The sequence below is a fragment of the Patagioenas fasciata genome, chromosome 6 (assembly GCF_037038585.1).
Source record: "Patagioenas fasciata isolate bPatFas1 chromosome 6, bPatFas1.hap1, whole genome shotgun sequence".
NCBI lineage: Eukaryota > Metazoa > Chordata > Aves > Columbiformes > Columbidae > Patagioenas > Patagioenas fasciata.
In genome coordinates this window covers 32,857,802-32,929,183 of record NC_092525.1, presented here as the reverse complement: position 1 = coordinate 32,929,183, position 71,382 = coordinate 32,857,802, and the positions used below count along the sequence as shown (strand labels likewise).

The 71,382-nt window shown below is 43.5% G+C and overlaps 1 protein-coding gene across 2 annotated transcripts; it reads left to right on the top strand.

The window, feature by feature from the left end:
• Positions 1 to 14,409: 14,409 nt before the first annotated feature.
• Positions 14,410 to 66,487, top strand: LRRC8D (leucine rich repeat containing 8 VRAC subunit D). 2 transcript variants are annotated; one of them, XM_065842309.2, is made up of 3 exons: positions 14,410 to 14,643; positions 25,902 to 26,041; positions 63,115 to 66,487. In XM_065842309.2, exon 3 carries the CDS (start codon positions 63,117 to 63,119, stop codon positions 65,685 to 65,687), a length of 2,571 nt encoding a protein of 856 aa, XP_065698381.1. In that variant the 5' UTR covers positions 14,410 to 14,643; positions 25,902 to 26,041; positions 63,115 to 63,116; the 3' UTR covers positions 65,688 to 66,487. The 2 variants fall into 2 exon arrangements, with proteins under 2 accessions (XP_065698381.1, XP_065698382.1); XM_065842310.2 differs by lacking the exons at positions 14,410 to 14,643; positions 25,902 to 26,041 and adding an exon at positions 53,074 to 53,143.
• The last annotated feature ends 4,895 nt before the right edge of the window (positions 66,488 to 71,382 follow it).

Genomic DNA, 71,382 nt, shown 5'->3' with positions numbered 1-71,382 from the left:
ACTCTGTCTGCCAGCGGCCAGGGACAGTTTATTTCACTCGACCCAGCAAATGTTGGTAGGATTTAGGCTGGATTGCGAACCAAAATCCTTCGTTTCAGTGCGAGTTTTTGCTGCCTGAGAACCTGACCCATTAATTGAAAGGTCAAATGACTGCAGAAATACCTTCCCACACAAGCTCAGTGGATGGCTACACAACAACTCATCGGAATGATTTGCGTGGAGCCCTGACCCAGATCAGAGAACAGTTGTAGCTTGAGAAGAGTTTACTTCCAAAGCCTAACCATCTTTAAAATATATTTACAGTAATAGATAAAGAAAACATTCCTCCTTTTCAATTTGTAGTTATTCCAGTTGTGCTACAAGAATGGCCTCATGAAAAAAGAATGCTGGAATAAAGCAGTCATTTTATAACAATTATTGGAAGATATCAGTCAAAGGCTGCAGTCATCTCTGATTCATTTCGGAACGCTACAGAAAGGCTGTTATCTGGAAGTACAAAGGGAACCAGTAAGTTACAAATAACTGAGATTCCCACCATGCACAGCAGGTCCTGAGCCTGCTTAGGGTCCCATCTCCCCCTGACAGTGCCCAGCCCCAGCTGTTGTACAGCCATGTGGCCATGGCTGGGTTGTTTGATAGTTTTCCTTTTGTGTTCCTTCACAGGGCTGTTAAAACCAGCAAACAGTGTCAAGACCAGAACAAGGCTGCAAATGCTAAGCGTGGCGCACTCAGAAGTAAATGAGCAAAGCAGTAAGACGCTTCTTCTAGCACCCTGGGAACAGCCCAGTAGCAGAGGTGATGGGTGAGAGGAGGGGGATGTGCAGGGCCAGGAGCTTGCTGGGGAGCCTGAGAAGGACCGTTGGCTGGGTGAGCTCACTGCCGCTGGGTGCTGCAGGGTGGCCTCCCTCCTTCCTAAACTCCCGTGAGGGAAGGTGGGATGCTGGATAGGGAAAGAACATGTTAATGGGCACCTTCCAAAGACAGATTTCATTTGCTTTAAAGATGTGTTCTCTCTTTTCTATTAGAACATATGGAAATTGTCTGCATTGTGTCCTGAAGCCATGTGGATGTTGGTTTTTCTGATGTAACTAAGGATTCAATAGTGTGTAGCTCCCTGTCATGTGGACTGATAGGACATCTTCAGTTTGTCACTGTAAACAAGTTTCTTTGATTGCTTTGTGACTAATGTAATTAGAAACACATTCTAAACACAATGATGGGAAGAAAGGGAGGCCTGCACTTCCCTTCAGAGCTCCCCATGTGATCTATATGGATCATGTACCCATGCATGTACCCAACCATTCTGTGGTTCTTTTGCATACAGCTACCCAAGTCTCCCTGCTCTTCTTTCAAAACATGAGGTTTTCCAGGTTAGTAATAAAAGTCTCGTTGTGTTTCTTAAAGGCAGATCTTCTGCAAGTGCAGTTCATAAACAACTGTGTCATGGAATGTTTTCAGAGCAACTCAAGGTCTGCTCCGCTTCCACAGAGATTGTGAAAATCTAGCTGTTGACTTATATCTTACTGTTGACAATATCCTGCCTCACTTCCAGTTGTTATTCCAGCAGAAGAGAGGTCTCTTGTGGTCCTATGTCACATCTGCAGGCCTTTCTGGCTGTTGTCCCATGTCCTTTGTGAAGCTGTGCCAGACACTGATTTATCAGAGGCACAGTAAAATGCTGCATCTTACCCTTTAAATTCCTAAAGACAGAAACCAGATTCATAAGCTTTGGTTTGTCCCTGTCAACACACAAACCTGCGTGTGCTGTTGGGAGAGCTCAGTTCTCTCCCTCAGCTGCATTCAGGGTTTTCAAAGTCCTGCAGCAGCATTTTTCAAACCTGTACACACTTGAATCAGAACAGGAAGAAACCATAAAATTCAAATGAATGGACTAGGGGAAAAAAATCTTGACAGAGCAAAGTGGAGATCCAGCAAATGTGTGCACCTGATCCATTCTGGCTTTTCCATGCACTACTGACACTGTATTGGAGTAGTTGTAAAAATGTTTGCACCACATTGAGCAAGGACACAGCTGTGGCATTCAGACCATGTGAGATCTAGCACCCCAGAAGTCCATGAAACAAACTGAAAACAATAATCCAGCCGTGGACTTGCTCCTGAGAGCACAAGGAACTGGTCTATGGGTGTGGTGACTTGTAGCTCTTTTCCAAATGATGCAGCTCTGGGAAAGGAAAACGTAAGGGTCTCACACAGATGTGAGTTTGGTGATTTGGGGATTTTGCTGTACTTTTTGGCTCCACTAATTGAGTTGTGTGGAAAGATGATCTCCCCTCTGCTGCTGCTCCTCCAAGCCCAAAAGGAGGAGGTGAGGTCACCGCCCACCTCCTGTGTGAAGGCAAGTGTAAAGGGGAGAAGAGCATTCTCTCCTGCTTGTGTTTCCCAGGGCCCTGGCACCAGCAGTGTGAAACTCACCTTGTCCTCCCTCCTCCTCAAACCCATCAAACCAGCCAATGTTTCTGAGACACATTCTGCTCACTGAGATTTAGGAACTCCACATGGGAACCGAAACCACAAAAAGAGTGCAATGGGGCTGAATTTAACAGATCTTCAGCTCCTCCCCGCAACGAGTTTCTCAAGTTTGAACTCCATCCCAGATGATTACGTGCTTAGGTAGGCATGGCAGAGATCAGCTCTTCCTTCCTGTTCATGCAGTCCTAGGCAAACTGGTTGTACTTTGTTCAGAAGAATAAACAGCAACTAGCATCATGGTCAGCTCGTTTCTACCATCATCACTGATCTTGAACTGTCAACTGCTTTTGCTGCATCTGATTTGTTAGCAAAGACGCTCAAGCCAAAGGTCCTTTGGGAGATGTAAAGACAATAGAAGGAAACATTTGCCTCGTGTTTGATGTTACCGCAAAGGGCTGGCCAGTGCACATAAAAATATTTGACTTATTGTATAAAATTTCATCAGAAAATTGCAGGGATAAAACCTGTAATTCTAAGGATCTATCAGCCCCATGGTGTATATTCCAATTTTGGCTAGAACCTGCCTTTCTCAGCAAACTCCCACCTGTAAAACTGAAAGGCTTTTGGGCTCAGGTAGGGCAGAGTACCAGTCACAGCAGCTCCCTGAGTCAGTCCCTGTTTTCTATTCTGCATCCTATCGTGTAATCCAGATTTCTGAAACGGGACAGCTGTTCCCATCCAGCTAGTCCTGATGAGGAGCACAATTCAAACCCTAGACACTATCCATCCCAGCCCTTCCTGGAGTTCATCCTTCAGCGCATTTTGGCTCTCACCTCTTGCACCAGAAACACGCTTGTTTACACACAAGCTGTGACTGTTCTGTGCAGCTGCTGCTGGTTATCATGTCAGATCCCTTTGTACCAGAAGAGATCCTTGTCTATGTATGAAATGAAACCTAATTATAAAAGAAGAGAAAAGTGTGGATTCCCTGGGGTGAGGAGGAGGCTGTGGGACTATCTTAAACCCTGGGAGGTTAATTTCTGATTCTGCAAACAAGGTCTGAGTGGGAAATGTTGCCTGCTGGAGCCAGCTCCTCCCACGGCAACTAACACTGACACTCTGTGTATGTGAAGGTTGCATCTCTGGGACATATTGTGATATACCAGTGTCAGGGCAGGAAACCTACGAAACATTGCATGGCCAGCAGGCATAAATTGGAAAATTCAAACTGTCTTCAGTGGATTTACTGTAGATTTTGTAACATTACATTGGTATTTTATACATATATTCAGATTTACTGATTAGTCATCCAAGCAGAAGTGTTTGCAATGGAAGCAACTGCAGATCATCAGGAGGACAATGTATGTGACTACCCGCAGAGCTCACGTCGCTGCAGCACAAAGCATAGGGTTACACAATTTGGAAGTGCGGGTACCTGTCTCTCACCCTCTGTTGCACTAACTTGAATTTGTTTTGCAGAGGAACACATATAGTAAGGTTCTGCATGGCTGTTTTTGAAGTGAAAAGACAGAAGGATTTGTTGATAGCGCAAGAACGGAGGCACAAACATGCTAGAAAGGGTGTGCAAGGAGAGCTGAAGAGTTCAACCACACATATCAACGTGTAAAGAAGAAATTCTGTAGTAAGCTCAGGTAAGACAAGCTGTTCTATATATGGAAAATCTAAATAAAAATGGGAGTTGAGAATAACAGCGCAGAAAGAGACAAGGTTTTTTTTCCAGAGATTTGGAACTAATGGAGAGAAATTTTATATAGGAAAAACCAGGAATATAGAGCTGTCAGTCTCATCCAGGCCAGCATCACCATAAAACAACATTTAAAGACTAGACAGCTATCAGAAGGTTTCTCTTATACTATGAATCAGGAAAGAGATGGTCAGAAAGTTAATTTAAAACGTATTCAAAATGGTGTTCAAATGGTCAGTGAGGATAAAGAGCTGGAAGTCCAGAGTCCAAATACATGGATAGCTGCAAAACGCACCTAAAAGAACACTGCAAAAAGGCTTGAAAAAGGCTTGATAATGTACTGATCTTGGGACCCTGAGGTGTCACTATGAAATAATGAAGTGCTGTCACACTTTCGCTGACTTGAGAACACACATGCAGATTACTCCAGGCTGCATTAACAAGCACTTGTAAAGCTGAGACTACAGCAATGCATAACACATGCTAAACTAGCAGCCAAATGTGGGCACAAGAGCTGCAGGAGGCGGGGAAAGCCTCTGGGGCATATTAAGCTATGAGACCTCCTTGCTGTAAAAAGATGAGAAAAATTGGGAAGCACAAGACAACTGTTAGCGTTTTGCTGAGTTCTCAGATCTGAGCCTGCTAAATTAATGTTTTCAGTAAAATAACAGGATTTTATAATATGTTTCCAACTAGTCATTTGACAGCTTTCCACAGATGGTCTGAAGTATGTATGAAAATATAATAAAAGCGGAAAATTCGTTGTCTAACTTTACAGCATCCTTATGTGCTCTCTTACATGCACACGTGCAGACTTTCTGCATGTCTTGCAGCAACAGTCTAGATGTAATGTTTCAAGACCACTGGCAGGGTGGGGATGGTGAGAAGAGACTGCAGAAGTGCTAGCTGAAGCCCTCTAGACAGATGAGATGGTCTCCAGAAGGTGCCCTGGGAGACATATGTGTCCTTCACATGGGAGGAAGGAAGGGCAGGGATGCCAGAGACTCCCAGGTGAAGAGGGCAGGGCACAGGTGGTAGCAAGAAATGAACAGTGTGCCTGGGGTGGGGGTGGAGGGAGGACACTGGGGATCTGGTCCAATGGGCTATGTGGAAGGGGAGAAGGTGGCAGAGAGGAAAAAACACTCAAAAAGTCAGAAGGGAATATGACTTCAGAGGGAATTTGCAGTAAGGGGCACCAAATGCAGCAAAATAGTCTGGGGGTGGGGGTGGAGGAGCTGTGAAAGATGATGGAATAAAGGTGTGGACCAGGGCTGTTAGACTGAGCGTCTAGTTGGCTGTAGCGCTGGCTGGAATTTCCCATTCAGAGGACAAGGAAGAAGAAAGGTTAGGGTGGGATTTGGGGACAGTGAGAGATTATAACGTGATTACCTTGGGGGGCTTGATGAAGAAGCATGGAGGAAAGTGAAGATCTGGCAAGGTGAAGGATGAAATAAGGCTAGAGGTACAAACTGTTAGGATGTGGGAAGAGATGCAGTTTTCTGGGATATTTGAACAGACAAGAGCAGGGAATGAGAAATGCTGTTGACTGTACAAGATCCAGGGAGAGCGCAGGGGAGGGGCAAGCCTGACTCCATCCCAGGAGAAGCTGGTAATGCCCTGCATGGGGGTGGAAGGAAGAGCAGGACTGTATGGAGGAGCAGCCTGAGGTGGCGGGCAGGGGATCTAAGGGGAGAGAAAGAGGAGAAGGACTGGGCGAGAGGGTGGAGTGAGAGGTGCTAGGGAAAAGCACAGAAGATGTGAGCAGTAGGGAGGCAAAGAGGAAGAGGAAGGAAAGGGTACAGCAGTGCAACAAGGCTTTGTGTGGCTGAGGAATGCAACAGAAAAGAGGGTGGGAGTCAGAGAGCAGAGTTAGTGTAAAGGTGGAAAGGATGGAGAGATGGGAATGTCCCCAGGTGGCAGGGAGGGGGAGAGACAAATGAATAGGCAAATTATAACTAATGCAATAATTAGCTGCTATAACAGTAATCTGATTATCACCCAAAAAAAGAGGCTGAGGCAGGGAGTTGGTGAGTGAGGGAGAGGCATGATGGGGCTGGCAGAGCAGGCAGGTGGAGGAGCAGAGGTGGCTGAGCCTGCCTGGGTGCAGAGGCAGCAGTGGGAGCCGCAGGCAGCAGATGCTGAGGCTGCAGTTCCTATGGTAACATATGCAGGAGCATGCAACAAGTGTGCAAACGTGGTGGCATTAGCAGAGGACAGCTTGGTGTGTTTCCATGCCACGCTTCTCAGCATGGGAGCAGAGCCGTGTACTGTCACTGGGTACCAGGGCTGCAGGGTACTGTTCCTGTGGAAGGTGGCACAGGTTACCAGCACTTTGTGAGCCTGAGCTTACTCACTGCTGAGATAAGTATTTCTTGTGCTCTTTCTCCTCAATCCAAGGCATTCCAAAGCCCGGCAGAATGAGAGCTGCTGAACACCCTGTCAGCAGCAAGATGCATGTGTGCTGCACAGCAAGGAGGCAGCTCTGCAGCGTATGGCCTCTGGAGGGGGTGATGGGAGGCTGAGCACCCCTCCCTCTGGTCCCTCATGCCCATGCTCCACAGGGCTGGGGGTTTAAATCTGCGGAGCTCTAGTTCAGCATGGTCTGCTGCAGCTGGCGTGTTCCTCCAAGCACCTACAGTGTCTTCCATCGAGGCTGTCATAGCGTGAGGCCAGTCTGCTTACAGCAGACAGGAACAGCACGTGTTTTTTGCAGTCTGGGGCCTTACTCTTGCTCAGTAATTTTCAGCAGAATTTTCCTTTCCTATTGTATGTCCTGTAATTAACCAGCGCCTTGTGTGTGTGCAGCTACTCCGCAGTGTTATGCTAATGTCCTGCGTTAAACAGCTGGAGACAGAGCACAAAGGCCAATTTTTCTGTCCAAAACAGGCGTTTCCCAGCGCGCTGACTCCCACAGAAAGGGCCTCCCTGCTGGGTGCTGAGCAAGGATGCTGCTCCTTTCGCCTTTGAGAGGAGCCCTGGCAGAGAAGAGAGCTGGCAGGAGGAGGCCAACCCAGCCAGGCCATGGTGTCCAGGCTGCTCCCCAGCACCCCGGAGCAGCCTTGCTCCTGCCTGGGCTGCATCAGCCCTTCCCAAAACCACGCTTGGGGTTCCGCCGGTTTCCAGCCGTATTGTGCGGCTGGATCCAACAGCAGAGGGAGCTCTGGGAGAGGAAGAGGAGCTGAGGCAGCCTGGCTGGAGCAGCCCTGGGGAAGGAGGGAGGCAGGCAGGGGCTTGGAAAAGGTAACTGCAGGCAGCTGTGCTGCATCAGGTAGGGAGCTTCTAAATAGCATAAAGGGATCAGGGAAAAAGGGGCCTGAGAGGGGGAGAAGTGGCTGAAAAGCAACCACCATGGAAACGAAATGTCAGAAAAACTTTAGGTATAAAAAGGCACGAAAGAGGCAAGCAAACGTAGTGTCTGAGTGCTTTTTCTCTTGTAAGATTTAAGACTTAGGCTAACGTCAGGATGTCTGGTGCTAAATAGCTCTAAGGGGGAAGAGTGTATCTTAGTTACTTGGGGAGTGTTTTCTCTGTATTTAAAAGTTAAAAAGGTCTGGCTGCATTTTTCTTTTTCCTGAGGAGAACGCTCTGTGTTGAGCACTGTTCTCGAGTCAAATTCATTCCAGAAAATTTCAGTGACATTTTGAGAAACTCTAGTGCCATGAATTCACACCAGGATCAGAGCAAAGCTGGGAATATGCTTTTCTGGCTGTGTAAATGCAGCCATTGAAAGATGATGGCCATTTCTGCCACACGAGGGATGACAGCAATACCAACCAGCCACATCAGAGCAACCTACAAAGCCAAGAGCATGGGTATGACTCTCTAGCCACAGAGATCTGAGGAGGAAAATCAATATCCTTGTCTTTCCACCCTGCATTCCATGTGGTCCTGGGTGCAGCACAAGAATAGGCAAAATTTATTCTATGGTCTCTGGGCAACCCAAGGGAAAACTACCTGCTAATTTCAGTTTCTGATGTCAGAGTATATAATTAACCTGACAAAGCAAAAGGTTATTTTGGGTTAAGGTGTGATCAGACCTTCTTTCTCCTGCTATCTTTTTCCGTATGGTGATAAAATATAAGTTGGCATTTGGGGCTGGGGAGGTATATGTTCAGTTGTTTTGTGGTGGCAGTGAACTCGCTTCCGTGTAATACATAAAAATATTGCCAGTGTTTTCTCCAATTAATTTATATTCAAGGTAAACACAGAGAACACAGAAAGATTTGGAGATTACAATAACCTGCTTCCCTGTCAGTGTACAGATGTGCAATTCTCCTCCCTCATATATGTCTTTGCAGTAGGAAATGAAGCAGGTTTTAAATGAATACACTGACTGCCACGGCAGCTGTGGATAAGATTCACGGGAATACCTGTGATCCTTCTGGCATGTCATGTTAAAATGGAGTGGATAGTGAGATGCTAAACTGACAGTGGGTATCTAATTGTAGGAGCTTTAGAAACTGATATACTTTGGTTTATTGTCGTTGTGTTTGAAAAAGTATTGGCAGGAGGATTTCAGAGGTGGAGTTACATCATGTTGTCGCTGTGTTTTCCCTTGGGTAGAGTCTCTAGAACAGAGCAATTGATTTTGTTTGATCTGTAATATGTACATGTAACTAGCAGAAGCTGCTGCAGTCAAAGTGAAAAGATTAATCTAGCCATTTCAAGCAAACTCAACTTTTTCTTAGGGCTGTGTTGGCAAGCTTGGGTTCCCCAGGCTCCCAGGCACAAACACAGCAGCCCTGGTGCAGTTGTTGAGATGGGAAAAGAGCTCCAAGTACCTCTAGGTCTCTGATTAAGGATCTGCCTTTTTAAATAATCTTTCTCTACTCTAGTCTTCTACAGAGTGACTGGTGTTTTCTTTGCTCCATGGGAAAATAGGAAGACAGAGAGAAGATGCATCATGTAAGAGACAAATTATATATTATTCTCTTACCCCCCCCCCCTTTTTTTTCTGCTGTTTTTGCGTGGTCTTCTTCAATTTTTTTTTTTTTTTTTTTTGAAATGGTCTAGCTGGACGAGTCCTTAATCTTCAGCCATTTGAATGACTGGAGATCAGTCATTTGCAGGCTCCGAGCATTTTGGTCTTGCATATGTTCTTTCTTTTTCTCCTGCTGCTCAGAAAGCTCTGCCCAGCTGTGCACCTCATGATGCCCTTGTGGCTGGGCTATTTTAAGACAACTTCTTCTGAAGGAATAACAAAATCAGTAAGCTCTAACTGTTGTAACTGTGGGGCTGGGGAAGTGAAGGTTAAGTGCTAGCACAGGTACAGCTAAGCACTCTGAAGATAACTGGCTTCCATTTCTTCAAAGACCACAATTTTCCTAGATGCAGGTAGGACACTTGAGGTTTTGTGTCATGCCGTTTGCACACAGAGCCACATCCATTTCACTGGGAAAGCCAATCAAGATCTGAAGAGAGAAGAAGTGTTTTCAGGCACGATTTGAAGAAAGAAATAACAGACTGAAATGTAAGGGATGGGAAATAATTCCAGTGAGCTGGGCTGGACAAGCCATAGCAGCTGAAAGCTGCTTCTAGTGTTACCCGGCTAATTCTGGTTATGACAGGTTTTTGATTTTTATTTCCCATTCAGCCTCCATGCTTAGCATTTAGTCTTTGTGGAAACAAGGGTGAGCAGAACAGGTAGAGATCCTAGAAGTAGTAAAGTGCGAAATTAAGAAAATAGGAAGAGCCAAGTAGATGAAATGGACTAATTCAGTCACAGACTAATCACCCCCCAGCCCTCTGGCTCTAAAGCTCTGAAGGCACTCAACACCTCAGTGGTGGTACCTGGCGAGCTGCTGAGTTGGGATCTGAGTATGAAGACACCATGTTACCAGGCACCACATTTGACTGACACAGGCTCTATCTTGGGCTGACCAAGCAACACACCACCTTATTTCTACCTCTGCCAAATGAAAGCCCTGCTCAGGCGAGCAGCTGGGGTGAAAGGCAGGTGATGGTGTTTGTGAGCAGCTCGCCTTCCTGCCTTTTGCCATGTCTCCTGCTCATCTCAGATGATGCTCTGTCTTTTGTGAATTTACAGTCCTTTATTGATAAGAACAGAATGAAACAGATTGGCCACCTGTGTAGCCACTAGTTGAAAACTCATGAAAACTAGATTGTCTGTGTATATCAGGAATAGCCAGCAGAAGTTTTGTCGTTCCTGCCATCACTTGGAAAACTTTGCTGAGCTGCAAGGTGACAACATGCACTACTTACCATGCACAGCATCATGGCTGCTCCTCTTGTTTCAAAATACAGATGTACTTGCTAAGAACGAGGTCCTATCCCTCAAATCTCCATTCCATTTTTAGATGGCCATATTGTACGTTGAGTGACTGACTTTGTGTTATTGCAAACAAAATAGAAGAACTGGTAAGCACATTTTGGAGTTGTGGATGTAATTAGAAGGGGAAGAAACTGCTTTTTCATCTAAAACAGTAATTCTCGTATTGTAAGATAGAGTACCCTTTTTTTTTTTCAGCAGAAGAACAACCTAAGGAGAGAGTGATGTTTTCAAACCAGGAAATTCAGAAGCTGGAAAAGAGTTGTGGCAAGCTTAACAGGCTGGCTTGCAAGGCCTCCAAAGGTCACCATGCTTTTAACATAGAGACTGCTGTGCCAGCTGTTTGAGGACAAGTGTAATAGTGAAGTGACTTCAGAAAAAGTGGTAAGATGGCTCTGTATAATTTTTAAGATGGAGTTATAAAGTAGCAAAGAAAGTTGGTTGGCAGGAATTAACAGAAAAAAAAAAAAAAATAATTATAAATGAACCTAGCATGGCAGGGACAATGTTTTGCAATGCTTTTTATAATGGAAAAACATGCTGCTTTGGTTTTCCATGGTATCTTTGGGACTGTTGGTAAAACTGGAGCTAAAGGAGAATTGTCTGACATAATTTAGTTAGACTTTCCAAAAGCTTTGCCACTGTGTCCTAGTCGGGGACACACTTTGCTGCAGCAGCCATGTGGTGCAGAAGCACAGCCCTCAGGCGAGGGGTCTGCTCTCCCCTCTGGAAGAGCGGAGCCCCTGCGCCCCTCGCCCGGGCTGACGGTCCCTGCAGCAGCCTCTCTGCAGCCAGCTGGGGAGCCAGCACAGCAGGGCCTTGCCAGCATCCTCTGACTGCAGGGCAACAAAACAGCTGCCAAGACATGGCCCGACTTTGCCTGGAAGGTCGGCCTCACTGCCGCTGTGGGAGGTGCGGGGCGCAGACGCGGCTCTGGTGGCTGGGTGGGTGGCAAGTGCCAGATCAGGGCTGATGAGTGTGGCTGCATTCCAGCCCCATCTTCCTGCCCATGTGCCCTGGATGAGCACCATGGTCCAAGCTCTTCAACACTTAGAAACCCTTTTTCTCAGGAATGGGTGGCCAATGTCCAAGTGAAGTGACTCATATGCGTTCTACTCTTTATTTAAACTGGAGTCTTCCTCTTCAAGCTTTGCCTGTTCCATGATGCCAAACTGGTGTGTTTCTGGAGAAAGGAAAGCTGGTTCCCTGCCCATATCACTCTCCTATGTTGCCATCTGCACTTCTTCCCAAGTAACTACCTCATCTACCTCTTAATATTCCCCTTCATCTTGAATTTCCTTGAGAGAAGAATTTGTCAGCCCACTCAAAGCCAGGACTGAAATATTTCGCAGTATAGATGTTCCTCACTGTTTTCTGAGGAACCACTTGCACTCGCTATTTTTGGCAACTTCTCTTCCTTACGTTCACCTTCTGCTGGTGTCCCTCCTGCACCTGGCTCCCTTGGACTGAGCTTGGACACCCACTGGACAATGGCAAGTGGAATATCTGACACACACAGGATGGCCATTTGAGTGAAACAGGGAAAGAACTGGAAAACATCTCGGAATAAATAGTCAGCTTTCAGCCTGGCCAAAACTGTGACTCTATTGGACGACTGAGATTTTCTTCAAATTTTTAATGATAGGAGTATGGGGATAACACTAAGGTAGAAAAATCAGACAGCTTTTGGCTAGTCAAATATAAGGAATTTGAAAAAAATAAACTAAAATGCAGTTATAAAAACAAACAGGATTGATTTATCCTGTGAGGCATATGGCTGCATCTCTATTGCTTGTTAGTGTAATCACTAATTCAGTCCTCTGAGCCACAGATCAAAACAACAATATCATTTTAATCATAAAGAGTCAATGTCAAAACTGTGGAAGTGGAAAGAAGCCATTTCCCCCCCACTGTCTCTGTTTTTCTGGCGTCTCTTTTATCACATGGAGTAACTTGGATCTGGCTGACTTGTACTTCTGCTGAAACAACCCTGTGGACTGCAGCAGGATAACAGGACAGCTGGGATGTTTATTTCCCAAACCAAGCTTTCTCAGGTTTTTAACTCCCCATCTTTCTCTTCTGTGCCACCACAGCATGCCCGAGGTGGGAAGAGCCAGAAAGAACGATCTAGAGAGAGCTGCCCAAAAGCACTGAGACTTGAGCCCAGGGAAGACCAAACCTGAGACAGTGGGAGAGGTCTCTGCTAGAAAAGCTTGAAAGGAAGGAACATAAAGAGTTTACAATTAAAGACAATTTGAGTTACCTTTAACACATATCACAATGCGGGGCAGGGGGCTGTGTGTGGGGGGATGAAACCAAGCAATACAGCATATGTTCCGTAGGAGGTAAGTCTTTCACACTCATGTTTGCCCCGTCAGAAGGGGATCTGACTGGATCTGGAAATACCCATTTCCAGGTGTCTTCTGCCTCTGGTCCCCAGAGCTATTTGGGTTATTTTTTGTGCCTTAGCTTGGCAGGGTGTCTTGATTGCCAAGTGAATGTGGATTCAGCTAGATCTGACCAGCTCTGGCATTTGAAAAAAATCCTTTTTCTTCCGCTCGAATTTCTCTGCCAGCTGCCTGCAAGTCACGATTTCCCAGCCAGCAGCTCTTGTTATTATCTGTTTTCACTTGCCTTGATGTTTACCAGATTGGACTGCTTTTATCTATATTAACCCTCAATTGCTGTGAAGCCCCAGTATTACACAGCCTGTGTTGCTTGGGCACTGGGTCAGAGCAAAAATAAAGAAATAGATAATAAATTCACCTTGTTGAGGAAACAGTGAAGTATAAAATGCCGGCCAAAAATAACACAAGTGTTGATGATCTCAGGGAAGAAAATAACTAAAAGGCCAAATGCAGGTATTAAAAATCAAACCTTAAAATAAATGACAGCTCATTGACTAAATCTGAACTCTGCTAAAATTCTCCACCAGATGAAAACGCTGGTATGAAAATAGTGCTGAACAGCTGAGAGCAGGACAAGCTGGCCTGATTTTTTCTGATCTCAGAAGCTGTGTTGCTGCTAAGAACTGCTTTCATTTGTAACCTGAGATACATATTACAGTCATTTAGATTAGAAGGTCTGATTAAAAATGCATCTAAAAATATAAAGGGGAGATTCTCAATCTTTAAAGGGCCATAAAGCTATTTGGAACAAGCACCTAAGGATCATTTCCCATCTCCTTCAGTTCCTAGAAATCATAAGGATGAAGAAAAATCTGGAAGATGAGCCAGTATTTTTTTTTTAAATTCCATTCTTGATCAAGTTCAATGTAGTTTCAAAAGTAACAGGTCACACCCAGTTATAGTCAGAAAAACACAAGTCTAGTCACTTGTCAGGTCAGTGTCAAACAAAGACTTCAGGATATTGGTGCCCTTTCAGTTTAAGGAGGAAAAAAATGTTCTAACGGAGGATCAGGTTGAGTTCAGCTCGTTTCTCACCGCGCTGTGTTCAGCCCGGGGCTGCTGGGAGCGGAGCTGCCCCCGCCCGGCTGCTGCTGCCGCCTTGGGCTTTCTGGTTCCCTCGAGGGCTCAAGATGGATGCAAGGCAACTGATTTTTTTTCCCCAGATATTTTAATGATTAAAACACATAATTTGATCTCGTGGCTATTTTATTTACCTCACGTACCACATTTATCTGCACAATGGGAACAAGCCATAGGCTTTGCTACCGGACGCTTCACTTCCACTCCTGCCGCCCAAACGAGCGCCCTGCGGGCACCGCTGGGCGCCCCGGCACGGCCCCGCACGGGCAGCGCTTCTGGCTCTGTTCGCGTTACGCTTAACAGCCTCCCCTCCCCGGCCGCGCCGCAGCTGCCCACAGCCGATCTCCCGGGCACTGCCGGCCCGCGGGCACCTGAGCGCGGCGGCTGCGCGGGGGGCGAGCGGGCGGGGCCGACCCGGCCCTCACATGCGCGGCGCCGCGGGAGCCATTGGCCGCTGCGGGGCCGCGGGCGGTGCTCTGGCCGCGGGGCCGGCCCTCGCCGCCGGTGCTGTCCGTGTGCCGAGCCATGCGGGTGCCCGCCGCATGCGGAGAGCGCGCTGCAGGGCGCTGCTAGGAGCCGAGCCCGCCCGGCCCGGCCTCCCCCTCCCCGCCCGCCGCCCGCATGGCAGCGTCGCGGGAGTGACCACCCCGCAGAAGGTCTGCGTCCCCGCGGCACGCACGGAGCGGCCGGGCGGCTCTCGGGGTCCCCCAGCCCGCGGGGCCGTCCCTGAGGTGAGGCGAGCGCGGGGCTGGCGGGCGGGCGGTGGAGGGGCCGCGGGGGAAGGGGCGGCATCGTGCACCGGCACCCCCGCCTCTCCTTCCCTGTGCTTTCCGTCGCGCTTATCTCCTTTTTTTTTTCTTTTTTTTTTTTTTTTTGCCTTCAAGCCGGCCCAGATCGGTTTGCTTTATTGCTGCCAGCGCCGGTGTGCCGCGGGGGCGCCCCAGACCCTTGGCACAGCCGCTGGTGGGACCCGGAGGAGCAGCCGGGCCCCGCCGCGGTGTTTTGGCCGGGGGTGCGCACCCACGCGGGACGCGCCCGCCGGTGCGGGGGGTGAACGGCGCCCCGTGCGCTGCCGCGGCGGTAGCGGGGCCGGCACCGGCGGCGGGGCTTGGAGCGCAGCTGGGAAAAGCGAGCCCCTTCCGAGAATGGTGGTTGGTATTAAATCCGTGCGGGGACCGCCAGGCGCGTCTCTTTTGTATGGGGTCAACTGTTGTCGGTGTTGCACCACATGCAGGTTAAAGGGGCCTAAACCGGTCCATAAAACGCATCTTCAGGACAAAAATAACCCTTGTCAGAGAATAATCTGTGGGTTTTCTAGGTCTGTCCCCTCCCTTCCCCCTGCTCCCCAGTACGTCGTAATGCCGATTCGTGCTCCTTGAGGATCCCTGAGCCTGGCACAGCAGCTCCTCTGTCTTGCAACCTCCATTTCCCCCCCGTCCCCGTTACAAGTGCTGCCACTGCTGTTAAAAAAACCCACGAATCGAGGCACAGAAAGCTTGTGACTTGCCAGCATCCTTTAGGGCAGCTGGTCTGCGGTCAGCGGGGGGATGCAGGCTGTGCATTTACAGCACACAAGCAGCCTGTGGCGGTTTCTTCTCTGGATGCTCCCAGTGTGGTAGAGCCATGAGGTAGGTTACTCAGACTTGAAAATGGAGGACGGTAGTGGTAACCAGCCTGTTGTTTGGTGGAATAAGTCTCAGCAGTGCTTCCTGTAATGGTGGTGCTGAAAGTGGTGTTTTACTTGACTTAGCTGCTGGTGCAGAGTGTGAAACATCTTCAGTACTGGCTTTGGGGTACCTACTACTCATAAGCATTGTCAGTTGAAGCTTTTTGGTTTTTTAAGTGTAGAGAAGTATTTTGGATTTTTCTTCAGTATTATGTCTGTTAGCTGTGATAGGAAAGGATTATCTTTTTTTCCTCTAAAACAGAAGGTGAGGAATAGCTATCCCCCTTGTTTGGGAGAGAGTGCTTTAGGGTGTGAGAAATTTACAGGGACAGCAGTGAGATTTTGATCCTGAAGCTCTGAGCTATCAAAAAAGCACTCTCATCCCAGATGGGGTACCTAAGTCTCTTCCTCTGTGTTTCCCCCCTGATTTTCCACCTCCCTCTTCCTGGTGACAGAGGAAACCTTCTTTCTTCAAACTTAAAGTAAGGAATGGTAGTATAGAAGGTTAGTGTTAGGTTATTTGCTCTTGATTGCATCTTAATTCACCAAACCTTGCTGGGAGGCCAGGATCCTATTTGTTCTTTGTGATTTACAAATCCCCTATAAACCTTTTATTGTTAGTTGAAACTGATTGATGAGGTCCTGACCTAGGAATATGCTACTGTGGCTGTATTTTCTGTGCCTTACACCATTTTCTCCTATGTTTCTGAGCGAGCGTTGCCTTTATAGTAAACTCATTTGGTGCTTAGCATGTATCTTGCTTAGTGTGAAAAGCACTTCTCTGTTATGTCTGCTATATCTGTTTTCATGAATGTAATGAGCAAGGAATATTTAAATACATACTGTTATTTGCAATTGAGATTGCTGTGATAAAGATACAAAGTTTATAAAGGCTACATGAGGTAACATGGGGAAGGGAGCAGCATTAAGCACTAATTTATCTGGAGGATCCAGATATGCACAATAGATATCCGTATCAGTCCTGGCATCCTTGGGAGAACAGTAATGTCTCCAGCGTGCTCAGACCTGGAGGAGGGATTCTAAAGCAGCAGGACCAGCAATGGAGAAAATCTGCATGCTGCCCTCATAGCAATGTCATTATTAATAGGAACAAACCTGTATAATAACAATGCAAAGAGAGTGCAAGTACTTAGGTGCTTGCTGTGGAAAGATTAACTAGTGTACTTTGCACTAACACATGGCTGCACATATGAAATATAGTTCTTGTATTCCAGTTCTTTCTTACCCCTGTGTTCCTGTCACCTCAGACAAGCCTTTTTCTCTTCTGTGGCAATAGGCAAGTGGTGATATGAAAATGCAGTATCTGTGCATCCTATGCATGGACAGCTTTCTTGACTACATGTCTGGAGAGTGAGAAAAAAGCTAATGCTGTTGGTGCTATGCTTCCAATAGGTCCTACCAGTGACAGGAGGATAAGAAAATAAAGGCTAGTGGAGAAAAGGGTGCCTGTATCCATGTGGTCAAAATGCTTGCGACCATGTGTGTTGTGACTTGGTGCAGTTTTAGAAGAAGTGACTGCACTAAAATTTCCAGCCTTGAAGTCAGTTCTTTTAATTTCTCCGTGTCTTCCCGTTTATTCTGTGTATTGAGGTCCCATTCAAAGTCTGTTGAAGCCAGTGGGAGTAGGTGGATTTTGAAGCGGGTCCTGTACTGCTGGCTGAGTTTCTTTCTCCCCCTGGTGTTCTCTGATGACACCGGCTGCTGTGCTGGTTTCTTCTTTAGCTGGATTCGGGTGTGCTGGCGTGGGCTGGCTTGCCGGCAGAGTGCTGACTCAGCGCCTCGGCGCAGGGTCTCCCTTTGCCATCTCCTGCACCTCTGAGAGCCACAGGGGAGTTTTGATACAGCTGCAGGGACACTGTCGTGTCCTGAGGCTTAAAGCATTTAGTCAGTGTGGGGCTGGTGGTGGCTGTTTGAGTCACAAAGGATGTCATGAGGGAAGCCAATAAATTGGTTTCTCAACTCGTTGAAAACAAAAGAGAGTTCTAGAGTTAGTGTAAAACCCTTCAGAGTTCGTTGTTTGGTAAAAATTTCCTTTTGAAAGAACGATCTGTATATTCCAGTTAATTTATACGGTTGCTGTAGAACCCTAAATACTCGTAAAACACAAGTAGTAGTGTTTACCTTATACTCAAATGTTACTGTATAAAGTGGAAAGAACAAAATGTTATTTCAGTTTCTCCCGTTTAAGTTTTTCCATTTTTTGCTAGCATTGAAACTAGACTACAGAGTTTTCCTTTTTTCTTTCTTTCCTTTCTTATTTATTTGTTTGTCTCTTGGCAGTGGGAAGATTATATCCTAGCAAAAAACAAGCTATTGATGTATTAAGAAAAATTGAGACAAGATAAAGATTTGTCTGTGCTTTTGCATAACCGACATTTTAAACATTTTTTATAGAAGCAGTGAGAGGTCTGTGGACTTCACCATGCGAAGGCTTGTGCACGTGACTGATTTTGCACACATGTATAGTCTCGTGAGCATGCACGCGTGCGTAAGGCCCTCTGGGGTCTTGGTGTTTGTTCTGGGCTGTGAAGCTGAGGTGCTATGGGCCTACACTTGTAAGTATGTGCCAGACAAGGGCTGAAATATGCAGATGGATGTTTGTGAAATACAGTTTTCTAACAGCTACCAGCATAATATTTGTAAAAGCAATTGTAATTAGTGTTTCAAAGCTGTTCTGTCCCTCTTTCCTTGAGAACACTTTCAGCTATGTTTTTTCAGAGTTTGTCTTACTCACGTTGGGGATGGTTTTGGCTTAAGATCTTTTGTTCTACACAAACTGAGTGCAATTTTCTTTTAACCACGTAACAAAGAATAGGTACTGATTGCTTGCCAAACAATTTTTCCCTTCAGAGATTCCAAACAAATTTAGGAAAGAACAAAGCCAGTATTTCTAGTGTTTAACTTCTTGAGAATCATCTTGGTTTTTGGCATGTTAAAAAGGAAAGTGCGTCACAAGTCAAGTTGGCGCTTTCTAATACCATCAGTAATACTCATTTCCATGTCATTAGCTGTAATTGACACTACTTCAATCTTTCTCTCACCACAGATTTCTTTAATTAAAAGAATTGAAACTCTTTTAATTTATTTCTTCATTCTCTTCAGCTGTATTCTTCCAGTCCTGCAAGAACAGGTTCCTGTCCCCTGTCAGGAAAAAGCTAGGAAGAGCAGCTTAAAGACCTTCATGTAGCAGCTGCCACAGTGTTCAAGGAGATATCCTTGGAAGGAGGAAGCTTTTTTTGTTGGAATCAAACCAGCAAAATGCCACTTTTGCCCAACACTTGGATGCAAGCAGTAGCATGGGAATAGAGTATGTCTGCACCAAGGACCTCTTTATTGGTATTGTTTTAAAAGAAATACCTTCCCGTTTCTTCCTTCTCCACGTATAAATCAGGATATGAAAACACGTTGTTCATGTAGTCTCAAAGCTGCTGCTACCTGTAATTTTCCTTCTTTCCACTTGAGCTCTTTCATCCGAAGTGATTTGTTCTAAGACTTAAGTAGTTGTGATATTCAAGACTTGAGAAACAATCGTGGTGTAAAATACAGTCACAGGGGAGGAGGAAAGTTAGTTGTTGCTCAGTTTTTTTCTTTTCAGAGACCCGTTTCTTTGATGAAGGTAACTGGTGAAGAAGCAGAAAACACAACCAGGCTGAAAGCCTGTGTCAGCCAGCAGTGGATGAGGATAGCAGGAGCCTTTATTCACCATGGTCCTACATTTTATGTTGTGTGATCAATAGAAAAGGAAATGGTCTGGGTTTTGTGACCTGCATTGTTCCTTGTTAGTGGTAAAAAAAGAACCCTCTGTGTGTATATATATACATATATATGTTGTTGTTGTTAAAAGTCAAGAGTCTCAGGTATAGTCTTTTGAAGGTCTCCTTTAAAGACCAGGGCAATGCAGTGGAAGGTTGGCATAACTGATAATTAAATGCTGTTCCTACCTTTTCCTGTCAAACATCTCTTCAAACTGCTTGATGTGCATTTAAATTTGAAGAAGTTGCACAATTCCTGAACTGGAGTTTTAAAATCCCTCTTTATTCTCTTGCTCAGGAAGTTTCTGTCTGAGTCATGTCTCCTGATGATTTCCTCTGTATGTCAAGACCATGGGTGGGGTCACCTAAATACAGGTGTTTCTTGCTGTTTTAGATGTCTTATCTGTGGCACTCACATGGAGCTGCTAAATATGATGAGACCTACAGCAAACAGTGTCCTGGAGCATCTGCTGGAGACCAGTGATGGCTCTGGATGGACCCCTTCCCTAGATTAACTGGGTGAAGATACACACAGAAAGGAAAAAAACCAAACAAGAAGGTTCTTTGTAGCCCTTGCAGTGCAGCCGCTCGGCAGGCTCCTACCTGCCTCACGCAGCCTAATGGCTACAAAGCCACAGCCAAAATGCAGTTCTTTGGTTTTTTTTTCTTCCTTGGACTTCATTCTTTGCAAGTCAGCACCAAGATAAGTTTCTCTATAAAAGTTGTGCCTGATTGCCCTTGGGTTCTATAGAAGCCAGGGCTGCCGCGCCTCTAGTTTTTTTTTTCAAGTCTGGCCAATGCCACAGATACCAACATGCCTGTTAAAAGCAGTTTTGGTTTTTTGAGTGGATTTTGAAGTGCTCTATTCTTGCTGCAGTGATTATATTTATTTATTTTTCCAACTTGGAATTATAGCTCTAAGCAGAAAATAAGTGCATAGGACCGGTATCTCAATATGACGTCTGACTATCTCTCTGTTCTTCAGCCAGCACAGGGTAGGAAGAAAAGGAAACTTGACCACCTTAATCTGGTGTGAGAACTTGTATAAAGAACAGCCATGCCTGGAGTAACCCTAGTGCAGGCTTGCTGAAGCTGTGTGTGCTAGAGATGGAGGCAGTTCTACAATCTTGTAGTACCTTGAGATCAAAAGAAAAGCTGGTAACCCCAGGGGAATCTTTCATATACCTGCATGTGTGCACATACAAAGTTGATTTTAGTCATATTTTGTCAACAAAAAGTATTGGTTTTTGTCTGTCTCAAATATACTGGTTAAAAAGCCAAGCTTATACAACACTGGTTTGCTAATAATTGAAAATAACCTTTCACTTCAAAAGCTTCCTCTGCGAATATTAATATTTTATACAGAAGCATTATGTAATAGACATTTTGTCGCCTTTGCAGTCCTGCACAGAGGAACACATTGTTAAGCTGATGTCATTTGGATTGTTCAGGACAAATTTGTCCACTAAACCAATGCAAATGTCAATTAATGATTTAAAGAAGTCCATGTTTCATGTTGGTACATAGTGCTTTGTGTACAGATTGTGGAAAGCGAGGATAGTAATTATTTTGGTCTGACAGTCTCTGCATTTAAACTTGAGAGAGAAGTGTGAAAAGTAGTGCTCTAACTTGCTTTGTTTTCAAGCACCACTATGATTACAAACACTTTCCACATGCATTAGCAATTGGCTTCATCAAGGATGCATGGAGGATCCAGACTTCACGCTTAATCGGACTGGTGTTTAAAAATACAAACTGTGAAGTGTGCATACAGGGTTCCTCTCAATGGTTGGCAACCAGAGACTTTCATGCACTTGCTTTCTGTCTAATTAAATTAAGAAATAAAGCCTAAACTACCTAGCTTAGAAGAGGAACTGACAAAAGGGAAATGAAACTTCACACACTTAGTTTTTTAAAGTAGCATTTGCTATTTTATAACTAATACTAAACTTCTTCACCATTTTACCTGGTTGGCATTGTTAGCAGAGAGTAAGAGAAGACTGACTTTATAGTTTTGCTCCTCTCCTTTCCTATCCCTTTGACAGCAGATCTGTTGGCTCTTGTAAGAGAGGGAGTGGAGGAATGCAGATACACAAATGCTTGTTGGTGCTGCAGAAATTGTGATTTTGGTCGGTGCTGGTGCCCTGATGAAAAGTGGGTAGGAAAGTGTCTAACAGGAGAGTAATGAGAGAAGAGTGGTTCTTGGAAGAAAGAGGGGACTGAGAATGAGACAGAATTGTACTACTAATAAATCAGGAAAATGAAAAATGCAGTGGTTTGGACAAGACTCTATTTCCAGTGGTTAAAACTTGTGGTTATGCTTTGCTTATTTTTAGTGTAATTTGATTTAGTATGTACCTAGATAGAAAAGTGAATTTAAGAGTGTCCTTATTAGCATCAATCAGCTTAGCTGAAACAGATTTTAAAGATAGAAACTGCTGGAGCCAAAGTAGCAGGAGAACAAAAATAGTAAAACATAGTAAAGCCAGGAAATAAAACCATGAGAGGCATGCAAAAATACAAAAGAAAATAGTAACATTGTGGCAAAGAAAAGGAGATAACAAAATTATTGAGGTAAGTGTGAGTAAATAGGAAAGAATCCTAAAACATGAAGTTGGATGTGCTGTTCTGCATGTGGAAAGTGTATGAATTCTGTTTGTTTGCCTGAGGGAGTCTCGTCTCCAGAAGCAGGACTTCCACGCTCCCAGCTGAATGGACAAAGTAATGTGGACCCCTGTGAGGACATCTGTATTCATTACAGCAAATTTAATGGGCACCTATAAACTTACGGGTTGAATTGGTGCAGGCCTGGCTTTGGGTGAATAGTTCTGCAGCTGCGTGATTTGCGTTGTAAAATCACAGTCTGTCCACGTGCACGGCGGCACAGAGCAGCCGGTCACAACCAGCGTGGCTGGTCCGTGCGAGAAGCACAGAGTGCTGCTCCTCTGCTCGCTGGCTTGCGAATGAAGAGAGGATGAGAGCCCCCTGTGCTTTGGTAGCCATGTTAAGGCTTCTTCAGCGTCTGGTTGTTTACCTGCTTGCTGTCTGAACTTGTAAGATCTTAGATCTGGCTTGCTAGCTGCTAAAGAATGTAATATCAGAGCTACCAGCAGCAGCCCCTTCTCTTATTGCCTGTGGATCAAACAACAGGTTACCCACAGCACTGGGAAATGTTGACTGCTTGCTCAGCAAGGTTTGGTTTGTTAATGTCTTGGTTATATTCCTGCCTTCTGTGACAGAGAAGAGGAAGCAGGGAGCAGTTTTCACGCAGCCTCTGACTCATGGAGAAGGGAAGATGGGGTGGTCACAAGGAGAAAGAATGAATTACAGGGAGCTCCTGAAATAAAGGGGGTGTTGGGTGGCCCATGAAAAGCCACTGGGAGGCCGTGGTGGGACAATGATCTCTGCAGGGAGCGGCAGTGGGATCCTATGGGTTCCCACAGAGTAGGAGCGATGCCTAAGGTGCTTTCCAAAGGGAATGTGGTTTCAAGAGCAGCTGGAGCAAATTTGGGCTCACTCTGCTGTTGAAAGGGGAAGCCCTGCCTGCGCCCCCGCCTCTGCCTGGCTGGGCACACACCAGGGACTGGGGGGAAGCCGCTCTCCTCAGCTGCAGGGTGGCCACAAATCGGCTTAGGCTGATTGCGAAACCTCACTCAGAGATAGCAACAAAATCTGGTATTTATCTGGCTGGGTTACATGCTGCTTTTGACAATACTTCTACAGTAGGTTGCCGCGATCGTTGGGGTTTTTCTTCTCTTGATGGCATGACATTTTTCCTGTGTGGTGATTTGTTGTTTTTCTTATACAGCAACAAGGGAGAAACATGGCATTTTTACCGAAGTGATTGTCAAATGTCTGCTGGTGTCTGGGTACTTGGAGATACATGTAGAACTGGGAATTATTCAGTTGTGTCAGAATTAAATGTCTGATGACTGGAACTACTTCATTTACTTTACTAGATGCTTTTTTTTTCCTCAAGATCTCTACTTCTTCCCCAAAACATTGTCATTTCCCTCTTTCTCCTTTCTTTACAGAATTCATAATAATTTGCTCTGTAAGTGCATCATCTGATTTTTGTCACTCTGTTAATAATGATTATTTCCCTGTTAAATGCAACAGAAATAATGTTTCCTTTAGTGGAAAACATGTTCGATTTAGTGACTGTACAAATGAAGGCAGCCACATGTAAGCTACAATATATAGGACATGGCATTTGGAGGTTGCATGTGTTGTGCCTGAAGTGCCAAGGGCCTGGTTGTGATTCAGATAAAATTGGCAGTGGGTGATGCCAACACTCCAGTATAAATGGGGTGTAAATCTTTCCCTATGCTGAAGGAGCCTGAAAGAAAAGAGAAGGGATTAAAGGGAATGAGTGCCAGATGGGACTAGGTTATAAGAGAAGTGGTACGTGTGCTCCTTATTTAATCTCCTTCATACCCACTGTCCCACGTATTGACTCTATAACAGAGTGGGTATGTAATCTTGTATCAGAACAGATGTTTCTGTAAGTAAGGCGTTGCTTTGTTTTAATAAATTGAGGTTGTCATTTAGAAATGGGAGGGAGAGCTGAGGGAAGAAGTATAAAGACAGAATTCTTCAAATGGGATTTGGAACAAAATCCAGGTGAATTTCTGTGGCAAAAACTGCAGGGAAGATTCCTTCACTGGTCTTGGCTCTGCCCAGGTGTCTACTTGTGTCCTGGTATGATTTATATGAGAATTTCTGCTTTAGTATCTTCTCAACAACAACAAAATCTTATGAGTGTGTTTTTTCGTTTGTTTCCTTCTACCTCTCCCCTAGGTATGTCCCAAGTCCTTTGCTCAGTCTGTATTGGGAAGGGGAGGGTGGTGGTGATGAACCTCAGTAGTCTTCCAGATTGTGGTGGAGCTCTTGAAGACAAGCTGTCGTGTTCCTCCATGCCTTACCAAGTGTGGTAGTGTTTGGCTTCTTGGCACCATTCTTTAAAGGCTGATGCATTTTCAAAAAACGTAGCCCTCCTACTTTGGAAATGGGAAGTGCCGTTGGCTTCTGTTTTCAAAAACTGTTTGCCTTTGGGGTGGCTGCCGAGGAGGGGTTGGAGGGCATGGCGAGCTCTGCTTAGGTCCTTCTTACGTAGGTCTCTGACCTCGTGAAAAAAGGTTACAGAAACAGCCAAGGTCATCAGCCCTGTGGCTGTTGAGAGTGTTCTCTGTCAGAGCTCACATGCAATCCAAAGGTCTGTTCTGAAACCTGCTTGCAACAGACCTTTGTCAGAGCATTTTTTCCTCCAAGTATTTAAAAAACATCTGTCCCTGAAATCTCCAGTTCTGGTGATGTGTTCTGCAAAGGGATTTAGTTCTCCCAAGACCACTTGACCACCCCAAACCCTTTGGAGGAGGAAATTCTTTAAGATGTGTACTTTATTTTTGCATATTTGGCAGTGTGTTCCCCATCTCCTTATCCTGGGTCTCTACCGCTAAGAAGAAACCTGGAACAGCAGGTTCACGCTGACCTTTAAAATGCTGTCAGCTGAAAGCATGACACAGGGTGTGTTCCTGTGGCCTTCTGCGTGCCAGCGGGTGCCAAACCCGAAAAGACTTCACAAAATACATTAATAGAGACGTGTGCGTGTGGTTTGCACCCCAGCAGCACCGTGTGGTGGTCGGAAGGGCGTGGGCATGCAGCAGGGCTGCTCCTCGGGAGCAGAAGGGCAGCACGGCCCGCCTGCTGCACACACAGCCTGTGGAGTCGTGCCTGTTGCTAGGGGACTTGCTTTGGTTAGGAAGCAGCGTTGGTCTTACATAGTGGCTTTCTCGGTGTTTGTTGATTGGAGCCAATTACTGTAAAATACTTGATTTATAATGAGGTATACTTAATAAGCACCAAACTAAAATAAATACTTGTGAATTACCTGCTGAGTCTGCCTGCTCATTTTGCTGAATTATTGCTTTCCATCCGTGGGCTCTGTTTTTCCCTGAAGCCTCTGAGTTGCTGCAGGCAAAGGCAGCTGTGCTGGGGTGTTGGCTGGTGGAAGTGTGGGGCTAAAGAAAGAGAAGGGGAAATCCTGTTTCTTCTCCATTTTGTTGATCCTGGGGATAGAGCTGTTTTCCAGGCGTGTCATTGACTCAAGGTGGGCTGCTTGCCTGGTGTACTGCTGTAACGCAGTGGTTCAGGTGTGAGCGAGGTGGTTGTGTGGAGCACAGGTGGTGCTTTCAGCTGCCTTGTCGTTGGGCTCTTGCCTGACTTTCACTGTGGTGTGGGAAAGCAGCATCACAGGAAAGGCAGCATGCTTGGTTAAGTTTGAGTGGGCCAATATATTCCAGAAAATGGGGGAAAAGGCACATCACTAGTTTGAGGGATGTCTGCCTTTCAGGAGTAGGACACTCATTTGGAGTATTTAAAAAATTATTAAAATAAGGGTGTGCTCAACCTTCCTCAGAGATCAGGCGCTGGTGGCAAAAGGATGACTAACGTTCCGCTTCCATGTCGCAGAGTGGCATTTCTCTGACACCCCGCTAACGTCAACACTTTATTTGGCCACTTTGATTCACAGCAGTTTGTTTTTACACAGGAAGTGTCTGTCGTGCTTGTCAAAATGAGAAAGTGACCATCAGCGCCTGGCTTGGTGTCATCGTCACCGGAGCCTCCTGGAGCCAGCGCTCAGCCCAGCTGCAGCCGGAGGAGGAGGGAGGAGAAGCACAGCCTGATCAGGTACCGAGCTGGGAATGTGAAAAGTTGTCTGATGCCAAGTTGAAGTGAGGCTGTGGATGATCGTTAGTTATAAAAATAGAGTACTGTTCATTAAAAAGTCTTGCTAATGTGTGTGGTATGACGGTGGCCCACTAATGACAACCACATCATTTGTGTGCCTGGCATGGGTGCATGTTATGTGCTTGAGTTCTGTAGTACATATGAGGTAAACATAAACAAGTGTGACTTTGTGTTTTCTGTGTATTTGATGTACACATCTAATTTGCAGTACAGCTCAGTATGTGCTTGCCAATATCTGTATCCAGGCTCCACGTGAGTTGGAAAGAGTGGACGAGAAATACTCTTAATGAATGTTTGAACATTGAAGAGTAATTTGATGTCTTGAAGGACAGTTTTTCCTCACTTTTGTTCTTTGTTCTAATAGGGATATAACTGCCAGCTTTTGAGGACCAGAATGTTATGCAGCAGCATAGAGCACAGAAAGGGAGCAGGCTGATGGGTTTTAGATAAAACCGTCAGCTTGCTAGCTGTGTTTTCAGTTGCTGAGATTCCCATAACTGTTCCTGGTAACTAGTATTTAGTCTTGCATTCACATCTTTCAAACCGTCATATTTAAGAAGACTTAGTTTGTCTTGTTGTATAGAGTCAGAGAAGTTCAAGGTTTTGCTGTATTGCATTCAGTTTTTTTCTTACGTAACTAATTTTCAGCTTATGTGGAACTCCTGCTCCAAGGACTATGTTCTGAAAAGACTTTGCATATCTTTATGCACCTTAGAGATTCCTTAAGAGCCAGGCTAATACTTGATGTGTACTCATGCAATGCTTGGGATGGCAGTGGCTTGCAATTCACTTTCAGAGGGAAGTGGTCTCTGAAGACGCACAATCTCTTTTTACCTCGAGGGATGACGCTTTCTCTTCAGAAATACCAGCATCTGTCCCTTAGACTGTCTCAATTTATTAGTTACGTTTTGATGTTATTTTTAATTTATTGACCCAAATGGAAACAGTGGGGTTTTGTTTAGGTGGTCTATTAAGAAAATTATTCCTAATGTTCTAGGGGTAATCTCCAGCTCTGTCTGATTATATCTTCCCTTGTGTGATTAAAAAAAAAGGAAGTCCTTTTCTAGCACACATTGGGAATTCTTCACTCTTTTTTTTTGTCTTGGGAAATAAGAATCAGCATTTATTTGATTCAATAACCAGCTTCCTGCTTCCCAAGGAAGAGATAGTGGCTCAATGGCCAGCAAACATCCCTCCTGTGGAGATTCATTCTTGGGGGTTAGAGGAGAGCTAGCAGCTACTAGTAAAATAGCTGCATAGCAGGATGAAGAGGGATTATTGAAGCATTACTAGGAAATTCATGGCTGTGTGCAAGACCTTGTGTACTCCGCAGACAAGCTGACCTAAATTCTGCAGCCAGGCCTTACTGGTTTCTGTGTTGATGTGATATGGCAGGCTGGATAACCTACAGCAGATCTGGGTTTAAAAAAAGGGGGACAGAGAAGATTTTTATTTGAGTAGAAACAGACAAAGCAGTCTTTGTACTGAATCTGTCTTAAACTTTGTTGTTTTCTAACCCACACTTCTCTACTCTTAATATTCAGGACATGTAGTCAGGATAAGTCTGCATTATAAGAATGCTCGTTAGGAAGAGTGAAGAGGTTGTTTACTCCTGGATGGGGAACTACCTGGATAATTTTACTCATAAGAGGCTTTTACACTTGGTTTGTAGTTGTGAGGTAGGTTTTGGCAAAGAAATGGTGATCTGTATTTTAGTTGTGCAACAGTTAACCCAACTGACACTTAATTGTCTCTTGGAGAAATAGGGTTAGTATCTACCTGACATAAATTGAATTGCTTGCACTTATATTTTCAGGCAGCCTGTTTGTGAAGATTATACATTATACAGAAAACATGACACAAAAGTCCAAATAGAAAACAAAATGCCACGTCTTTCAAAGCAAAGCTGATCAGTCTGACCTGTGTGCAGAATTTTACTGCTGTTACTTCTTGTCGTAGGATTGTGACTTTGCAGTTTAGTTTGTGGTTTAGTTTCTGCTGGCACAAACCCGGTGTGATGGCAGGAACTGCTTCCTCTGTTTTTCTGCAGGCGTAAGCTAGACTGATGCAATGCTCTCCTTCGCCTTACCCCTCCTGCCTGCTCGCTTCCATTACCCAGCCTCGCTGTGTCCTCCTGACCTGCCCCTATGGCTACCAAAGGAATTTTTCTGCTGGTGCTGCTTAAACCAGGACCTATGAAAGGAACAGTTTATGCAGGGAGAAAAATTTTGCAGCCACCAGGAGGGCTTCTGCAGTAAGGTTTTTGCTGGCATAGTTGGGAAGCAAGGAAAAAAAGTATCTCAGCTGATACAGCTAGATCAGCAAGATGTTAAAGTGTGCCTAGGGTCTTTTCTGTGCCAGTGTTCTGGCCTGGTTACTGTGATGGAGTGTGTATGTATATATATTATACATTTGTGTCTGGAAACCCCTTTTGTGGAAGCTTTAAGCTATTTTGAATTTTTTTCAGCGGAATTTCTGCAGCTGCAGGGGAAACATTGAAATCCTCAATCATAGCTGGTTTATTTTGGATCACATTTCACTGATGTGCTCTTGATTTGTTTTAAGAACAACTTGTCTGTCTAACCTATTTGTTTACTATATGCACATAATAAGTGGCAATGCTCACCTTCTTCTGGAAGTAGGAACGAAGGGACCCAAGGAAGGGTGTTTTGCTTGGTTAATTTCTTTCATTTAATGTGTCCTGCTTTACCAGCATTTTGGCATGTAACTCCTCTGGGCGGTGTGAGACAGCATTCATGCTCCAGAGCTAGGCAAATCTGAACAAATGTATTTGCTATGCATCAGCTCCCTCCACGAGTTAGTTACAAAAATGTATTGATACCAAACTTAAAGTTTGGAGGTAACCGGAGTCACCTTGCTCTGGTCTGCTCCTGGAGTGAGTGCCAGGTGTAGCTCGCAACCATGGTCACTTGTATTTTGTGTTTCTGAGCTGTGTGAGCTTGTTGCAGAGGGTGAGAGCGTGAGTAGCTTGCTTATGAAACTAAAATCAATTTCAGACAAAATCAAAATCGCTTTTTGGCAACAGTTACCAAAGGGCAGACAAAAGATGGATGTCCTGAGGAGCTGCATGTTTCGAAGTGTCCCTCAGCCTCGTGGGGAGGGTATGCTGGTTCCACACTTATTGCAAATGGCAGATTATCCTGCATGTTTTCCTGCAGATCAACTTCTAACTAAATACTGAGTTACGTTCCCGCCATGTTGTAGGGGCTCCCTATGGGTCTGCCATCTCACATGTGGAGTTACATGGACGCTGGCAGCGGCCCTGCCTGGCATGGTGCTGGCAGCGAGGGCCCTGGGGAGGACAGCGCTGCCTTGTGCCGGTCATGGCCGGTTCTAGCTGGCCCCAGCCGACATGAGGGACTGGCTGGTACTGGGGACACCCTGCAGGGACCCTGACTGCCCGGGCAGCACCGCGGGCCAGGACCAGGTACGGCCAGGGGACTGGAGGACAGGGGCTGTTTCCCCCACCTATGTATGTGTGTTTCAATACCAGAAACAGTAATTACAAGTTTCTTAATTGACAAATGAAGTAAATTGATTTAAATTCTTTCCCAAACCAATCAACTGGGTTTTGCTTGCAACAATGTTATTGCCAAGGCTGCCTCAAGGCTGAAGGAAATGTTTTCTTAGCTATAGGTGTCATTTTGATGACATCTTTGCAATGAAAAGGACTTCTGTATAACTGGCTCCCATGTTACAGTTTTTGTGTCAGGTTATCTTTTCTTTCTTCCTGTCTTCCCAGCAGAATTTTCAGTGTTAACGTTAGATACAGAAACTGGAAAATAGCCCTACTTTTCCCCCACACACACTATTTTTCTCCCGTGTTTCTTTGCCTGGGTGGGAGCTGTGTCTGTCTCTGAAGCAGAAGCCGGTCCCCGCGGCCACGTCTGTGAGTGGAGCTGCTCAGAGCCCAGCGGGTGGTGATACCAACTGCAGCACCACGTAGGAGACAGGGCTCAGGTGTTTGTCAGCAAACCTGCTGTAACAGAGAAAAACCTGAGCTGGGTCAAAACACCACACTGCTGTCTTTGGTGTAGTAATGTCATGTTGCGTGTTTTTGTGTGTGTAGACCTGTTTCCTACTGGTTGTGTACCAAAGTCAGTAGGCTGCAGTAATCTTAGCGATGTGTTTTGACACAGTGTGGTGGTGTTTTGAAATATTTACCTCTTCTCCATTCTTGACTAGAATCTCAGGAGGTGTGTTTTGGATAGATCAGAAGAGATTCTGAACAGGTAGTCACTCCCTCAGGGTTCATCCCTGTCTTCAGTAAGTGATGCTCTCTTGAGTAAGGGAACACCATCACAGTGTGCTTGTTTTCTTGGAGGCTGGCTGTGAACACTGGAGTAGGAAATCAGAATGGTGACGTTCAGCATCAAAGGGTAAGGTATGCCCGTCCTTGTGTCCGTACCTGATTTAGTTTCGCAGGGAGGTAAAACGCTTCTCAAAACTGAGAAACTACAGAAGGGATTGGGCTGGGAAAAAGTTGGCCTTTCCAAGACCTGGTTTACCATGCGTAGATGGGCCTAACGTGTTGTCTAGTAGTGCTATATTTGCATCTCTTGATGGTGAAAAAGGACGTACCCTAAGAAGTTGACGGCATTATTGCCTGGTGCCTCTGACAGTAAAGATGGGGGGTTGACAGAGATTTGCAAGGGAAGACTGAACAAACAGTTCTTTGTTGCTCAATTATTTTAGTGCTGCTGTGATTTAGCTGTAATATTGTGTTACTCTGTCCACAGATTTTTACAGGCCTCTTTTAGAAAAAAATAAATAGTGCAATTCTCTAGCTTTTATTATTTCAAGTGCTAGAGATTGCTTGCAATTATAACATTCCACTGCCTCTGGTGACTGAGTATATAAAATCCTGGATTTTGTTGCCGAGCGATAAACTCCCAAATTTTTCACTTATTTGACTTTGCATTTAATGACATACCTCTTGCTCAGTGTATTGGAAGCTGTGAAAAAGTTTTCTGTGCATAATTAGAGTTGATTGAATGAATAAAGCATCAATCTCTTTTCCATTCCCTTAGCTCTTATGTTCTGCAGGAGCTGGGGGAAAAAATGTGATATTTTTTCTGCTCATAGACTTAGTCTGCTACCTTTTGAAATAAAGTGTTTTTCCAAGCAGTCTGCAAAACCATTTTTATAGGCAGTTCGAAGAATTATGTAAGGAACTTAATGGCTATTAACATTACTGTTGTTTGAAGCATTAGGGGAAAAAAATAAAGTTCCATGAAAAGAAATTGTGTTAGAAAGGAAAAACCCAGACAGTCCCCCTTCCACACCCTTGTTTTGCTTTGAAGTCATGCAGTAGTTAAGGAGAACACTGCCCAGGTTTGGTGTTTTGGGTTTTTATTTTCAATCTTTTCTATGGAGGAAGCACTGTGGTTTGGGGCTTTAGAGGCAAAGCTCAACCATTGCCACCACCTCTTTCCCCCCAGAAAAAAAAAACCAACAACAGATTCTTGCTTGCACCAGAACTACAGTCTGAGATCTGTCTGCAGTTTGCAGCTGGACCTGGCAGTCCCTATGCCTTTCCTTTTGGGCAGGCTGTGCTGTGTGGTGACCCTGGCTCGCTGCCTCCTGTGACACTGAGGTGGGATGTTGGTGGTGCTGCTGGGGCAGTGGACATTCCTGTGGTGTGGGGAGGGCAGTGGAAATAGGGGTGTTGCATGATTCCAAACTGGGTGGAAGGGCTGACACACCAGAAGGCTGTGCTGCCATTCAGTGAGACCTGGACAGGCTGCATGACTGGGCAGAGAACCTGATGAAGTTCAATAAGGGCAAGTGTAGGGTCCTGCACCTGAGGAGGAATAACCCCAGGCACCAGTACATGTTAGGGGTGGACCTGCTGGAAAGTAGCGTTGCAGAGAAAGACCTGGGAGTTCTGATCAACAACAGGTTGACCATGAGTCAACAATGTGCCCTTTTAGCCAAGAAGGCCAACGGTATCCTGGTGTGCATTAAGAAGAGTGCAACCAGCAGGTTGAGGGAGGTTATCCTCCCCTTCTGCCCTGCTGAGGCTGCATCTGGAGTACTGCATCCAGTTCTGGGGTCCCCAGTTTAAAAAGGATAAGGAATTACTGGAGAGAGTCCAGCGGTGGGCTATGAAAATCATTAGGGGCCTAAAGCACCTTTCTTGTGAGGAGGGACTGAGAGCTGGGTCTGTTCAGCCTGGAGGGAAGAAAGGCTGAGAGGTGATCTCATCAATGTTTATAAATATCTCAAGGATGGGTGTCAAGAGGATGGGACCAGATTCTTTTCAGTGGTGCACAACAGGATGAGGGGCAGTGGCCATAGACTGAAACATAGGAGATTCTGTCTAAACATGAGGAGAAACTTTTTTACTTTGAGGGTGCCAGAGCACTGGAACAGGCTGCCCAGAGAGGTTGTGGGATCTCCTTCTCTGGAGACATTCAAAACCCGCCTGGACACATTCCTGTGCAATCTACTCTTGGTGAACCTGCTTCAGCAGGTGCATTGGACTGGATGATCTCCAGAGGTCCCTTCCAACCCCAACCATTCTGTGATTTTCTTTAGATGCAAGAGGCAATGGGCTATGATAGAGCTGGACAGCCCCATGTCAACTTCCCACCTTTTGGTTGATGAGTAATGCTTGTTTTTTCCCCAAGTCTGAACTCCCTAGTCCCTGGGCAGCAGCGGATTGGTGGTAACCTGCCATCAAGATCCACAGCAATGCCAGTATTTCCTTTTCAGCTGAGGGAATAGGATGGAAAGCTGTGGGGAAGCTCTGCAGGATGTGGATGAGTGTTTGGTAAGGCAGAAATGGGTGGTGGAGCAGGGAAGTATCAGGAGGGACAACAGCACAGAGAAAAAAGTATGGGTAATGGTATGGGAATGTTATCAGTCCACTCCTGGATTGTGCCATCCTGGTATGTGTATTTAGACTGAGACAATCTGGGGTAACTGGCTGTCAGCTTGGTAAAACAATCAGGTTGCCAAGAACTCCATCATCTTGTTAAGCATAATTTCATATTTATGGCATATTTGTCCATCTTTAATGCAACTAATTTAAGATATGCAAATGTGGTTTTTAGCACTCTGTAGTTTCTCTCCCTACAGCTCATGCAAATTTTTTTGTTTTGGTTTTGCACCCTTGCTTTGTCTCCACCAGGGTTTGGTCTGAAGACAACAACTGAGAAACTTTCTTTCACTAAAAAGGTATGTTTAGGTTGTAGGGGTGGTGGGAAGATGAGAATTGGAGCTCTCATCCGTAAATGTTTACCAGAGCTTATTTCAACAGCCACTTCTGTCTTTGTTATAATAGCTGGTGCTATGCCAACCTAAAAAGCCCAAAACCTGTTTTGCTTTGACATTTAGGTAGATCCTTATACATAATCTCCTAATGAGGGATAGAGTTACTTCTATTTTCCTTGTATGTTGGATAGCACTTGAAAATATTGTTGGTAGAACTAGGGTTGTTTTTTTGCAGTGTCATTGAGTTTCTTTTGCTTGTGTGGGTTGCTCATGTAGCTGTAATAGAGGGAAGACAAGCACTTGAAATAGAAAAATATGATGAGGCAAGGGATGTCGAGTATTATGTATATATTCTGTACCTTGCATGCTGAGGCCCTGACCTGCTTGAGACCTCTAGGTACTTCTGCAGTGTGTGTGTTTAGCAATGATAAACTGCAATGTCTGGCAGAGGGATTCAGTGTGCAAGAACAACACCTGAAAAAACAACCTTTAATCCATTCCCTGAAATGAGCCCGTTTCAAGGTTTGTGTTGTTTTGGGAGGGGTTGGACAGGGTCCTTCCATTCAGTGTATGCTGGCATGATATTCAGTGGCCACCACCTTGTTTTAATACATGTCAGCAAAGTAATGTTGATAGAACTGATTTATTTGACCTACTTTTTTATCTCGCATGTGTGCTACAGTAGTTCTTTGAGTATATCTATTTTTTCTTTCAGAAATAGTCAATATACCAGGAAGATCCCTAGTCACCAATAAGACCTGAAAACAACCAAAAAGAGAAGACCAGGAACCCCCCAGATAGTCCTAAACAACAGCAAAATGAGCTGTCGTGTGGTCAAGGAGAGAGCTGCTTGCAGCCAAGGGCACTTGCTAAGCAGGAGACAGGTTATCAAAACCCAACAGCTCTCTTTGATTTTTGAATGAGGACAAATGTAGTTGTGTTCTCCAAATAAATGCTCAGAGTAGCCGTGTTACTTAGTGTTCCTTGTAATACTAAATGGCTGTTTCACAGCTTGTCACACAAGGCCTTGGAGCTTATTCATGGTTTTCTGGATAGTCTGATCACAGATGATAGAACTAGGCAGGTTAAAGGGTCATGGCATTTTAGAAAGAGATTATCTTAAAAATAACTCCGTGACCTTTTAGAGTTGGAGGTATCCCCAAGATAAGCTGTTTCTGATTGATCTGAGGCCAGAGATATGACTGTTTCTTGCTTATTAAATGCACCAAACATGGATAGATGTGTATAGGGTTAAAAGGCTATGTGGATCAGCACTGGTTGAAAATGTTTTCTTAAGTATGAATGGGTTAAGCAGTCTCACTGATGTTTCTTGACACCTTTTTTGGAATATCATCTACCATATTAAGAGTGTATTTAGGGGATGGACTTGTTTTCATTCTGTACAACCGGAGGGCACATAAGGAATGTGCGTCTTGTTTTCAGAGCAGTCACAGACCAGTTCTCAGGAGCTGACTCACTGCTATTTTGTAAGCAGGGTTTGCCTTCCTTTCATGTGGTTCTGCATTGTTCCGTTCCCTAGTCCATGGCAATTTAATCTTGAGTCTGCTGGTGTCAGAAAGGCTGCTTCTGGGAGTGGTATCTTATCCCCATGTGCTTGCCCGGTGCCCAGCCTGATTTGTTACTAGCAAATGTAACATTTGATTGTTTCCTTTCTTTCTAGTAGAGTCTTCATCAAATTATGGTACAGAGGCACTATCCATGCAGCTGTTTAATATGAACATTAATAAACAATTATTTATCATTTGGTGGGGTACTGTATTTAGTCTGTTACACTGTCTCACTTGTATGTGCTCGTTTTCATTTTTTCCTACACGATATTTCAGACTTTCGTGAGCTTCAGATTAATTAACTTGTTCAACTTGCATTTTAACAGCTTTGCTATTGGGATGCTGTGGCAGGGTGGGACTGGGAAAAGTGGGCTGTGGGAATCAGAGGAAAGGCCGTGGCTCGATAGAACTAGAGCACTCAAGGTACATGTTCTAGTATGTAGCACACCTTGATTTACGGAATTACGGCACTGGATTCCACTATTGACTTTCAAAATCACTTAAACTTACTCTTGCACCTTAGTAACACTTTATTGATGGCAGGTCAGGTATCGCCCTGTGATAGTAATTTTTTATTACTTTATTTGGATCAATTCATTTAGGTTTGTGGTTTTTTGTTGTTCCTTGTTTGTTTGCTTTTTTTTTTTTTCTGGCAGTTTAGGAGGAGGTAAGATGCCAGGAATCTTCAGCACTGTTGTAATTTTTGGTAATAACTGTGCACCACTGTGTAAATCAAACTCTTCCAGTAGGTCTGCTACCTGTAATTCTTCTATAACTTTGTTAGGTTAAAGTTGGAAGGTCTGGTTGTTATAACTGATGTTTTTGCAAAACTTGTGTGGCTGGAAAACTGACAAGAGTCATGTGAATTTCATGTTACTTTGGTGTGATTAAAATCAAGGACAGCAGTGTGGGCTGCCACTAGAAATATTCCCAGGAAAACCATAGAAGAGAGACAACCCAGCAGAGATTTTCTTTCTGTTCCACTGTAGGTCCAAGGCTGAATGTAGTAAAAGGGAAAAATGGGAACCATTCTCATGGAAGGGTGGGTTGATACCACTTTTCATGATAGCAGCCAGGAGGCTGTGGAGAGGGGAGGAACAATAGGAAGCTTTTTGTTTCCTGGGTGGGGTTTCACATTTGACGCAGGTAAGTGGGCACCCGATAGAAGGCCCAGGTATGGGGCTGGTGGAGAGCAGCACCTTTCCTGGGAGCTGCTGGACTTCAGCCTGGGTGTTCCTGCAGGAAACCCTCTCCTCCCCTTCTATCTCTGTCTGGTATGTTTTCCAAGCCTTGATGTGATTGCCTTGTTACTGCTGGCAAGAAGTCTCATGTGTGGGAGATATGCAAATGTGTTGTAATGTTCTGATATAATTTTAGTGCAGGAAAAGAGCAAGCTCTATACGTAGGTATCGCCAACTAAGCTCCAGTCTTGCAGCTTAGTTTATTTAAAAGACCTGTTAACTCTGAAAAGAGGTTTACATGCATGTGAGGTATAGGATCAAGTTCTTGATTTTGTGAGCTTAAAAACCAGCTCCTATCAAGCTATGCTTCCATAAAACTAAATTTCTTTACAGTAGACAGTAGAAACTGAGTGTAAGAGAATTGCATTGTTTAATGGCATGATTGTTGACGATTTCTTATGATGTGAATTCTCCTGTTGGCTTGCAGTGCATACCATCACCGGAAGAATGCTGGCTTTGCTATGAATAACTGGGGTGGACTTTATCTTCTCTCACTTCTCACAGTGTAAAAATTCTAAATATTGTTTTGCCTTATGTTTTTTATTTGGTTGGGTTTTTTTTTTTTTTGCAGGAGTGTGTGTGGTTTTCTTGGTGGTTTTTCTCAGATTCAATGAGAACATAACCTTTTTGTGGAAGAGAGGAGTGAGCTTACTAAAATCCTTTCTCCTGTGCAGGGTTAAGCGTTCCACTCAGGAGGGTCGTGTTCCAGTGGCATTGCAGCCTTCTTGTAACAATTTAGACTTCGGTAAAGAAAGTGGATGAGTCATTGCAAGGGTTTGATTGCTGAAAAGATTGATTAATAATTAAAAACAATAAGCCCTTTCCTTTTGGTCCCAGCTTTCAGCCATTCGAAAGATCATCAGATTCCCATGTGTAGTTTAGCATCTGGGTACTATGAACATGTTTGTTTTGATGTCTTTCCCTGAATTGCAAATATTGCTTTTTCTTTGCTTTTGCTTACACATTAGTTATAGAGACATAAATGTCAAATTTGGTTGGAGTCTTTTGAGGAGGTTACAGCACTTTGAAAGAGCCAAATGTTCCCATTATTTTGGTGTGGTAGGGTTAATTATACTTGCTTCAAAACCTTTTTGAGTTGCACTGGTACACTAGGTGCTTCATGGGTAAATGTATGCCAGTTTTCTACTGTTTGTATACTCTTGCATACAGGTGCTTTTGCTTTTCCTCAATAGACGTTTGTCAGTCAATCCATATATTTCTACAGGTTTGTGTTTGAACTGGATGTCTAATAGGCAACTATAGGGCCGTGGTGCCTTTTTGCTGGCGTAGCGGTAAAAGTGGAGAACGCTGCAGACTGTAGTGTGACCCTGAAACGATAACTCAAAACTGGCCCTTGAATTCAGTTAAATTAGCATAAATAATCTCCATTTGAGGAGGTTTTCAACTGCAGAAGGCCGGAGACAGGGGTCAATCAAAACCAATTCATGAAAGGCATGTAAGCTTCAGCAACCTTTTGAAATCATCTAAGATGTAAATTCATACCCTCCGAGTGCTCCTGTCCAAGGCAGATCTTTGATACAAGGTAGGTCTTGTGGTTCTGATCCTAGAAGAAGTAATAAATTGAGCTTTGGCTTTTTATTGATTAAAACCAAGTGATGTGCAGCCCTGTGCATTTTTGGTACTGAATCTTGAATGTTTATTGCATGGTGAATATAGGTCAAGGCATTTGTTTGCTGACTGTGTACAAAAAGCCACTCTCCAACCTTACTTTCACTTTTATTTATTTATAAGCATGAAGGGTAAATGAATATTTGTAATATTTTTAACCTGTGCTGTTGCTGTCATTCATAATTTAAACCTGAAATACTTCATATTTTTAGTTCAATGGTCCCCATAGTTATTAAATCCTGAATAATGGCTGGTTCGTAGTATTCTATTCAGGCTCCACCTAAAAGGAGATGGTTGTCAGATATTTCTTACTGAGATGTAGCTACAGCATTGTGGTGTTTGTGACATTGCGTCTTGTCAGATGTGTAGGGTGCTGCAGCTGAACCTTGTGCTTCTCAAGGCCTGAGTCTGTGAGGAGTTGTCTAAGTTTTCCAGCTTGCAGATAATGATACACTTAGGCCTACTTTAACCGTGAACTTTCAGAAGTTAAGATTTAGTTGCACTGCTGCATGAATTCTTTATAATGTTTATCATGTGGTGCAGAGTTACCGTGGGTAGTGGAAAATGAGAGCGTGCAGGACGGCTTTGCAAGGATAGCACTGGAGTTAGGCTCCAGATAGTTTTGTAAAAAGGGGTTGTTTGACCTTTGTCATAAAACTACTATATGCTTTGGCATAAAATGTTGAACGGGGAGGGTTTTTTTTCCCTTTAGTTGGTGTTAAAAAGATTGAAAATGGGAAATGTGGGGTTGATAAGGAAATTTTAGCTGCAGGGAAGGATATGAAATTTTATTTACAGAACCAGACCTCCTTGAATGCTTGTTTTGCTTCTGTAAAACCTCCTTGGTAAAACCACGTGCAGGATTGAGTGGGTGGTCACCTGCTGGGTTGCAGGGAGAGGAGCACAGCGAAACAGTTTGCTCTTGAGGGGTGCCGGGGAGAAGTGGATGAGGTCATGGCTTCAAGGAGATGAAACTGGCTTGGTGGCAGTATGGGCAGGGGAATTTGACAAGAAGTGGTGGGGGAGAAGGATACATGCGACTGGGGTGATACTTTGCGTCATGGAAGGAAGCAGCAGGGTCTGGAATTCGTGGTCTGACATTTTTGAATGTGTGAAGTAAGCCAAAGGAAGCTGGTGGGTGTTGGGACATGACTGATTTGCTCCAGTTTGTAGAGTAGGTGTGGACAGAAGGACGGCAAGAAATTGCTGGGCTCTGTTTTAACCTAAGAGGCAAAAAATTGTGCAACTGCCTGTGTCAGAAGGAAATGTCTCAAGGCTCCCTGGCCTGCTCTAGGTCCTGATATTTCAAGCCTGGCAGCGCAGCTGTATTCAGTTCACAACCCCAGTGCTGCTGCGCTCTGGACTCCTGCCATTGGAAACCTCCTAATGCAGAGAAGACCCTAGACAGAAGTAGTTGAAGCTACATTTGCTTTTCCTGTGGGATCACTGCAGAACCCCTGGACGGATGAGATAGGGGTCAGAGATGACCCGTGTTTCCTTCAGACCTTCATTCTTCCAGCTTTCAGACATGCCTGCGGACAGACATCTGTGGGTTGAGCAATGGTGCTGTAAGGGGATTCTGGTTTCTCCAGGGCCGCTAGCCTCCTGCTCTTGGTCCAGAGCCTGTAAAACAAAGAGTTAACATACACACTGCTGGTGCATTAAACTTTGGTAACCTTTGTAACAGTGTATCTCCTGCTAATTACTTCACTGCTGAGTAGGTGAGATTGGTTTGTTTGTGAGGTTTTTGTTTTGTTTTTAAGCTGAACTGGAAATAGTTGCTGTAGTCACATCAACTGAGAAACCCTCAGACAGGAGGCCTGCTTGGATTTTCTGGCGCTTGCCTTTATCCTAGTCTTGTGACAGTTCTTCCGTCATTCAGATTGACTTCTCTTGTATGTTCGGGTTATGTGGGGAGCAAAGCCTGTGAAACATGACTATCCATGAAAAGTAATGCTCTGTAATGTTCTTTCAGCTCTTCTAATGGGATAATTTTTCACCTGTACGTTGCAGTAATAGCAGTTGGCTACTAGTTAATAAATACAGTGCCCTGTGAAAATAATGGGTTATTAGGATTGGATGGGTTCCTATGGTGCGCTTAGTACTGCAGCTTTCACCAGCTAGCTGTGCCTTTGCTTGTGTGCACAGCGGAGTTGTTTACATGTCAGGAATATGCTCGAGGCAAGGAGAAAGGAACAGCTTTAATGTGATGCAGCTTAGATGCTCTGTGGGGGAGGCCTCAGAATTGTTCATAACAGGATCAAATGACAATCAATGTTTCAGGAAGAATAAAGTTACTGTTTATGAGAAAATCGAAGAATAATATATTACATGCTTTCCAGCCATCTTAAAGCCATCTATTTTTGATCCTGTCTAGGAAAATGTCCTTCTCCTGTGGTTCTTTTGAAGACTGTAGAGTATCAGTGGTGCTTAGTTAGAAGCATCTATCTGGACCACTCCTGTTTGGCTCCAGCTGCTTCTCTGGGCTGTCTTCTGTAAGGAAACAAGTGGGATGCCAGCTTCTTTCAGCTCTTCCAGGAAAACCCCAGTGATCGTGTTGTTGAGGGTGCTGCTAGAACATTGTGACCGCTATCAAATTTGTTTTAAAGGCAGATCTGGGGATTTACTGGCTCCATAGAGTAAAATAAAATTAAAAAAAATAGTTACTCTGACATCAAGCCATGAACATGAGAAAATGGCTTCTCTTATAGCAAGGTATAAAAGGAGAGGACAAAGAGGAAACAGCCAGTGAGGACTGTTGAAGAACGCAGCTGAAAACCTCCTCCTCTCCCTCCAGAGCTATTTTTTGTCAGTGACAGAGAACTGTGGGATGAGCAAAGCTGATCTGTATCTGCAACAGGCCGTAGATCTGATCTGAAAATGTATCCCCAGGAAAAAATGATGAGAACCTAGCTGGGGGTGGGGGGAGCATTCGAAGTCACCTCCCTGCTGGACCTGAACCTGCAATTCCTGTTCCAGGCTGCTTTGCCTTGTACTCAGGTGATGCTTGGAATCTTACAACATGGGGCTGTCACATTTTGTGTTGCATTGTGCCCTGTGTGACAGCTGCTGGGGCGGCAGGCTGGGATGTGGAAAGAGCAGCTGGGGGATGCAGCTTGCAGAGAAAGGGTAGGGCTGGGGATGGAGGGGATTCTTGGAAGATTGTGTCAGAATAAGAGGCTTTTCAAACTAAGGCTAGGTGCCCCTTGGAAATGCTACTCTAAAACAAACCAGACAAAATACACAATCATTTTATTTACCAGAATTCAGGCTGTTCTGATTGAGTGGTTTCTTGCATTCTTCTTGGAATGGTTTGGTGCTGAACCAGCATCCCGATGTGTTGTGTTGTCTGGGCCTGTCTCCCAAGGGAGGCATTTTGGACAGTTACTCCCAAATAAATCCTGTGTGTGGTTCTGGAGTTAAGGTCTTGTCTTCACATGCCATTGAGAAATTATTTGAGTCAGCTGAAGGTGTGACTTTGAAGTGAATTGCTTCAACTGCTCTACATCTCTGATGCAGAATAATAGTCACTCTGATTCTGGAAAAGAGCATCTGAAGAACGTGTCAAGCGGTTTAATCAATTTTTTAATTTGTATGATTTTTGTCTCTTAAGTAATCCAAAGAGCCTTATGCAGACAAAGCCTCAAACTGGATTATGTTATTTAGGCAGGCTGTTCTTAAGGATTTGGGAGGGTTTATGTGGACGCAGATATATTACTAGCCAGGAATAGCACTTGTATTTTAAAGTCACTCTGTACTTTTACATGAATCTAATACTCAAGCAACTCCTTCAGACTCTGTGAACCTTAAGCAGAAATTATGAGAGGAATCTGAACTGACTTTATTCTGTGCGATAGACCTTTGAAACGCTATTACGGTGTCTCCAAGTTGTGATTAACTGTGTGATGACTGAGTGTTTCAGTAGAAACTTCAAGTTCACATATTTAATCTTCTATAATGAGTGAATGGAATGGATTTCTAAGGTTGGTAAAGCTGCTGATTTCTTGTGAGATTTTCTAAGCTGATGGGGAGGAGGATGAAGGAAGCTGAAGAGGAATATGAGCCCTCTCAGCAAATCCTGGGTTTCCAACCCCCCCCCCCCCGCAATCCCATCAAAGCCTTTTTTTAGGTATGTGTATGAAGCAGAGAACTTTGGAAAAATCTGGGTAGTAGAAAAAGGATGAATGTTTTAGTATTTGAGGCTTTGGGCAACATGCATAGTTCTGTTTACTTCAGACCTGAGGGGAGGGGACAGAGGAATCCAGCACAGGGAGTGTATGCTGGAGACAGAACTGTCTGTGCAGACTAGTGGGCTGCAGTATTTGCTGCCTAATTCAGGGGAAATTTGTTGCGGAAGGTATGGGTAGGGCTCTCCATTTTGCTTTTTAATGTACTGCTACAGTCTTCCCCCCCCGCCCCCAGCTCTTTCACTTTCCTTGCCATTTTGTTGTTTTAATAAGAGGAAGAAAGACTGAACTACTGTACGTATTTTTCCTTAGTCATTTTCAGTTGTGCAAAATAAGTTGCAGTGGCTGATGTGCAGCAGGAACTCAGGTTAGTTCCTTTTTGGCTACTGAATTTAAACTCTTGTTACATCTTAAGGAATTTCTACTCTAACTAAATGCATGCAAATATGTGCTTCAGAAGCCATGCTGGACTCCTGATCATATGCAAAAGTCTATGATGTTGAACTGCAGAATTACATCTGCAGGCTGCTACCCCATGCTTCTACGATACTTAAAAGACCACTGTTTATGAATAGTTAGCATATTTATTGAAATAAACTTGTGAAACTGGAAGGTTCTGAATGTTTTCCCTACAATTGTGGCAGTTACAAAACCAAATGTTGTGGTTTTCTTGCTGAACGAATTAAGTTTTATTGCCTTGTGAAAGACTTGGTGCTAGAGGCTAAGGAGTGATTCTGTAATAAAGTTTAATCGACTTTATTTGCAAATCAAGGTAGATGCTTCCAGATAAGGAATGTTGTATCTACAGATAAGGAATGTTGTATCTACACTGAGAGTGCCTGTGCTTTGTGCTGCCTGTCTTCTCTGTTGAGACTTCTGAGCAGCACTGCAGTCTCTGTGCTTATTCCCCACTGGGGTAGGATGGAGGTTGGTTTGTTTAGCCCTGTTCTACAAACAAGCAAGCGGCAGACAGCTGGTGGTATGCAGGAGATGTGAACCTGAGTGAGGGTCAGCCAGGTGAGGAGGAGCCTGAACGTGCTCCTTGTCCCTTCTGCTTGATTCGCCAAATTGGTGACTTGGTAAAAGCCTTATCTTTACAGTCAAGGAACAGGAGAAATTAATACAGATTTTTTTTTTTTAATGCTTTTTGTACATGTCTGAAATGGTTAATTGGCAAACATACAGATTTTTTTCCCTTTATGCACTCTTGTCTGTTTTGTTTTGTTGCTCCTGAGGTGCTGGACATCCTGTTGGCATCATGGGAAGGTGTTCAACCCATTGCAGGTCAGCTCGTGTTTCAACTCTTCAGCAAGACAGCTACTGTGGACTTTGACATCACACAACTGGAAGGTGGTGGTTGCCATGGGACCATCAAGTGTGATCGAGTTACATAAGGATGGACAAACAGAGCAGCCCCAAATAAATCATATTTAATGCTTCAAAAGACCGTATTTGTCATCACAGAGAACTTGATGTTATTATAGGAAGAAAAATGTGAGTGGAAAACAGATCTCTGTAAGAAGATGCTAAGTAGCCCAAAATCTGAAATTCTGCTTTTAAACAAAAAAGACACTAACAGCCCTCTGGCTTCAGGACACATATAGAAATTTCGAAGCAAAATACAGTATTTAAGGGGACAATGGATAAGTGAGAATTAGCACACAGTAGAAGTTAGAAAGTAAGTTAGAGAATTGACTCTGCATATTTCCTACTGCTGAAGTGTGTTAGGAAACAAATAATTCCAGTTACTTAATGGAGATAATAAAATAGCTCATGCAAGAAAAGTAGAAATATTTGTTAATACTGTTCCTTATTTGGGAAGGTGCAGAATGTGATACCATGAATGCCATTCCAACAGAGACTTAAATCCATCTTAATGAAGAGGATTTATTACCTTCTAGGGATAGACATATGTAAATCAGCAGCGCTATGACCCGATTGTTGTAAAGAGCTTGCTGAAAGGTCTGCAGGCCTGCAGAAAATTTTTTCTAACTGTTGGTTAAACAGTTGTCTTAAAATGGACAAGGAAAGGGTAGGTGACTGATCTGACCACATTCCAGCTATCTTGACATTAATCCTCATCAAAATGTTGGAAAAGCTAATGCAACATTCAATTGCTAGAACGTTAGACAGATCTGTCGGTATCGCTTCAAGGGAAACGTGTCTTAGCGAACATGGTGATGTGCTGGATACTGAAGCTTTACTTGAGAGGGGACCTGCATGAGATGTAGTAAAACGGTCTTCAGAAGGCACCTGATGCAGGGGCAGGGAGACAGCCCAGCCGTGTGGTCCCCTGCTGCTCCTGGGCTCCTTCCAGGTGCCACCTGTAGTTCCCTTTCTTGGCAACAGCAGAGGTAGCTGGTCAGGACTTGGAATACCCCTTTGGGACTCGGGTCCTGACATGTTAGTGATATGTGGTATTGCAAAAGTAAACTAATTAAGGACTGACTAACTGATGTTTAGAAGTTAGTCATTGATGGTGAATCATTATCAAATGAGAATGCTTCTAGAAATGTGTTTTAAGGATTGAGGTGAGGCCAGATTCCATTGAACATTTTCATCAAGTACCCGGAGACAGGGGCAGGATCTGTACTGGTAGAGCTGGCAGGCCATGTCACGCTAGGCAGTGTGGTAGGCAATGACAAGGCAGCTTCTACAGAGAAATCTGGGTACCCTGGGGAGCTGCATCAATCACAAGTGCATTTAATATAGTCTGATGCAAGATCATGGGGCCTGCAGGTGTTGTATTTCAACATAGCAACAGAACAGGAGCTTGAGGAGAAGACTGCTTGGGGGTACAGTGAGTAACCAACTGGACATGACAGCTCTCGTGGGGCAGCAAAGCTGGATAAGTTTGGGGGTGTAAGTAGGAGGGGCAATGGGCAAAAGAAGGTGAATTGTGGGTGGTTCTGGGGTCCTGAGCAGCCTGCTGATAACGTGAGTTTGAACAAGAGTCAGAGGAGAGATTTGAAGACTGAGTGGTGGTCATGTACCACAAGGAGAGCCTGAAAAAGCTCATTCTGTTGCTGGATCTGTTATTTCTTGATAGATAAATAGGGTTGATTTGAGAATTGGTGGGAAGCACCTTCTGAGGGGAGAGCACGGTGGAGGCTAAAAGGCCAAGAGAAACAGGTGTAACAGAACTGATGACTGGGAGCTGAAATCAGATAATTAGAAGTAAGGCATGCATTTGTAATAGTGAGAAAGCGTAAGCACTGGAACTAATAAATGACAAAGGAAAGTGGTGGATTCCACCCAAAATGTTCCCAGGGCTGAAAGATTTTTCTGGAAGCGTTATATTAGGCAAACAAAGGTTTGGCTTACAATGACATATAGTCCTCTGGGCTAAATACAGGAATAATTGAGTATAGTGGTCTGTGGTGTCCCTCTGGCTTCATTAATTCATAAATGGAACTTTATAAACCTGCAAAACATTCTTCATAGGCTGAATAAGTAAGCACCAGCTGGCCTCTCTGTTAGAAAGTATGTATTAGATATGTATACACATATACGTACATATGTACATGTGAGGCATAGATGTGGATGGTGCCTCTTGGCGTGAGATATGCAGTTCCTCTTATATATTTTGAGAGCAACAGAAGGAATTGGAGACCACAAGTGGTTGCGAAGTTTCTTAACCTTGCAGTAGAGTTCCTCGTGGACTCAAACTGGGAAACATGGGTACGTTGCCACTCTTATGCTAGGAAGTAATTCCTCTCTGCAGGGTGGATTAGCTTGTGTGTAGCACTGTCTGAACTCTCTCTCCTCTCTCTGGAACTTACGTTTCCTGCATATAACCAGTTTTGGACTCCATGCTGCTCTTACGTTGCAGAGTAGGAGCTTAGGTCTTTCTGTTCCTCTTCTTGAAGGCACATCTGAAGAAATGACAATGAAAAGTAGAATGGAATAAGTGCAATGGGAGGCTCACAAGCAATGAGTTTATAAGCAACATTTTTTGTGTAGTTTTTTTTTAATGTGTGTTGTGTTGTTTTTTTCTTTTTATAGTGGACAGTTAACCTCTGGAACTTGTTGCTGCATGATACTATTATGGGTAAGAATTAACATGATTTTAGGAAGGATTAGTCACCTCAGGGAATGAAATTATGTGGTTTCATATAAATCTATAAAACCTCTTGTTCTAGGGTTCGAAAACATTTTGCGACAATGGGGTCTAATATAGTGGGCAGATTATCCTATAATCGTTTACTAGGAAACTTTTGCTGTAACATCTGTTTCTAGCTACTTTCAACAACAGGAACTGGTGATTCAGAGGTCTGTTTCTAAATTTAATATGAGAAGGAGCGTGGTGCTGGCTGAAGGAACACTGAGGGTGTGTGTACGCAGGGGAGGTTTTGATAAAGGCAGAACGCACCCTGCACGCTACAATGTGCTTCTGATTGCGGGGCATACGTGCTGATACACAAACAGAACATACATGGATCAGAGTAACAAACTGCTTTTCAGCATTCAGCTTTCCAGTGATCATAGTTGTACAGTGTTCCTCCATTGTACTTAAAGTAATTGATCTGCGGAGAAAATGCAGTCTTTACTTGAGGATTGATGTCTTCATAAGTGGAGAGAGGAATGGAATAGAGCAAGGAGATTTAAGATGTGGAAGGAAGGAAGGCCTAGCTATGTGGTTTTTGGTAAGCAAAGGTCTCCAATGTCCTCTATTAACTACCTCCTGACACTTGCTTTGGAGAAAGCTTCTCTCTGTTCTTAAATTCGGAGTTACAAATGTTTCAATCTTCATTACTTTATCTTTTTTTTTCTTTTTTTTTTCTTTCCCTTTTTTTCCCCTCCCAAAGTTACACACAGGCACACACCCACAACTTTATTTATGTGTGACAATTGCATCTGGTAGATAATAATGGCCAGAAATTGTTGACGAGGAGGTAGAGGCTGAGTGTGAGGGCTGTTTCACTGCTGCTTCCCTTTCATGGTCTCCAAGCACTGTGAGTAGCTGCTCAGCCTTGTCATTGTCTACTTAAGTATGTTCCTGAGATGTTACCTGGACAGCAGAGAGCTCTTCTGTTTCTGTGTCCACACAGAAGCACATATACATGGTCAAAGACAACCAGTCAGCTCCTGGATGTATCTCGTGAACCACATCTTTGCAATGCCCGAGAGCCTTGGTGGAAAGGAATCCTTAAGTGCAGAGAGAGGGAGGGAAGTCTTAAGAATATCAGAGGAGTGGTAATTCAATGGAAGTTTTGAAACTTCAGCAAATGCAAAAGATCAAACATTTTAGCATCTCTGTAGGTGAGAATGGTTATGTTGAGGTCATGCCATTCATGGTCCAGAAATGGGACTAGTGAGTGGGCTTCCTTTGAAGCTCTGTGCAAGGGTGAAAGTAACAGCTCTGTCCTGCCTCCCTCTGCTGCCTGTCTAGCTTCATACAGCACTGATCTGGCAGAGCATCAGGTACGGATACTGCACCTTTGAACAGAGGAAAAGTTATGTTAGTCAGATGCTATGAATTAGTTCTTAAGAGCTGCATCGAGAAGTACAGTTTGTAAGTGTGATATTTTGTAGCATTTGTATGAATGCCATGTTTTTCCCTGCATGCAGTCATTCTAACACAAGTTAAAGTCTTTGTAGAAAAAGCTAAATGCTTTGGAATCTTGAGTCTGAAATACAGATGATATACTGAGGCAAAAGACTCCCATGGGATTTTTTTTAATGAGATGGATTTTATTTGTTAAATTAGTTTTCAGTAGTTCTTCAGTACATGCCATTGTGTTGCTTCTGTGTTGTCTTACAGTGTCACTGGTCTGATCTGGACTGTGATGACTGAATAAATTGCATCGTTTGCTAACTGTGGAAAGACGGCTTGATCTGTAAGACACATTTGTGTACATGTGCATTTTGTAATTGTAAGTCATAAATCAAAGATGTTCCGTTAATGCCAAATATGAGCTGTATTCACAGCTCTTGGTGTCCTTGCCTGCCTGCAGGAGTTCCAAGAGTCATAGGGGATCATAGAGGAAACTGAAGCTGCTTTTGTACTTTGGGGAGGGGGGAAAGTAATGAAATAAGTTATGTAGTCTAAGACATCTTGAAAATTGAGACTTTTAAGTGGTCTTCAGGCTTCTACCAAGGACCGTGCTGCTGGCATTTTGGTTTTGTGCATTAGAGGAAAGAAAACACAAGAAATCACTTGGTTTTCATCTTTAGATAAATAACTGCACTTTGCTGCTATGCTTTGGCCATATTGGGTTTTGGCATGGCTGTGGTAATTTATAGTTTTATATCCTGTGGGTTTTCAGTGACTTATATTACTAAGAAGAGAGAGTTTGTCCTGTTGTGATTGGAGAGATGGTGTTGTAGTTGGCAGGGGGACCTTGTCTAGTAGGTGGAGGGTCTGACCTGTGGTCTGTTGTGGCTTTGACAGTGACAGCTGTCTCCAAGGAGGACTGGAGAAGACTATAGTAGCTGACTGTGGTGACATAACCTGGTCAGCTGTTGCTTGCTGACCTTTGCCTTGGACTATAGAGGTGTAGAACTCCTAATGAAAAACCATAAATGCAAGTCTAACCTAGAAAGTTTTAACATTTTGTGTTAATCTGCTTATGCTTTTGCTCATTGTTAATAAACTTTCGTTTTAAGCCTGTGTTATAGTGAGGGGGTAGAAGGATCTTTATTCAGATCTCTGTTCAAATTGCTGCTATTCACAAACAGCAGCTCAGAAGCAAGAAATCATTTTATATAACTGGATAATTTCAAGTGTGCCATCATCACACAATTTATTTTATTTTTTTTTTCTAACTGAAGGCAGTAAAGATTCCCTAATAAATGAGTCATAAGAGCACTATTGCTCTTATTTATGTAACTTGAGATGCTCTTATTTATATAACTTGAGATACTGCATTCTAAGCCTGTTGGCCTTTACCTCCATCAGTTCTTTAGTTTTTTTATGGTGGTTTTGTTTCTGTTTTAAAGCCCATTCATGATTACTCATTTTGTTTGGGTTTAGTTTTTTTACATATACAGTGAATTTTATCTTCTCCCTTTAGGAGTGGAAGTAAACCTTCACTAAAACTCACTTCCCTTGACAAAGCAAGTATCGGTGAATATGGCCAGCTTCAGCGTGTAAGTCTATGCAGAGCACTAAGTAGCGTTATCCCCAGAGTAAGTGTATGTGGAAACCTCAGCTACACTCCCTGAGGAAGAGCTCCGATAACTGGAGAGAAATAGTTTTGTTTGTGAATTGTACACCCACGTGGAAACAACAAAATTTCCTGCTAACTTATATCCTTCAATGGTATCTTTGTTAAATCACATTTCAGAGTAGAGTCACGTTGAGGAATAATTCCAACACACTGCTAATACTTGCAGACTTTTTAGGATGTCTTTACTTTGTGACTTTTCCTGTGGTTGAAGCATTGCTAATGTAAAAGATAAAAGGAGATTTATTCCTGTTTCTAGCCCACGGCATACACCTAAAAGTTCTTCCTTTTATAACTGGTCAGGCTTGAAACTTTGCTTCCCTCAAACACTCTGCTGTGTTGTACAATATGAAATCTGATGCAATTCAACTGAATTTTTGGGTGGTAGTCTTTTTGAGACAGGATTACACAATGCATAATGCAGTAAGGCTTTGATATAGAGTAGGCAATTGAACCTTTTATGCAATATAAATATAAAGTGCTAGCAGAGTCTAGCTCGTTGTCCAAAAATCACTTTGTTGTTTGAATATGAAGGAACTCTAAGACCCAAGAGCTGAGCGCTACACAAGGAGCATATAGAGCATACAATGCAAGTATTGTGAAAGGTAGCGGCATCTGATGCATGGCATGATGAGACAGAGAGGATGGCCATAATGAGTCAGGAGCAGGATTGCCATTGTGGTCTGTCATACAAAGGCTGTTTTAACTCAACAGTAGCTCTGCCACTCGTAACAGAGCAAGCAGCACAATAAGCCTTTAGCCCCATTTTGGGACAAGGCTGCAAGTTCCCATCAAGTCTAAAGAACACTGTCTGCTGTTGTATTGGCTCTTCCTTTTCTCAGCTTCAAACCCCAAAATAACAGCCATTGTGTGTAGTGAGCAAGGATCCAACTTTGATACTTCTGCAAATGCCTTGTGATCCAGGGCTGCTTCACTGTCAGCATAGAGGTGGCTGTGTCCATGTGCCAGAACTTGAAGGTGACAGCAGTAGCACATCACCTGCCTTCTTCAGGTCGCCATTGTGGGTCTGTCCCGCAAGGTCCATTGATGCTGTAAGTGGATGTCCCAAGCTTTGTGACGGAGATGGAGAATGGTCCTTTACTTTGGCTTCCTAAAACAAGTCTATTCTTGGGAAACTGAAACCAGTGAAGGCTTAAAGGAATAATTTAATTAAATTTTGTTAATCCAAAGGCACTCAGTGGTTTTGTATATAAGAGAAAGGGTTTTTATTCTTAGCCTTTGAGAAACTTGAAATGGAGATTAGAATTGCTGTTTAGCCTAAAAGGGAACAAAAACTATCAGAGTTCTGGACCTTTATAACACTTTTCTCATCTAAAAAAAATGTACTTGAGGCATAACTTGGCATACAAAATTCCTGGTCAAAGACAGGCTGTTACAAAGCTTTGCAATAAATGAAATGGATGGTTTCATTCATGTTTTGGTCCAGCTGTGACAAATCCTAAACTCTTAACTGATGGTTTATGGGAATGTAGTCATATGTATATTATTGCTGTACACCCACAGGCAGAGGCAGTAATCCAAGTGTGCAGATGAGATAACAGGAACATATAAATAAAGCAGTTGGCCGGTTGTCCTAATGTTCTTGCCTAGATCCTTGTTAAAATAGTGCCAGTCAAACTTATGAATAGATCTGGCGTATCGAAGATTACTTGTATTCAGCTGTGACAGGATATGGGTCACCGTGTGGGCAATTTGTGGCCATTTTGTGTTTTTGTTTTGTGTTGAGTCAACAATTTGAAATGTAAACTGAGAGCTGGAGTAATCCCTGCTGTCCCCTGATAGCTGCAGGTTGGTCGGGGCTTTGCTGTTCCAGACAGGGGTGTCTGCAGGCCCATGGGTTGTGCCACCTGATTCCTCGGGAGTGTGGACATGTCTCTGCGTGCCTGGGGGAGAGGAACACTGGTTGTCCAGCCTCCCACCACCACTGCACTAGACTTGGTGTTCTCTGGTGCCCTTACAAGATAAAAGCAACATTTGCTCTATTGTTATACTTGGTGCATGTAAGTAGGTGATGCTGTGTCCATCACACATGCTTATAGAAATACTGCTGAAAATGGCATTTAAAGAACAATTTGCCCTAGGACAAGTCCTGGGTCTCTGCCTTGTTCTACACAGGACACCAGGGCAGCAAGGAGGGCTGGATTGCACCTCTTTCTAAAGGCCTTGTGTTCTGCTGGATGGAAGGTGCAATGAGAGCCAGGACTGTGAGATCAGTGGTGAGGTACTTACACAAGCTCAGACTTCCGATTTCCCCTGGTTTTTTTCTAAGTCTTGGCATGCTGGTGGAAGGACTAGAAGAAGATTCAGAGGGAAGGGAGCCCTCTCCCTGGTCAGTGTGATGCTAGTGCTGCGTTCTGAACTTGCTGTTTTCCCACCTTTGCCCAGCCCCTCCTGGGGACCTGCCTGGGGCCTGCTGGAGGATGTGAAAATCACCTGCTTTGGCTCTCTGTCGAAACAATGGCAACAACAAAACCCGTTTTCCTCCACTTAGAGGGCAGCTCTCCTTTTACTTCCATAGCAGCCAGGGAGCGGCTATTGTGCCGCTTTAAGCAACAAGTAACTTGCCCAAACAAGTTCAAATGGTGAGTGTTGCCTGCAGAATAAGAAAAACTGCCTCTGGACCGACTTCCCCATCTGGCCATCCGGGCAGATGGCACGTTGGCTGTAAAAGTCAGACAGTGACATGGTACATGACTGCATGTCTGCGACGTGGCTGCCAAAAACGTTATTGTGAGTGTGTGGGGAAGGCTGTAGTAATTATGGCAAGGTGCTAAGTGCTGGAGTGGGGGTGACATCTGCCTGTAGATGCGATTGAATAAAACATCCTTCTATATTTTTGTTTAAGCACATACTTAGAAAGCTTCATTTTTTGTTTTAAAACAGATTTGACTGTAAAGAAAAGCCTAATTGTCTGTTTTACTGGAAAGGTAGGTTTCGAGAGCTGTTATGTTTAGTGCCTTATTTTTGAGATAGAATCATACTCAAACCAGTGGGAAGGAGTACAGCCTTAACTGTAAACTGATTTATCTAGCCATAATGTTAAGCTTTTTCAAAGATAGTAGTGCATTAAAGTGTTAAGTTTGATTATACTTTTAGTCATGCTGCTATCCCACTTTTTCTGTCTTTTCTGAAAGCCTGATGGTTTTTGTTTTCTTGCTTTGAATTTTACAGCCACAAACATGTTTGTCATTGCCTAACAAATAATCACTTTTAAATTGCAAGCCTTCAGGGGCAAGGGTTGTCTGCCTGCTGGCTGCTGGAGAGCCCTCAGTGCAGAGGTTACAATTCCAGCTGGAGCGTTTGGGTCAAATCATAATATAAATTTAGCAATAGTAAACATTTAAATTGGAGGCATTATGGATCTCTTGGTGCTGGTGGATGGCAGCGAGCAGTACAATTGAACCTTACTGAACCTTTTTGCAGAGCTGAAAGCTCACTTGGTTAAAGCAGGAATGCTGCAGTCTTAGGGAACACAGCAAGTCTTTTGGAACATTCTTTCTGTTCTTAAGGCAGCGTTTTGAATGGGGTGTTGAGAAAATACAGCATAAAAAGGAAGGAGGTGATTTGAACTCATCAGCAAAATTTCAAAACAGCAGCCTCTGAAATACATGTTGTAGCGTAGTTCCTTTTTGTGCTTAAGGACCGAGATTGAAGTACACACCCTGGACCAAACAATTATGGGACTAGATGGGCTAAGTAAATAGCTTACCTCTTACAGAAAGCAGCTTAAGTGTAGAAGAGGAAAAAGAACTACAGTAAACTTAATACAGTAAACTTAAATCTCTTTGAGGCTAAATGCTTCAGCTGCAGGCATTTTTCCTGGCATGAAACCACTGGAGATTCAGCTATTGGAAGCTTGGCAGCAGTTTGGTAACATTAATAAGTCATCCTTTATCTGCTGATTGGAGTTCGTATGAGAAGTCATCATTGTTACCCATCTGGCAGGATGTCTGAAGCACAGGAGATCTCTTTGCTTGCTGAGGAGCAGGTGGGGTTGGGAGCAGGCTGGCTCTTGTGGGGTGTCCGTCTTCCCAGCGTGGGGGCCGGCAGGAGGGGTGTTGGAGGCTGCTTCATGGATATCTCGAATAGCTTCTGTTATACAGCTTTACAGCTGGTTCTCGGCTTGAGTGAGCCAGTCTCCCTTTCTCCCTGGGGAGGAGAGAAGCTATGTGACATTTCAGTAGGAACATAGTTTGACTGTTGTCCCATAAAGAGTTGGAGATAGTTGGCATAGTGCGTAAAAGGAAAGGTGGAATTAAAGTGTGCTTTTTCATATCCTGATTCTCTGCTGTACTTGATGCACCTTCCTGCTGCTCTTGCCATGGAATAGATCTTGGCACAGATAGAGGAACTCCGATCTGTGAGTAGGAGGCTGGTGTTTACGTGTAGATTCTTGTATCGCTGGGTGCTTTTTGGTGGTGGTGGGGGGTGTGTCTAATTTGCTTTTGTTGGTTTAAGTTTTTAATTTAAGTATTACCTTTCCTAGATTGCTTTTAGCTAATGGGTATAATGGAAGTGTTGCTACAGGTACTTGAAAATACAGTAGCTCATATGTGCGCAAATCTTACACATGAAATTTCTGTTTAATGTGTAACCCAGTGAGAGTCACTGTGTTTGCTGTTCTGTCTGAAGAGATGAGCCAGCTCAGGTAGGGAACAATGGAGCTTGTTCTGTAGTTAAAGGAACTTTTTGTCTGCTCTTGGCTCTAGATCTCCATGAGGATGCTGTAAATGTTCCAGTGCAAGGTCACTGGCATGTCCATTAAAAATAAAAAGAAGTATTCACTGAAAATAAGTTACTTGAGTTACTCAGTAAACCTCCCTCCATTCTGATGGGAATACAGTTTAGAAATTAAGTAAACTTAGACTTTGGTACCATGAGTTAGGGTGGAGAGGTCATTTTGTCCGTAGGAGGGGCTATTAAACCTATAACAACATGAACTTCAGCAACACTTCTTTTGCTTTAGAAAGCACTGCTTTCTACTCTTTAGGTGTGTTTAGGGTGTGTAGCTAAAAGTACTAATATATCCTGTAATAAGATTTGTATCTTTACATTCTGTGGCTTAAAATCACCAAGCCAGCAGCTCTGTGCCAAGTTCAATTTCTTACCGCTTTTGAAGCTGCCCCAGTTCCAAGTGAATCCAGAATGAGATGAGGCAGAGACTGACGGCATGTGTGGCTGTGGATCAGAAAGGCCTGTTTTTCTGAGGAATCACATGAGTTGCTGAGTGCCACCTCTACCTGAGATCAAGCTATTTCAAATAACAAGCTTTGTAGCCATGTGGACTTATTTATGTAAAAGCAAATTTCAATAACTTCTCAGAGTCTAAACCATTGTTCTGTTTTCAGATACCTAAACTGAAGAAGAAATTTACTTTTGTTATTTTTTGTCTTTTTATCTTCCCATGCTTTTAATTACTTTTTTTTTAAAAAAAAGTATCACTGGGGTTTTTTAGTGATAAAAAGCAGCCTCTAGGGAATAGAGTTACCAGATGTGCTTTTATTTTGGTCTAGTTTGCTTTTGTATCTTGATAAATTCCCAAAGTGCTCTGGTCAGTAGAAAGGCCAAATGTTTACTGTGTGCTCTGTACTTTTGATAGCAGCCGTGAAAACACTGCAGAAACATCACTGGCTAACAGACAGGGGAGCAGCTGTTCAGAGTTTTTTGGACGGTGTAAGTTTTAATTTGTATGTCCATGTCAGCACAGGTTAAATCAACTGCAGTAACTTTCAGCTACGTCTGTACTTGAGTAGAAGTGCTTAGTGTTAAACTGGGGGTCTTGCACACCAAGTTAGGCTGACTTTTCAGGGTTACCAGTTTGGGTATGTTCTAGGAGTTTTGTGAAATGAGATACGAAGCGTTTGCTCGCTGTTTTTGCTAGTCTGGCTAAGTAAAACAGAAAATGCTATTGAAAATGGGGTCACTCAGCCTTGGTGCCACTACTTCGATCACTGGTAATGTGCTGCCTCAGCTAGGAGGAGGTGTAGCAGTGATGTGAGGTTTGGGGTGCATGTGCCAGGGTACACTGGGGCACGGCCTTTGCCTTCCTCTGCAAGGGCTTTGTTACTCTGCTGCAGGATTTCTGCTGAGGCAGTTGCAGAGTGCTTTGCAATATTCATGTTCTTCCTAAGAGAAATTGCCTGTCACATGCCTGTGCATTCACAGACTGTTACAGATATGAAAAGCGTATGTTCAGTGTTTACCGCTGCTGGGGTCTAGCCTTATTAGTTATGACTCTTGGTTTCTTGCCTCCTGCCTTGCTAGGTGGTTTGTTTTATAATGGTAAAATCACCCGTGGCTAACTGTAACACATTCAGTTGTAATACTGAGCCCTACCAGCTACAAAGACCTGTGAAGAGGGATGCTCAAGGACCACTCTTCTCTTCACTCTTGTTTCCTTCTCCTGTCTGTTCTGTCAAGCCCTTTGAGGTCTCTGATGCCACCATTCTGTGTGAAGTGAGGATGGAGCACAGTGATGCTGAACATTCAGCTTAGGATCTCGCTGAGTTTTTCACGGTCAAAAACCTGCAGGTCACTTTCAGAGAGATACTGAGCACCCTGAAGCCTGGGTTTAAATGTAAACAAAACCTGTGGCATGTACTCTTGGGCAAAGCAGCCCTCCCTCTCCCAAGGGCATGGCTTGGGAGTACTGCAGGAACCAAAGGGACAAGTTGTTTATTTTCTGTGCTCTGTGGACACGGAACTCATATGGCAAACACAGACCTAATTGTGTTCATAATCTTTGGGTGCTTTGGGGAGCCGATAGAAATACAACATTGGGCTCCTGTCTTGAGTATCATCCTTACCCAGACCTCTCTGGTCAGTTAGAGCAAGGCAAGAATAAGGTATGATTCCAAAGTTTATTGTTAGGGAAGTTATGGCCACTAGTATGCTTTTTTCACATTGATTACAAAACCATCTGTGTAGGAGTGGTGTATAGCACTAGATCTACAAAGAACTGGTAAACAAGGAAGAGTCAGTGTAAAAACTTAAATAGCAGGATCCAGAAGTAGGTTAAAGTGTTCATACAATCTGGAAAAGACCAGTTTTGAAGGGCAGAAATTTTTAAGATTTAAAAAAAAGAAAAGAGTTTGTTATAGATTTAATTTTTGTAAATGGATACTAATTTGACATTGATTATAGAAAGCAAGAATCTTATCTTTGTCTCCAACTTACTGAAGCCTAATGATTCTGTATGCAGTCTGAGAGAAATTAGGTTTTGATACTTTTTTTTGTTTCCTGAATTACTGTCAGTCAGGTTAATGTTCTTCATAAAAATGATGATTCCCTGGTTGGGGAATTTATTTACAGTCTATATCGGCGATTACATATTCCCTTTAAGGGAAATGATAGCTGTGCAGTTTGGGCAGTGGAGCAAGGGAGTTGAGGAGATGGGTTACTTGTGGGGTCTTTTGGCTGATGGGGGTTTTTTTTGTGATAGTTGTTTTTTTTTCCCCGCCCTCAAATAATGCATGTATGAGTGGTTAATCACATAAGTATGTTATCAAATAACAGCATATTTTTCCATATATATTTATATGATGAGATTTAGTTATAATTAAAAGCTATTGTGGAGCTCTTGTTCCTTAGTTGGAATGCTTTTTTCTCTGTAGGAAATCTCCTTTACCTTTGTGTTTGTTGCTTTCTCTTAGTCAGTTATCATCCATTAGAGCCACAGAATATCTTATGTGTGACACAGTCTCTCAAATACTACCTTCAGGGTGACGTGCAGTTAATTTTAAGAAAGGCAAATCATACAGGTAAATATTGCATCCTATAGAAGTTTGCTTAGCCTGGAGTATCAAATAGGCCAATCCAGTAACAATTTGCTCAGTCAAGGGGTAGGCAAACAAAAATAAAGCAACTCAGATCTTGCAGATTGATCTAAAACTGGTAGGTTTGGTCACTGTCAGATGTTTAGAGAAGAAGTAGTGCATGGGAATGCTTGTCATTTTAATTTGGTGGAAAAATTAACAGAAATATTTTTCCATGCAGGTTCTTACGTTACATCTGTTTCTGATCTCCCTGACACATAAGAACTAATCAGGGCGTATTCGATACTGTAAGCCACAAGGTAGTCCTTGTGTTCTGGTCTAAGTTCTACAGTACCTTCCATTGCTGAAGAAGCAGCAAATCATTTCGCCGTTGTACCTGAAACTGGTTTTGTAACTTGAGTCAGATCAGATAAAGCAAAGCACGATAAACCCCCATGGAGTGAAGCAGCAGAGAGTTAATTCCTCTCTTTCCAACAGGCTGGTGCAGCTGCCCAGAGGCAGCACCTCGGCCAACACACCAGGAGCTGCAAACTACACTAGGAACAGTTGTAATGTTCCAAGCTCCAGTAGCAAGGACACTTTATCTCTGTTACCAGATTGCAAAGCCTACTGGTGTTTTGCTTAAACCTCCTTCAGTTTGTTTTAAATTTCTCTTAATCTCAGAAACTGAATAACCAATGCAGGTGATGGCTGTGTCTGTACACTCAGAATGCATCAGTGCGTTGGTAGGCTCTTTTCTGGATGTCTTTATGCATTATTTTACAAAGGCTTTGGGGCTCCTTACACTTGATTCTGTAGGGAGGAAAAAAAAAGGATGGTACCATATTTTGATCTTTGCAGATTATCTGTGGAACAACCCATAGTCACAGCATCCTGGCTAAGAGGACTCTCATAATCCTTTCTTATCGCATTAAGTTCTAATTGCCTGCCTTATAAGACATTGCAGAAGTAGAAAGACAAAGGAAGTAGAAATGGTAGAAAGACAGTAAAATATACACCGGAAATAAATGTAAACCTATGATCTCTTGATCAAAAGCAAGCTAGAAAAGCCTTTTCGTTATGGGAAATCCTTTCTTCTCCTCCTTAATTTCCTGTGGGAAGGGAGAAAACAATTTTGTTCATGATAGCACTTTTTCTTTTCAAACTAGAAATATTGTTTGGTTTGTTGTGTGGGGATTTTTTTGTTGTTGTTGCTGTTTAATTCTTGACCAGTTGTAGTGACAAGGCTAACTCAAGAATCTTTTTGTTTTCTGAAACAAAGTGGCCTTGTTCAAAGTCTTGAGAACATGAAAGTAAAATGAGAGGTTCATGTGCTACAGTTCTGGTTTTATTTGTTTGTTCTAATTTTGAATTTGCTTTAAATATGCTTTTGAAACAGGAGGGCCAGTGAATTACAGGGGCAGACAGATGAAGTTTTTATCAGTGAGTACAGGAAGAAGTAGGATGTAAATAAACATTAGTGACATACCAATCTGCTGCTTCCTTTTCCTCTAACTTCTGTATTTAAGTTAGATCAGTTTCTTAACAAATAACTCAAATATGTCCACTTTGTATTTCAGCATTTAGTCTGAGATACGTCAGAAAAATTTACCGGGTTAATTACATTCTGATCTCTTTCTATTATAGCTTTCCTTTAAGACTAATAAAAGGATTATCACTGGGTAGGAAGTATGATCTATGAAATCAGTTGTTACCCTTGCTGAGTTTAATGTGGGCCTATAGCTTATAACAATTGTATTGTCATTGTCAGGGGTTTTTTCTTTTTATATTCTGGTTTTGTTCACTGCAACTTATATAACTGCAAAATTTAAAAGAAAAGTGGCTTTAGTTCTAGAGCTCCATATCACATTAGCAATGAAAAGGAAGGTAGCACTATGCTGCTTTCAGAACTCTTACTTTTTTCCACCTAAAATGTTAGGAAATAGCAAGAAACAGTTGTGCTTAGAACAGTTGCGTTTGTTCAGGATAAAGATTTCCTTTTTTTTTTTTTTCCAGGAGAGAGAATGCAGCCAGTAGGTAGATGGAGGTAATGGACAGAGCTGGGAGAGGTTAATGTTATCCTGGAGAGTCATCTGAATTACATAACTGGAGACGAAGGGTTTGTGAGAAAAAACGATTATTTGATAAAATTTAAAGGTCTTTGTTATTTTGTGTAGCTGCACAGCCCTAAATAGGCTGTAATAAGCAAACTTTAATTAAAATCTAGGGTTATTAAAACTGGACTGTAATATGCTGTTTTAAAAAAGAGACTGTGTCCTGAAATTCCGTATTGGAAATTAAAGATTATTTCTCTTCAAGAACCAGAGTTTTCTAGTTTGGGTCTAGATCGTCGTGTGTCAAAACCCCATGTTCTGCTGACACTCAGGATCCATTCAACGCCTTGCAAACCCTGAGAAGGGCTGAAAGAAATACATATTTTCGCCGTAAGAAATCAGATATTTTGGCTTTTCAGCTGGATAGTGCATTGTTCTTTAGTTTGAGCTACCTACTTACAGACTTGTTTTGCGTGGGGCTGTGAGCAGAGCTTGCGCTGGCCTTGAGGGGAGAAGGCCTGTGGTGGGGGCTGCGGGCTCTGCCTGCTGGGCACAGACTGTGGCACGCACTTCTTCTTCTTGTTGGGTTTTTGCTACCGTGTCGTCACAGCAGTTTGTTGTGAAATCCGGTCTGGCAGCCTGGAAAGGAGATGAAAATACTGTCTGCTCCAAGGAATATTCTGGAGAGTAAGCTTTAAGTAAGGAGTTTAATCTTGGAATGAAGACGACCCCGAAATGTTGCAGCACAGTAGTAGACCTCTTAATAGTTTGGCTGGCATCTGGTTAGCATCTGCAAAAAGAAAATAAAAGTTAACTTGTATGGTTATTAGTTTAGTAAACTCAAACACCAATGCATGTAATGATAGATTTTTAGAGAGAAAATATCAAATTTATTTGCAGCTTGTCAGAAGGTGTCATATACTGTGTGTAGGTTTATAGTTTTTGTCTTTTAGAACTCAGAGCATTTAAATATTTTAGACATGGAATGGAAGGACTGAAACTTGTTTTCAGCTGCTGGAATTGACTTTTGCTATCTAGAAAAGGTCTGCTTCTCTTTTAGGAGACACAGTGTTAGTAATGCCACAGAGGGTTTTTTTTGTGTTTTATAACTGCTAATCTCTGCCAAAATAGTAGCTCTTCTGTGAGTATCAGTAACTTGAAAGAAAAGACATGTTCAGAGCAGTGAATGTAGTGCTGCTTGGTGTAAAGCTCCTGTTACACCAGGCTGTCTACAGCCTCACAAAGAGGATTACACAGGCTCTGTTGTGTCTCCTAACCTTTTTTGAAACCATTTTATGTGTCTGAGAGAGGTGCTTTTTAGCTTTAGCTTTTTTTTTATTGTTTCTTCTAAGTCTCTAGCTGGAACCACTTTGTGCTCTTTCTTTTCCATTATTTCAGTTGCTTAGAGCAGCCATGTCCGCAGCACTTGGGTTTCAGTGCTTTATCCATGTGTTTTCACGGCAGATGCAAAAGAATCACCTTCATTTTGTGAAGGGAGTTGTGCCGCAAACTGCGATGAAGTAACTTCCCACGTAATTAGGCAGGTCAGAGCTGAGGGAGAGACCAGCCCCAGAGGAACAAGAGTAGCAGTGACCTGTGTGTGTTACAGCTGGTATCTCATTCCTCCTTCCCGCCCTGCCTGACGCTTTGCCCTGTATATGGCACAGCCCTGGAATAAGCACGTGTGGCTTGTCCTTGCTACGCGTTCAGCTCCGCGCTCTCCTCTTGAACTGTTGCGGTAGTAATCCAGCGGAGGAGAATTTCTTGTGGCTGCCAAGGTGGGGGTCTCACAGTGAAAACAGCCTGGAGATCCATGAGAGCATCCCTTCCAAACAGCTGCTAAGAGAGAGGGAAAAAACAATCCATGCAGGGAAAACAAAAATAAACCTCTGCTGCTGTTTTGTGGATCTCCTGCCCTGAGCAGGTAGCAGTTGTGCCTTAGGAGTTGGGAGTGTCCTTTTATATCTGTCTGTTCACATTTGCACAAATGACTAATGCTCTTCTTTTGCGCACGGTTGTTATTGAAATGTCAAAGGTAGCAATTCTAGGGCGAGCAGTTACCTAGCCTGTGACTCAGGCTACGTAAGCACTGGGAGACGTTAAAGAAAATGGGAGTTGGTGGTTAGCTGCAAGCACAGCACTGGCAGGTCTGATAGCTGTGGGGTGTGTTGCTGGTCTGTGTCCCCCAGCACTTCCTATGGCAGCTGCAGCCCTGGGCAAGGGCTGAGGGACCAGGCTGCTGGGAGGAGGCTCTTGTGCAAGAACCCAACAACTGGTGTTACTGGTGAGGGAGGAGTATTTGACATTCATTTGCACGCAGGAAAATAAAGGGCTAGCAGGCTGGAAGTTCATTCTCCTATTCCCTGAGGAACTGAGTCTTAACTTTTACATTTTGGTGACTGCGCAAAGAGCACCAAGGGAGATGAGTGCTGCAGTGAGATAAAACCCTGTCCTCTCTGGCTGTCTTCACCCCATCCCAGGCTCAGAATGCACAACTGGTACAATCTCCTGGGAGAGAGCGTGGGCGGCCAGGGGCCGGATCCCTCCCTGTGGTGCAGGAGATGCTTTCATCGTGAGCTCCATGCTCTGTATCGCGACTGCTGACCTTCCCCGCAGCCTGAGATTGCGGGGGCTGCCTGTGCTGGTGCAGGGAAGAAGAGGGGCTAATGCGGGCCTCTGACCATATAAGCAGTAGCTGATATTTGAGTTTCATGTGTAGAAATGTCTGATATTTTCTTCAGGGGCATGTGGACTAGAAATAATCAAATTATTGTGTTGTATATTCATTGCCTGTGACATTGTCCCTTAGGGTTTGTAAGGTGCAGGTGTCTATGAATTGGTATGCTACAAGTTAAAGATAATAGATCAGATGCGTCTCTATACTGTACGCTTTGATCTACTTGTGCTCTGCTGAGCCATTCTTCTCCCAGCCAAAAGGAGCCGGACTCCATGTGATCGTGTGCATCCATGTCTCCTTCCCTGCTCCATGTGTGCACACCAGCTGCATATTTTGCTTTAGAAATGGCAAATTTATGTCAGAAGTTCAGCAGTTAAAATGATGATTTTACCACATCCTGCTTGCACAGGAAGCTTATTTTTTAAAAAACTGGTAAGTTGAGTCCTCTATATTTTGTCAAAACAGAAAACAAAGCAAGCTACTTAAAGCTGCAGAGAGGTTTGGACTCTCACACTATCAGTTTGCCACTTTGTCTCACAGTGCACATATTTAAAGCCTTGCAGGCTGGTCCTGTGCTACCTGGACCAACCAGCTTCCTGTGATGACAATCTGAAAAATACTTTCACCATTATGTTAAGAAAGAGCTATGGGTTTTTTTTCTTGGTTAGCTGGGTTGGATTTTTCTGAGGAAGGATTATTTCTTTATTAATTGAGGAAAAAAATTATACAGTACCATTTGGTCCAATTAATAGATGGAACTATTTCTTCACAGTAAAACATCCAAACACATTAAAACAATTGTGCCAAATATTCACACAGTAACTGCAAGACTTTCCCATGTGCAGTGGTACTTAAGGGAAAGAAGCCAATCAATCTGGTAAGCAATGTGGATGCTCAATAGCAAGGAGTGAGACACATTGACTGTTACTGTGTTAAACGAAAAGAAATGAGAGACATTGCTCATAATGTAACAAGAGGCATAAAATGTGCTATGCAAGTCGTGAGCAAGGTGCAAAGAATTTAACAGATGCTATTTTATTTAAAAATGCAAGGTACTGCAAAATAACGTTAGTGCTGGATTTCAGGTGTTTAGACTCAAGCAGTCATTTTTACAAAATTTGATTTTATGCAGTGTAATCAGTTGTTGCTATTCATGTTATTAATATATGCAAGCTACAGCACTTTGCCTTTCAGATATTTCAGTTGCACAGAGCAGGCCTTGATGCTTATACTGGGAAGTCACAAATATACATAAATGTCATTTGGCCTGAAGTGAGAAGACTTCTGTTTTGTTACTAATGTACCATTTCAGCACACATCCTTTGAGAAAACCGTGTTGAGTGGAATGGTGGACAGTGTGTGAGAGGCAACAAAACAGTGAAAACTGGAACCTTCTGAGGTTCTGTATATCATGGAGTGATTGTTAACCTGCCTATGAGTCAACAGTACTGATTCTGTCTTTGTTCTCTTGTAGGAATGTTTACCCTTGCAGAAGTTGCATCGCTTAATGACATCCAGCCAACTTATCGGATCTTGAAACCATGGTGGGATGTATTTATGGATTATCTAGCCGTTGTCATGCTAATGGTTGCTATTTTTGCTGGAACCATGCAGCTGACCAAAGACCAGGTGGTCTGCTTACCAGTTTTGCAGTCTACTGTAAATTCAAAAGCACAACCCGGCACATCAGGGAAGGCTGACTTCACCACTGTTGAAACAACCACTGGTCAAGGAGAAGAAACGTCAATGAGAACGGTTTCCTTCGGAAGTGCCCCTACTGTCACACCTGACGTACCTCTGAGCGGAGCTACCTCTTCTCAGTACCAACCCACTGAATCAGGCCAGGAGCTGAAGAAGGAGCAGAAAGATTCTTTGGGCCGTAAAACAAATTTGGATTTTCAGCAATACGTGTTTATTAACCAGATGTGCTATCATTTGGCTCTTCCTTGGTATTCAAAGTATTTTCCCTATCTTGTTCTCATCCATACTATCATTTTAATAGTCAGTAGCAATTTTTGGTTCAAGTATCCCAAGACTTGCTCAAAAATTGAGCATTTTGTGTCTATATTAGGGAAGTGCTTTGAGTCCCCTTGGACTACAAAAGCATTGTCTGAAACGGCATGTGAGGACTCTGAGGAGAACAAACAGCGGTTAACTGGCGCCCAGTCCCTGCCCAAGTATGTTTCCACTAGCAGTGACGAAGGAAGCCCGAGTGCCAGCACTCCCATGATAACAAAGTCTGGCTTCAAATTTTCAGCTGACAAACCGATGATTGAGGTTCCCAGCGTCACTATTTTAGATAAGAAAGATGGTGAACAAGCCAAAGCGCTGTTTGAGAAAGTCCGTAAGTTCCGGGCTCACGTGGAGGACAGTGATCTGATTTACAAGCTCTATGTTGGCCAGACTGTCATCAAGACCGTCAAGTTCATATTTATTCTCTGCTATACTGCGAACTTTGTCAACACCATTAGTTTCGAACACATCTGCAACCCGAAAGTGGAACACCTGATTGGCTACACACAGTTTGAATGTACACACAACATGGCTTACATGTTGAAGAAGCTGCTTATCAGCTATATTTCCCTCATCTGTGTCTATGGTTTTATCTGTCTCTACACGCTTTTCTGGCTGTTCCGAATACCTTTGAAAGAGTATTCCTTTGAAAAGGTCAGAGAAGAGAGTAGCTTCAGTGATATACCCGATGTCAAAAATGATTTTGCTTTTCTCTTGCATATGGTAGATCAGTACGACCAGCTGTATTCTAAGCGATTTGGTGTCTTTTTGTCAGAGGTAAGTGAGAACAAACTACGGGAAATCAGTTTAAACCATGAATGGACTTTTGAAAAGCTGCGGCAACATGTTTCCCGCAATGCCCAGGACAAGCAAGAGTTGCATCTCTTCATGCTGTCGGGGGTCCCCGATGCAGTGTTTGATCTGACGGATCTGGATGTGTTGAAACTGGAGCTAATTCCTGAAGCAAAAATCCCAGCGAAAATTTCCCAGATGACCAATCTTCAGGAGCTTCATCTGTACCACTGCCCTGCGAAGGTTGAGCAGACCGCCTTCAGCTTCCTCCGGGACCACTTGAGATGCCTTCATGTGAAATTCACAGATGTTGCAGAAATTCCTGCGTGGGTTTATTTGCTCAAAAACCTCCGTGAATTGTACTTGATAGGCAACTTGAACTCTGAAAACAATAAAATGATAGGGCTTGAATCTCTCAGAGAATTGAGACACCTTAAAATTCTCCACGTGAAGAGCAATTTGACCAAAATTCCCCCCAATATCACAGATGTGGCACCACATCTGACAAAACTAGTCATTCATAATGACGGCACTAAGCTTGTGGTACTCAATAGCCTTAAGAAAATGACTAATGTTGCGGAGTTGGAACTGCAGAACTGTGAACTGGAGAGAATTCCCCACGCCATCTTCAGCCTCTCTAACTTACAGGAACTGGATTTAAAGTCAAATAGCATACGCACAATTGAAGAAATCATCAGTTTCCAGCACTTAAAAAGATTGACTTGTTTAAAGCTGTGGCACAATAAAATAGTCAACATTCCTTCCTCCATTACCCACATAAAGAATTTGGAGTCTCTTTATCTTTCCAATAACAAACTCGAATCCTTACCAGCCGCAGTGTTCAGTTTACAGAAACTTAGGTGTTTAGACGTAAGCTACAACTCCATCGCATTGATTCCAGTGGAAATAGGTTTGCTTCAAAATCTGCAGCATTTTCACATCACGGGAAACAAAGTCGATGTTTTGCCAAACCAGTTGTTTAAATGTGTTAAATTGAGGACTTTGAGTCTGGGACAAAATTGCATTACCTCAATCCCAGATAAAGTTAGTCAACTGGTGCAGCTGACTCATCTGGAACTGAAGGGAAACTGCTTGGACCGTCTGCCAGCCACGCTGGGGCAGTGCCAGCTTCTCAGGAAAAGCGGGCTCGTGGTGGAAGATCACCTCTTTGATGCTTTGCCCTCGGAAGTTAAAGAGGTGTTGAATCAAGACACCAGCATTCCCTTTGCTAACGGGATTTAGGCTGAGGTGAAATGCTCCGGTAGCTGACTTCCGAACGGCAAATGCTCAAAAGTATGGCAACTGTGAAACCATGTGTTTTCAGAAAGCAGAATTCCTTGGAAAGCAGGACTGTTAGCAGGATTAGAAGAGGTGTAACCGAGTGTTCAATGTTTGCAGTGTTTTAAAAGATTATTTCCAAAATTTGAAACGATAAAAAAACCTTAATAATCTCAATTCTTTTTTCCTTAAATTGTTTGTAACTTGGATGCTGCCGCTTTTGAATGTTTACAAATTTGCTTGCCTGCTTAAAGTAAATGATTAAATTGATGACCTTTTCTTACTATGCAAGTTATTCTTTAAGGTCTGGATTTACTTTAGTGCATTATAGGGGGAGAAAAACCAAGGATGACTGTTTGTATGTGGTATGGTTCTAACACACATGTTGGTGTGGTGTTAGTGTTCAGCCATCCTCAGCGAATGAAACCAGTTTGGCTGTGCTTTGAACTGCACCAGAACCACCATTTTCCTGCATCACGGTATGTGGTTTCCATCCGGCCAAGTGTGTTTGCCTTCATTCTTCATCCTCAAGGCCCCATGCTGTTGGGTGAGGTTTCTTCTGTGGTCCAGTGTGCTGCTCCTCCTCACCAGCAAAGACTGGTCCCATTCCCCCAGCTTCTGCAACACTCCTCTGTCCCACGCAGCAGTGGGTGGTGAAAGGGAGAATACTGCCACTTGGCTTTCTAGTTGGGGATAGTTTTGATATTTGAACTGTTTTGCAAGGTGACTTCGAAAGCCATTAAACACCAAGTGACTTTACTGCTCATGTTTTGTTCCTCTTTGGTGTTTTCATCTGGGAAACTCAAGGCGTTTTATGAGTTGGTGATTGTTTTGTTTCACAGCCCTTACTTAGGAACTGGGGTGTCTGCTCAGTTTTCTAGACTGATGACAGAGACTTAAGAGTTACGATTTACCCAAATGTGGTTTAGCTTTATTACCTGTTGTGGTGTGTCTTCTACACCTGGACTTTAACCATAGGACCACCCTTCTCCCTCACCCCAACCCAAGTAACTGGATGTTTTTGAACACTTCTGCACTGTTAGAAAACCCTAACTGTGTGCCAGATAAGTCATCAAATAAAGGAAAAAGCAGACAGCAGTGAGCGTGGGATTTTTTTTGGTTGGTTTTTTTTCAGTGATGTTTTTTAACCAAGTTTGCATTGCCAGAACCATTAAAGAAATATAATCCATTAAATCTGCAAAATCATCAGTTGTAAATCTTGGCCATTTACATTCCATGTGTGCAGAAAAGAAGTACTATGCTGGGAGATGATTACACGATTACTCATGGTTTAAACACAATTCCCTATTGTAGTGTGGTCAGGACTGAACTAGTCTGTAGTTCAAGGGACTGTTCTTCTCACACAGAAATCCTCATGCACAGCGATTTCTACTGTAACTTCACCAGAGCTGCCCTCGCTTACACCACTATTAATGAGGGGATAGTTTGGGCCTGGGGGCATTGAGCAGTCGGGAACATTTCAAATACTGCTCTTACAAATCTTGCACATTTTATTGTTAATCATTTACTGTTAGTCGTGCTGGGAGGACTGTTCTCAGCTGTAGGTAGCAGTCTCTGAATACATACCTGCACCGTATGTTTATGTATGTCAGAAGACCAGTTTATGAATTGTGGTTTTCCCGCTTCTTTTGAGGATACAGTCTGTTTTCCACTTGGTAGCAGGTAGTAGACTTGGGGTGTTGACCGTTCTGCAACACCAAGTCACAGGTTTGGCAGAATACTTGCAGTTACTGACGACCTGTCCTCCATTGGGAAGTTTAGTACTAATCCTCAGAGTATCTTTTTAAATAGAAGTTAAGATTGCGGTGGATTATTTTTTTTTAAGGAACTCTTTCGTGTGTTTATTTTTAGCACATAGGTCACTTTAAAATTGCTGGACTATTGACTCTTCAGCAAAACAGTGGAAAATACTATTGGCGTATGCTTCATATTTGCTCTTGAGTGTCACTTCAGCTTCCAAGAAATTGTGTGTAGGAGGAGGAAGAGTTGGAGAATGAAAAAGTGAATAAAAGATTTAGAAAATTAGTTTTTTTTTTTTCTTATTTTAGTAGTGGAGTTGTACAGAATGCGGCCATGGATAGATCCAGCTTTTAAAAGCTTTTTTTAGTGCTCCCGATTCTCCTACTGTCCCTATTGATGTTCAGAAAAATAAACCCATGTGCACTTCATATGAGTGTGGTATACATAAATTAGACCACTGTTTTGACTAGTTGTTAGCCAATTGTACTTCTTTAGACAACTTCCTCTGAAATAGGTATTGTTAAAGTTAATTTCAGGCTTGTAATACTTGCTCAGCATAGACTCCACTCTTGATTTCAGGAGAGCTTTCTCCAAGTGGGGAGGAACTGCTCATCATCCCCATGTCACCTCCCCCCAGTCCCTCCTCTTCATGACTCTGTATAATGTTCCTATTTCCTGCGTGTCAACTGACAGAGTCTTGCTTTAAAGTCTTGAAAGTTCATCTCTTTTCCATGTAAGGCATGTGAAATATATTTTGCATTTCTATTTGATTTAATAAATAAGATGTTTATATCTTCCTCTAATCTATTTTTTTTTAATGGGGGAAAAAAGTGTGTTTGCGTAGTAAAATCTGATTTCACGTACCTTATGCTGAACTTGTCCTGTGGTGCCTATACTCTAAGAAGGAAGAGGTGTAAGTTGCTGGTCCCAGTAAATCCTGTAGGTATGTCTTCTAACGAGAACACAGGACTCCATGATAGCTTTATTTTGGTTGTGTGTTTCTGTGTTGGTTTTGGTTTTGTGTGTGGTGGGTTTTTTTTGTTTGGGGGTGGTGTTTTTGTTGTTTGTTTTCAGTTTACATAATCTAAATTACCTACCACTGGTTTTATTTGGCTAATGAAATGGAGTTTTGCAGAATATATGTATAGCCCCAAAGAAAAATTACTGTGTTCATTCAAATGAGAGGAAGTAGGAAATTGCCCATTCTGTTTGTGCCTGCCACTGTAGCACATGTCTGTGAAGACCCTTTAGTTTTCCAATAAATTGTCCTTTTGGAAGATGCTTTCCTGTGATGCCACCAGAGCTGTGGCTGTCCTGAGCAGCCGTAAGGGAGGATGCTGACACTTGGGAAAGGCTCTCTTCTGCTAAATAAATGGCTTTGCAGTCCTGAGCTGCCCTCTCTGCTAGCAAAGGGGGAAGCCCAGACACTGTAAATTCTGTCTGGTTATGGTGGATACATTTTGTGTCCTATATTTTTAATAAAAATCTTACAGAAATAGCTGTTCTGTATACTGTTTCTATGGATGTGCACAAAAATTAGTGGTGTGTGGTTATGTGAAGGCAATGGGCTAGACTGTGATTCCTTGAAGTCAGATCAAACAAATAAGGTGTTGCTACAGCTGTGGTGTTGATCATCATCCTGATTTCTCGCAGGAGCAGATTTTTGCTTTCAGACTTCTTGGTTCTCAAGATAGGGAGCTGTGCAGGAACCTGATAGTCCCGAATGTAGCTCTTCTGCAGCTTGTGAACAGAAAAGTGGAGGCTTCTCTTGGGTCTGTGGGATGTGAACCGATGAGGGTGCTAAAGATGAGAACCAAAGCCTTGAATTTGCTGAGGCATCCAGTGCCAACGGCAGAGCCACAGGGCACAGTGGCAGCTTCTCTGGGCCGCTGTCCCCACTGTGGTGGGATTATTGCCTGTGCAACAATTGGCTCCTAACACGGAGCACAGGGCTGCTCTTTGCTCCAAAGCAAGGAGGCAGGCAGAACCCAGAAGAGCGCCAGACTCATGACTTGAGACCTACTATTGGTTTTGGCACAACCTTCTCTTCAACTGGGGAAGAGGAGATTAACAAAAATTTACATTTCCTGTTGATAAATTGAGGATTCTTTAATGAAGGTAAAATACGTGAATGATTGTGAAGAACACAAATCCTGTAGAAATGAGGTCATTTAGGAAGATTCAGGAGACAGAGGCAGTCTCCTCATTGGCTCCTTGGCAGAGCCCTATCAATGCGTTTTTAATGTGTGACCCCAGAACAATTTTATTTAGACAGCAAACTGTCATAGACAGGACTCGAAGGTATCTCAAGATGTTTTTAAGCCTGCTACCCTGCCTCATGCAGAAATAAGGTTCCCTAACTTGTTCCTGACTGATGTTTGGCAAGGTGTAGGAATGGGTTAGACAGTGATGGAGATTCCAGCCTCCCTAGGCAAGCTGCTCCCTTAATCGTTTTCCACCTTGAAGAAACACAGACAGGCAGACCGCAGCTGCTGATGGTCCATTTACACCAAACCAAATGATTAGAAATGTGTTCTATATTTGCTTGCAGATGTACAGACAGAGACAGGCTTCTGTGGGGATGCATTGCATCCGAAGCAGCTTGAGATGACTTAAGTTTGGGATTCCCTTGAAAATAGCCCTGAGGGACAGCTAGCATCAGTTTGGTTGCATTCTCCAATGTCAGCAAGGCCATCTGCAACCATGGTGCAATGCCTTGATGGCTGATCTGCCTCATCTTGGGCTGGTGGTTGACATCCTTGCCCTTGTAAAGCTGAGCAAAGCCTGGGTGGTCTGCTTGTTCAGAAAGACATTTTGTGAAGGCATTTAAATAAAATGTTTCTCAAGCACGATTGCTGTAGGAACACGCAAACTGATCTTTGAGATTACTACAGCTGAAAGAATTGAGACAGACTCTCTAGTGTGTTTAACCTTGGCATTAACCCCTTGCCTCCCACTATGAATTGACAGAATTGTTGCATGAACTACTGATTAGCTTACAGGGCTCCCTGAATAATTGGCACTTTTAGCACTACAGCTGAGTTCTCAGTTCACGCTGTCCACTTGTGCTTGTACAGTGTGTTCAGCACTTAAACCAAAGGCATCAAACATTGATGTTGCAAAACGCTGCGGGCTTATGCTGTGACCAGTTTCCCAGGACAGCAAATCATTCCCCATGTTGCCGAGGGGAGGGAAAGCTGTGTGACTGAGTACAGTTGTTCCTGTAGCAAAGATGAGGCTTTAGAATTAAGCTCAGAAACAGATTTTTCCAAGCTGATTACAAACACACACCCATTCCACGATAAAAGTCATGAGAGATGTTGGTTTTGGCAGGGAGATGCTGAAAATAGTGCCTGTAACTCAGCCAGGCATGGGTGCAGAAGTGGGAGCTCTTTAACGCTGCCCATCAACACAATACAGCTCAAGTGAGGATCTTTAAAACCACATGCATTGGAGTTTGGCCAGGCTGCATCTCTGTCCCTTCCCTGAAGAGAACAGCCCCGAAGCCCTTTTGCAATTACTACAGCCAGGACCTTTGTTCTGTCTTGCCTCCAACAGCACGTTGTCCCCTTGATGCTGGAGGTAATGTAGGGTTATTGGTTTAATAATGACTGTTTGGGAAGAATGCCATCTTCTAAATTACCACCACAGTTGCTTGCAGGAAGTCTTCCAGCACAGAGCAGGTCTGTTCCCATAAAATGAACACCATGTGCCCATAAACAACAAAATCTTGAATTGGGATTGGGTTGTGTAGACCATTAGGAATAAATGCATGAACATGTTGCTGTTCTGCTAACCAGTTCTGGGTAGTTTTGCTGCTTCAGGTGGTTTGTAAAAGTAGATCTTAAGACCTTTTTCCTAACACCATCCTGCAGTGTCTGTGTAGCCAATGTTGCTG

What these genes read in the sequence shown, in the direction of transcription:
- LRRC8D (XM_065842309.2), top strand. Translation starts at nt 63,117, where the DNA reads ATGTTTACCCTTGCAGAAGTTGCATCGCTTAATGACATCCAGCCAACT.